This window comes from Phycodurus eques, chromosome 3, assembly GCF_024500275.1.
Source record: "Phycodurus eques isolate BA_2022a chromosome 3, UOR_Pequ_1.1, whole genome shotgun sequence".
NCBI lineage: Eukaryota > Metazoa > Chordata > Actinopteri > Syngnathiformes > Syngnathidae > Phycodurus > Phycodurus eques.
In genome coordinates, this window is record NC_084527.1 from 16,205,419 (window position 1) to 16,266,366 (window position 60,948).

Consider the following 60,948-nt stretch of genomic DNA (forward strand, 5'->3'; position numbering starts at 1 on the left):
AAAACATCAGAGAGGGAGGTTAGGTGCCAGCAGAGGAGGGGGAGGGACCCACTGGGAGACCTAAGATCTCTCCTAAGGATTTTCCGGAGATATCGCTTTTGGTGATTAGACAGACATTACCATAATATTGGCTTTGTCACCAAACAGGTCAATTGCTTAGGAGAGTGCCATCCTTACCTTGTTTTCCATTAAGGCATCAAGCAGGAAAACATCCCAAGGTATTGGAGCACTTTCTCCCCTCATTTAACCCTGCAAACCCCCACCTCATTCTTCCTGTGAAGCTCCACTTTGGAGATACAAGCTGGATTTGGCTCACATCCTTGCCTCTTCCCCAACATTCCCTATGGCTGCCTGGCATGCCAGCGCCAAGTCTCCCAGCCCAGGTGCACTGATTAGCTCATGCAGATTATTAGCCAGACGTGGCATGCTTCTTATTTTAGACATTTTTTCTTCAACTTTGAATTACTTAGCACAATTCTCAAACAATATATGTGACAACTGGTCTCAGAAGGTTGAAGGGAGAGCAGCAACAACTGGTCTCACATGGTTAAAGGGAGAGCAGCAAGTGTTAATAATACAAATTTGCTAGCAGTCCTTTGTGGATAAATCATCAAAACGTGGTTTCATAGCACTGGTGAAAAGAACTCTCGTCTTTCATTCCGTCTAGCAGCTGTCCTGCTGCCAATATTTCACCTCTTAAACCGCGCAAAGTGGGCATCCTGCACTGAAAGTTGTGCACTACCTTATCTTTACCCCACACAAACATCCAGCAACTGAGGCATCCTCCTCTCCCTGTGCCAGAAATATGCTTGCATCTCTCACACTCAAAACACATTCCCCATTTCTCTCTCGCACGCTCTCTCTCCCACTCTCTCTCTCTCTCTCGAGCTTTGCATTTGAAATTGAACAGACACACGGCCAATTTATCATGTGCTGACACATGTCATGTCCAAGGCCTAACCACAGGGACTTACAGTAGGCATTTCATTTATCCCCTTTGTTGTCAGCAAAGACCAAGACAATAGCTGGAGTTATTAAAAGAAAGCAGCAGAGGTGGAGAATGTACGAGGTGAACCAATAAACATCTGTGCGGTTTGCATATCTCTTATGTGTGCCCTTTGGTAAGGTGACAGACCTATGAAAGTTGAAGCCGACATAGTTTCCTGATTTATAATAAATGCCTCTGTGTTAGTGAAATCTAAAATAGCAAATTTCCTCAAATAGTACCCTAGCATGTAAGTTGGCTTAACTACAGAAAGAAACGAAGCATTTACTTGGTGAGACTAACCTCAACCAAGTAAATGCCTAATACCTAACGGTTACTTGGTTATAACATCTATTAGGCCTTGTTTATACTGCAGACAAAGCAGGTTTTGACCAAATCAGGTTATCGCCATCTGTACTATCATATCATATTGTTATGTTAATTTGGCGTCAGTAGATACTAGGGCTCAAACAATTAATGGAATAACTTGAATAATTTGATTACAAAAAAAGTCAGAGCAAAATCTCTGCCTTGAAGTTTCGCAGTGATTATTTATCCACGCAGACTAATGTTACAGCAGAGTGCACTCCACTCTGTGTCGAAATAAGATGGCACCATGGCAGTGAAGCCTGGAGGAAATCGTGCATAAAAGAAGTGCCCAAAGTTTGGGATCACACTTAAAAAATATATAGATTAAAGTGCAATGTCTCTAGTGCGAAGCAGAATTAAGTAACGTACCAGAACAGCACGTCTAAGATCGCCAACGCAAGGTATCGATGTTAGCTAATTTAAAAAAGCCTACCACTGCTAGTTAGAACGTATTTTAATGCCTAAACAAGTGGTCAAGAATCAGCACACCCGCCGGTGCACTATTGAACAAATGAAAACAAAAACATGTCGTAAGCACACTCACAGAGCTGCTATGACCACAACTGACGCTCAGGCATTTAACACACAGACTGGCAAACGGCGAGACGGTTAACAGCCAACCGCTAACCTGAGCTCACAAGAGCCAGTTCTAGACTCTCATTCACTGAAACCCACAGAACTCACAAGGCCAGGCCCCACCTTTTAAAACCATAAACACTCCAAGTCACAGATATTATGGTGTGGAATCAAAGGATGGGGACCCAAAGTGGAAAAGAATTATACCTGCACCTCACATGCAAATTTTTATTGTATAAAATTACAAAAAGCAATTTTGATCCAATTACTCGATCAATCCATGGGATAATTGTTAGATTAATCAATTTTAAAAATTGTTGGATTTATCTCACCAAACATTATAATGAATAAACACAAAAGGAATGAAGACGTTGGTCATTTTACACATGAGGAGGGCGCATGGGAGATTGTTCAGGTTACAGCCTCTCAACACGCTCTAAACAATCTCCCCCGTCGCTCCTACATTTATTTGAAAATAGGAGGGTTCTACAAGACATAATGTTCTAAGCATTAAGACACAACACAAAGCATAGGACCAGACGACACCTGTCCCGTCCCCGACCACATCCGATCACGTCCTTGGTCAAGGCGCCCTTCCATCAAATGTTGCTGAGTCATCTTGAAGGCGAGACATCTTTCTATCTAAATATTGTCCATAATACTAATGCAAGCTACTAATGCAAAATACTAATGCAAGCTAAGCAAATAAATGATAACTACTAAAATATATCTAACAAAAATATTCGACAGCCGCAGCCTTATTATATACAATTGTGACACAGAAAACACACAAAAGTATCAGCAGCAAAAAACAAATTAAATTTAATTTAATTTAAAAAAAGGATACCATATTACAACATTCAGCCATTCACAAACTGTTTTGGCTGAATGTCTTTGCAGTCTGTGTCATACAACAATATTTTGACTGTTACTATTAGCAGTGTTTTTAGCAGCACTCAAAGGGGACTTCTCCACAGCAAGAGGTTTGGCAACATCCATACTAGCGATTAGAATTAGGACTGATGGAGTTTTATGTCTTCCATGGCAAATCAAATCTAGTGGTTCATAGTTATGTTTTTGTACCAAAGGTTGTGTGATATGAAACACATTTCAAATCATCTCCATATGTGGTTTGGATCAGTCTTGCAAACATTTTCAATCTTCACAATCAATTGGATTTGGGGCTGGCAGCAGGACCATTTCAGTAAGTAAAGTATGCCTCCCCCATTCACTGTCAGAAAGATGCGTTCATAAGATACAATAAATAGTTAGAGACTTATTTAAAGGTAATCATTCCTGAGACATAAACGGGGACAAACTGTTAATGTGCGTCATATAAAACCCTTCATGTTTAATCACTTTATCACTGCGTTATTGCTCATCTCTTTTAACAAGCTCTTTAAAACAACACGTCTTTATTGTCATACGGTGCGGAAGAGGCAGGCGAGATGACCCTCGCCTGATAATACTGTCACTACAAAGAATGTATATATTCTCCATGTGCAGACTAGGTGGAAAAGATAAAGAGAATGGGTACAGAGGCTAATGATGTGTGTGTGCGCGTGCGTGCGTGCTTGCCTGCATCTGTGTGTGTGTGTGTGCCTGCGTGTAGTTAGGTTGTGAACCCCAGGGTTATTAGTTGGCGCCTCAAACTCACATAGGCTTACATTTACTCCACTTTGACATGACACTATTTGGCATGAATGTTGAATAGGCTGCCCGGAGGGAATTTAAATTCCAGCCAATGCCTCTGACTTAAACTAGCAGACAGCATTTGCAATGGTCAAAGCAACTTGAAAGCCAAAGCAAGCTTCTCGTTCTCATCTTATGCAAAAGGCAGCATCGACACAACTTCATCATGCAGCTTTAGCCATTGGCGCAACGCTAGAACAGCACACTATCAAACTTGAGAGCCTGGGAGACTGTTCATTACCCAGTGGCAAGTGACCTTTTACAAAGTAGCTTCGGAAGCCATTTTGGCTCTTGCAGTAATTAACAAGTGGTTATGCATAGGAGACAATTAATGGAAGGTCAAGCGTTTCGCCTGCTATCCTTTTAGGGATGCCATGAGGCCGCATTGAATGTGAAGTTCAGGGCCCATACGCTTTTGTCTGGTTTTGAGAATGGCGATTCACACCTGGGGATTAAGCCGCCTCTGTGGTCTATAGTAAGAGGCAGCATCTGCCTTTGGTTCGTTTCTAGATGAAGAAAAGAAGAGCATAATGTGGATACATATCAGATATTAATCTGAAAGCTGCTTGGAGAAGAAAGGGCCATGAATGAAACTGAAACCCTTGAGTCTTCTTCGTTAATGACGACTGCCCGTACAATGTGCACACAGCGGGTTTACGTTTTAGGGGCACAGCATGAATGATAACTGCAATAAAGGCTTCCAATGAGTAGTTGAGGTGCTATTAGATTTAGTGGCAAATATGTCCCCACTTACATACCCTGACTTATGCCACTACATTGCTGAATTATTCCACTGTCAAAGCGATGTGTTTACCCTATTTTTACTTTCAAAAGCCTGGAGGCTGATGTTGACTGCTATTAAATTTCCCCCGAGGGCACACTCCTTCGCTCACATGCTCCTATCAAATGAGCCAACAAAGCATATCAGGGTCTCGTGTTTGTAAAACACAGCATCACCTTTGTTCACCCTTCATCAAGCCCTCCGCCCCCATGCTATTACCCCAGGACTATTCCCTATTCTCTGCTTAACCCCTCGTCTCCAAGACCGGTGTGACACAGAGCACCACTCTGCCGCTCTCCACATTCCACAGTCGCTCACCTCTGCTGACATCGAACATTCGCTTGTCACCCCAGACGTGCACCCGTGCATACAAAGCCACTCGAGTGCTCTGTCACAAACACCAGGAGTAAAAGGTGTCGCATGCAAACACACACACGACAATTTAGCAGGCAATGTACCTGTGGACGATTAGCCTGCGGAGGGTTTGATTTCTCTAGATCTTTGCCCATCATAATAGAGCCAGTTCTCATGAGAATTGAGTTGTCATAAAAAATATAACGGGATTTAACTAGTGGGGAAGTCCCTTTTATTTATTTTTTTTTACCTAAACAGCTTTTAAGATAATATCATGCCATAATAAAAATCTAACTCTAACCGTTTTTAAGTAAAGTTTAGAATACAATAGTACACAATTTGATTGCACTGCTTATAAAATGACACTGCACATCATCACACTATGCTAATACATGACCATCAAGAATAATAAAATACAGTACAGTGCAATATATTAAGCTGAGTTTGGATTTCTACCAACATTTTTAAAGACAAATGTGCCTCAAAGTTAAGTCACATAAAATGTCAGCATATTGCCCAAGACCTCAGCGTACTGTGTTTTGTTTTTTCTTTGGCTTTTTAGACAAACCTATTCCAAAAGAAGGAGTGGCCTCAGAAAAATGAAAGGAGACGAGAATAAACACGGAAAGCTACGTAATTAGACTCACTTTGAAAGCGGTAAGACTCAGGGTGTGTCCTAAATTCCAATATGTTTGTCCAGCTTCACCATTAAACATTGTCGCTTGTTATCAAAGGTAAATTGAAGTGTGTAATGGTTTCTACACACTAACTTGAATGAGTCTAAAATGTTACAATGTTATTTAAGAATGTACTGCAAACAATGAACAGTTAATAACGTTTTCTTTAACAGTGTCAGATTATTTCAATTTCCATGATTTCATATGGAAAGACATCAAACACAATTTGATTAATGCACATGACTTGTATGAAATAGTAAACAGAATGAATTATACCATAGATTACTGTATATTATGTTAGTAGAGGATACATGGAGCTAATATACTGACATTCATTAAGATGGAAAATAGTCCCTTTTGAACATTAGCACTTAATATTTGGGTATGATTTCTTGCTAAATATCTTACATGTACATGTAGCACAATAGTAGCATGAGCTGTCATTACCACAGAAAGTGGCTCTGTATATTCTTTCGAACGGACACACGCACACTGAACTACTAGAATACTTTTGAATGGATGAACTGTTGAGAAATAGGTGTCATCGAGAATACTTGTGCAACTACAGAACCTTTGTGATTGCTTTAAGTTTGAGTTGATGGCTCTTCCTTTTTAATTAGGGTTTGGAGGTGACTCCAGGAATGGAAAATGGGCAAAATGTTCAATAAATAAATAAATATTTTTTTTAAAGTTTTGCCAATTCCCACATCCCTTCATTTTCCACCTTCCAAAACACATGACCCATATAGTAGAGTACCTTGTGAAAGAAAGTGGAGCAATCCAGACATTTGAAGTGGGCTGCTGTGCATTTGTGCACTCCTGCCAATACATGCTGGGCAACTCCAATCACACTAATAATTTAAAATGGGATAAAAACTTGTTTGTGAACAAAGTCAACAACAAACAAGAAAATGGTTAGTCTTTAATTAAATGTGCATACATATTTGTTCAATCAGTGGTTTGGAATTTGCATGGCAAGTAACACTGCCCCCTGCTGGTGAGTAGATGTGACAAGATTTCAGAGTCAAGAAGTGCGGTCTCTTCCTTTTCAATTAATGAGCGAATAGGAGCTAAATTGTGACTTATGACTATGTTGTTTGAAAATGGAGAAAGAGGCTGAGGGGATGCATGCAGGATGGGTCATTCTACCTCCACTCATGCAAGTCACTTTTACTGCACTACAGGATGCTTAAACAAGCGCATCTCGTTCTGATTTACTGTGTGCTTGCTTTACAGCCGCACGAGGTATATATGGCAAAAAGCCCAAGACCAAGACACACTGCTAGTACACATATTGATGATAACAAATAAACAAATAAATATATAAATAAATAAAAAGTGTTGTCCCACTGCTCGGCCTATCTGACCAATTCCTGTCTCTCCTGTCCTTTACTGCCCATGCAAATGTTGTTGTTACTTTTGCCGAGTACCAGTAGTTGATAGCCATTTTGTCTTGGAGTTTTGATTAAAATGTGTTTAATCAAATATTGTTAAAAATACAAACTTTCTGTGAACACAGCATACGCTTCACTTAACTATAACACTTAAACACACGGAATAATCCTGTTCCACTTGCCCAGGAGGTGTAAATCCTGCATCTGTTATGCGAACTTTGACCTCTCAAGGGGCAGTGTCTTGCACGCACGCAGATGGCACACATAGATTTGATAAAAGGCACGAAGAATGTTGCAGCAAAGCTAATCTACAGTGAACTAAAATGAATGGATGACAAAGCATTGCTGTTTTATCGATATTGTAATATTCTAATCTGTAATATTACTTGTTTTTCGCAGAGGAGAAATAATCTATGCCTGTAAATATTGTCATGTTATATATACATGTTGCTGCACCGTTTGTGTTCAAACGTTTGTTATTTAAAAGGTTATAGTGTGACATCGACGTCATTCGTTAGCCCGTCTGTAGTGTTTTGCGTTGTGTGAGCATGAAGCTAGCTGAAGTTTGTAAGACGAAGCTGTGTTTGTTCTACAGTATCTGCTTAAATATCCAATGTGTAATTCTCTTTTATTTTGCATTAGATGTACTGTAAACAATCAATACTCGTATCGGTATCAGTGCATCCCTAAATTTGGCCAAATATCTTTAATTGATCATTTAATCTTTGATCTTTCTTATGCAATTGTTCAGCAGTCAAAGCTGCTGCAGCAAAACAAGCGGAGCTCGTCAGAGGCGTGGAAAAAAGGCAGCCGTAAGGTTATGGCAAGTCGATGAATGGAACATGGTGACTTTCTAAAGGGAGCTGCCATGTCCCACCGAGTGGGTGTCACAGCCAGACGATGAAGCCAGGCCACCTCTCCATGCAGTAATAGAACAGGCATTGTGGGTAAAGACGTGTACTTTTGCATTTGTACGCGCAAATAACGTGGATACTAAACAAGGTAGCAAGTGAGCTAAATTCTGAAATAAGACTTTTAATCATTCTAATAAATGTTGAATTGTTTTAAAACTTCCATCCATTCTCTGTACTGCTTATCCTCACAAGGGTTGTGGATGTGCTGGAGCCTACCCAGCTGACTTTGGGCGAGAGGCGGCATATGCCTTGAACTGGTCGCCAGCCAATCGCAGTTTTTAAAATTTATTAAATCAGAACACCACTTTATAAAAGCTCATGTCTTTTTTCATCTAAATGTGTCACTGTCATTTTTTTAATTATTATTTAACAATGGATTTAAGAATTGTCCTTTTCAGTCCTGGAGGTCCCAGTAGTTACTAACTCGGGATGGGACTTGTCTGCATGATCTTAGCCTAATACATCAGCAACCACTGCGACCCAATCTTCAGTACTGGTCAGGCCCAGAATTGGTGCTGCATAAGTGTTTGCGGCCACAGCTACTGACGAGGTGTGTCACAAAATGTCCTGCCATGACTCTCTCATCTTCTCACACACTGAACAAAGCAAACTCTACAGGGTCTCTGTAGACGTGCTGGTGAAGGCAAAAACTCATAATTTGGGTTTAAAATATATCGTTATGTGGCATCAGTCCTGGAACTCTTCTGACAAACGTTGTATGTGTGGATGTGAGGACCCCGAGTTTCAGGGTAGAAGGAGATGCATGTAGTACGAATCAGGCTACTGCTCAAATTATTGAGTTTTTTGTTTCTGCCTTTCTTGGTCTGTCTTAGCATGCGTCACATATGGTATTTTCCGGATGAGGTTTTAGCTTCAAATAATAAATAAAGGTGCCGTTTTATTTTTGTTTTCTATTGTCAGCACATCTGCACTCACTGAAATAAAACTGCAAGACAAGGAATGTGTTGTTTTGACCAGTCTTTACATAAACTGCATATAAACATGCAGACAAAAAAGGGGGAGGGCGGATAATGTTAAGAATGCTGAGGCCTTGAGAATTGAAAATCCAATTTAAGACTTTAGAGACACCGTGATGGTTTAATTAGGTAACCATATAATTTGACCAAATATACTTTTCCAGAAGCACCTGTGTCTTTATTATTAATGCTAAAGGACGTCAAAGATGGAGCTTCTCGCAATATTTTACTGTACATTCACAATTTACATGGTCTGATTATTCAGCCTGCTATTCAGTCGAGGGATAAAAAGACTGGGAGGGACTCAATTTCGGCGGCTTTCCCTAGCCTCACACTGTAAACCAATCAGCATCTAAAGGGTGCGCGTGCAGGCTGCGCAGGGTGTGGCTTATGATGGCCCATGACCTGAGCCCCTGAGGGAACCTCACACACATACTCACGCAGATGTCTGCTTCACGATGCACCAACATGCATACCTCCATTTCTTTTCTATGTGGCTAAATAGACGATCACAAAAACATTGAAGAGCAGCAACAATCAATGATGAAAGGCAAAAAAAGGAGGGAGAATGGTAGTTTCAATACAAAATTCAGGTGTATGTGAGTTAGTGTTAAATAATGGAGTCTGGGAGAATATGAGGGTGTTTAAGCGTGGGGTTACAATGTTTCTAATGGAGCACAGGTGACAACACACTGATCAGGCCCATTGAGCTATGATTACTCAAGGCGTTAGACATGTATGAATATGTGCGTACTGACAAAACAAGGCGATTTATGGCTTCTCTTTCCAATTAGTTTGGAATAAAGAAAAATCATCAAATCCCACAAAGTAATTTTGCAGAAAAATGTGTAAAGTGAAGTGTACAAAAAAATATTTTTACCACTACACTACAGTACAATGTCATGTGCTTTGTGAAAAATCTACCTTCAACCATACAACTTTGGAAAAAGCTATAAAAGAAATGTTAATACATTTTCGATTCAGCACTTTATAAAAAAAAAGGGGGAAAAAATGTTTAATTGCTTAAGTGTTGTGATAATTAAATTTTTTAAATAAATAAAACTAATAGTAACAAAATAAATAACATAGTAAATTACACTACACTTTAACTTTAAACGCTTTTCATTAAATAAAAAAGTGAGTACAGATAAAAGGTGATTGTTTTCATTTATGCTTCTTTGTGTATACTGTGACCCCAACTTTTACACTCGTCGCTTCTTCTGAAAAGAAAGTTGTTCCCTTGCACCACTGTCAAATAAAATGTATTCAGAATGTCAGCGTGAGTTTGAATTTCCTAAAATGCCTGTCAAAATTAATTAAAATATTTGCAGGGTTACTTTGTAAGTCCTTTTTACTGGAGAACGTGTTTTGTGCTGCCAAAAGCACAGCCTGTGTATCCTTTCTTTAAGTCTATCCCAGTTGGGAAAGACATTGTGTGGAGCACTGGTGCCACCTAGTGGACTTTATGTGACACTAATATTGGCTCAGGACTCGTTCAAATTTCATAAATTGATGGAAATTGCATTGTGAGTGTAAATGTGGAATATGAATTGGGATCTAATATTAAATTTGGTATTGTATTAGTCTGAAATCTACATTCAAAATAAATATTAAATCATGCTGAACTGAATTTGCGTATTTTGGCTGTCAACTTAGCTAAGTGTCAAATTCAAAACGTTGCACTGGTTGTTTCTTGCTCTCAATGTTTTTGCTTTCCCTTTTTACCATAGGCTCTCTAATATTTTTGTTACCGCAGTTAGGTACATGAGAGAGCCCAATAGATTAGGAACAGCTCTCAGTTAAATGTACTACAGTTGTACACCACCAATACCAAAAAACTGCAACCATTACCACATAACAAGCATATTGTTAAATTAATACCTCTCTCACAATGTTCAATAAAAACTGGACAAAATATTTGCCATAACTCTTGTTTTAGTACTTTGTAGTTTCATGCCTTGTTAACTCATCCCATTATATTAGTTGGAGACCTGTCCGTTCACTTCAAAGTCATTGGGTAAAAAAAAAAAAAACATATGTAATATAAAAGGCTCTTCCTGCAGTGACATGTTTTTAAATAACCCAGATGCCTTCATACATATTCTTTACATCTTAAACTATTTTTCCCATGGTTTTTTGGTCCACAATTAATGGAAAGCGAATGTGTGGTCACAAAGATATGACTAACGTTTGATGATGATAATTGTGACCATTTGTGGCCTCTTCCACATATAAGCGTAGAGCATGTACAGAAGATTTGTTTTCCCTTTTGCCTAAAAGGGAGACTTTATCATGAACTTCGAGCCTCAGTACTCCTCTCTCTCATGTTGAAATGAAGTTATTCTCATTTGACAGTCCCCCCCTTTTCCCCATTCAATCCTCTTGATCACAAAGAAGCCGTCAAGCTTAAAATGTGAAAGCAGCCCACAACAAGCCCAAGCCGCCCACCAATAAGCATGCCATGTTTCGTATGCAAATGGTAAAAAGAGAAGCGCTTACAAGTGAAGTTTTAAAAAGTGAGGAGACTGTGTCAATGCGGCTAATTTCTATGGGTCATCTGTGAAGGGAATAGGGCTGCCAATCATTTTCACATGTAACAGAATTTTGTCAGTCCACATACTTTGCCGTTACTATGGAGACTAATCTGAGTCACCCCCTACATTTTCCATTTTCATATTCTGTGTGTTGACACTGGCATGCAGTTCTTGAAAGTCCAGTGGAATGCCCTCAAAATGGTACAATTTGGATTTTAACCAAAAGATTCAAGAAAAATATAGTACAGTGAAACAAAAGCTCAAACCATCATATCACTGAGCTGAAGTGAGACTCAGTGACCATCTGAAACAGGGCTGGAAAATATTTTTCCATTCGGGGAACATTTATAGGTTTTACTTTTATTTTTTTAAGGTTTATTATTATATATTATCACCATTTGGGTTACCCCCGATTATAATGAACTCTACAAGCATGTTATCTTTTTATGGCAAAAGAGGAAATGTGATGATAACCATTCAACCAAAAATGACAATGACTAGAAAATGGTCTTGCTGCTCAGCAAAACTTGAGCAATAAAATTCAATATCAATTATGTACCAACAAAACAACAAAAGGTTTTATGTGTCCTTATGCTGCATGCCGAGGGTCACAATTATTCGATTAATCAATCAGCAAATTATTGACAGCTATTTTGATAATCGATTAATCGTTTAGCCTCTCAACAGTAAATGATCTCTGATTCCTGTAGTCCTCCATGAAAACAGACAATTATCTGTTGTGTTTAATCAAAATAAGACATTTGCAAACATCTGCTTTTACTAGGGGAAATAATGACGATTTCCCTTTTTGCTGACATGTTACGGACCAAAACAGTAACTAAATTATAATCAATTTATGGGGGAAAAAAAATAATGGTCAGTTTAATCTAACATGAAAATAATGGTTATTTGCAGTCGAAATATGAATGACCTGTAATTGACATGAAGTCGAACCTTAAGCAGCTTCAGATAAGTTTCAGATAAGCTTCATTGTTATTTATTTGGTTTTCTTAATTTTTAAACAATAACACATAAACAACAATAATCAATTTATAAACTGTAATTGGAAAAAAGATTTCGCACTTTAATGCAAAATACAATTTTAATGATTCATCGACAGAATAATCCATTTTAAAAATATTCGACAGTGACAGCCCGAGCGCTGACACCGTTAAATACCACAGTTCAAATAAAATGCCACCAGGAGACAGTATCACTCTGCAAACACCTTCCAGTTCCCTCCCAATTACGTGTCTGTCAGGTGTCTTCAAAGGCTGACTAGTTTTTACTTTTGGCTTTATTTGGTTGTATTATACAGTGCTTAATTTGAATGTTGAAATGTTACTCAAAGCATTGCCTTTAAACTTTTAAAAAGGTTTCATGATGGCGACAGTTCAATGAACAATTTAAATTGAAACATTTTTAATTACATTTTTTTTTTGTCATATCTGATAAAAGTCATTATGACAGTAGTTCATTATAAATATGATCTGTGAAAAAAATAAGACGTCTCTGGCCCCACCTTGAACCTCTAATTTAATTTGCACCATCACGCCCGAGGAAAAAACAACCAATCAGAGACTAGTGGTGACTTACAAGGTTCGAATCATTTGTCGCACACTCGTCGTAGGCACACCCTCTCGGCCGCGGACTGACCTGTTACCATTTTACCCCAGAAAAGCACCTTTTCGTAATAAATGTTACGATAATTTTTTTTCACAGATCATACTGTATTTATCATAACTATTTTAACAACTATGAAATATTCCAAACTTCCCTTTAACTTGGTCATCAGAAATGACTTGCTTCCTTCCTTTTTCAAAATATTAAAATAGATTCACCTAAAAAACGGGAGTAACAGTTTTAAAATAATTTTTTAACCTGTGTATCTTTAAATATGTGTACATATTCGATATATTTTTTAATCAGATGGTAGGAGACAGACAAATTAAAACAAGAGGATTATGCTCGTTTATCTGTTTAGAATGCTGTGCATAGATGCTTTACCTTCTCCCTGCAAATCAAATATTCATTCAACTACCTTGTTGTCTCTAGTCCTGAGGGTAGCGCTGGAATTACATATGCCTCACATGCATCTTCATGAATCATATATCACTGTATACCTACACATACTCGTAGTCACCATTAAGGGGTCCTCATGCACTAACATACACGTACACGCGCACGCACACACACACACACACACACACACACACACACACACACACACACACACACACACGCGCACACAGCAAAGGTATGTAGGAATGCATAAATGCATGTGAAAACAAGTTTATTTGGAGCTCCTGGACAGGGATTAGTGTGACATATGAAAATTGTAGCACTTCAGCATGAAGAAGAGGCCAATGAAGGGAAGACGAATGGGTGGGGAAAAGAGGAAGAGGAGAAAGCTGAGGGTGGCGTGCTCGTGCATGTGTGTGTGTTACTTTCTCAGGGCAGTGGCCTTTCAGGGGGGCCGGCATGGGCTCAGCAGCCCCCTTCAATTAAAGTTGAAAATTGATGTGCATCATTAATTATGTCAGTAACGTCATAAATCATCACAAGGAAGAGTAATTAATAAATTTCAACCATTGTGAAGTACATGATAGAGTGTAGCTAAATAAGAGGAGGTTGGATTAGAGGAGTGGTCCGTCAGTGACTTGAGATGGGTGGAAGGGTGTGGGGGGGTACACTCACACGCTCCATTTACTGGACCACTGGGATGAGACGTGAATGTGACAGCACCCCACCAACACCCCTCCTACACCGCTCTCTCTTACCAGCACTCTTCTCATTTTGGAACGACAATTAAGGACAGGCACTTCCCGGAATATAGGCTGATGTTCCATGTCCGGTCTGTGTCTGAGGTTAAAGTGGACTGCACGTGATGCAGCGAGTGAACAAACAGCCTTGTTGTATTGGATGGTAAGATCAAGCTTAGAAGAAAGCTTATAGGCCAATGAAGATTCTGTGAAGACTTGGAAGCGTTTTATTGCTTTAAGTGTTGTCTACCATTAAAAAAAAAAAGTGCACTGGTTTGTTTTGTTTTGGTTTTCTGTTGCCAAACCTAATGCATATTTTAGTATATCGTTAGCCTAATAACATAATTGCAAGAGTCATTTTTAGCCTAATAACATAATTGCAAAAGTCATTTTTAAACGTTTTCGGAAAACAAGAAAAAAAATACAAATTCAATAAACAAGAAGAGTCCAGTTGCCTCTATTCAGCCTTTGCGGATTACCATGACCTGGATGATTGAGAATCTACACATATATTTATTAAAAAAAAGAAAAAAAAAAGGTTTTAGTAACCACATTGGTATTTAATTTATTGATAATGTGAAAGCAAGTTGACTTGGGCAATTATGCTATTAGTCAAACAATATGTAGATCATAATATACTTTCTTTATACATGACATACAAGGCAATGGCTATAAACGTACTAAAGATAGATATTTGAGTGTAATTTAATTTCAACAATTAGATATACCTAGATATTGCATTATTGTTACTCTTTTTGGGTATAGCAATTATGAAACATCGTGAGAAAAAAAGGCATGAATTCTAAATTCTGCATAGTACATGGCGCCACAATTTTTTAATATTAATATTACATTTTAAAAATTATAGATTAGCTTAATATTTAATTTAAAGAAGTCACCATTGGAAACTGTGTTTTCTTCTTTGTAGATTTAAAGGCGATTATTTTAACCCTTTGACATACAAACAACAACATTAGTCATTTTTGTGGTGTCAAAGTATGTACACAATGATGCAATAAAACCATGTGTTTTTTTAATAAATAGTGAAACAGAAATGATATACCAGTATTAATACATACAGTAATTCAAATTAAAAATACAACTTTTTTGTAGACAAAAAATAAATACTCACCAAGTAAAACATGTATTAACCTGAAATACTTATGAATATGAATTAAATGATTTAAAGAGAGAGTGCCTTATTAAAGGGTTAATAGTTCACACTGTACAGAGTGGCCACTGATACCACTGGCACTCTAAATCCGCTTCATGAGATCTAAAAAGTGCAAGAAAAAGAGCACCGAAGACAGAGCTCACGCTGGGAAATTTCTATTGCCTTTTGCTGTGTAAGTATAAGTGTTGATTGAGTCAGATTCCGGCGTGGATGCACAGTATCGATCGGGAAGATGGCGAGCAGATAAAAGCGAGGGCAACCCGTGCCGAGAAAAAGTAAACACCACTCCAGATGACAAAACACTGATCACACCGGAGACCTCCAGCTTCCCTACTCTCGCTGTGACCCAAAAGCCATGACGACCGTAACGCACTGACTGTACGTATGTGTGAAGTGTGGCCGTGAAGACATGAAGATTTGTTACACTCGTGCAAGTGAGACAAAATCCACAAGAAGGGAGGGGACTTAGGGGAACACGCGCATCTAAGCAAGTGTTTAATATCAAGTGTGCCTGATGGAGTTTAATCAATACTAGGCCTCTTTTGTTCCCAGCCTGCTGAGGAGATCGGCCATTCACGCCAGAAAGGTTAACACTCCGGGTCAAGTGATTTCACACCCACACCAGGCTCCTGTGTGTCACCACAGCTACCACGCCTACAGTCGCCATGACAGCAGCATCCTGATTTATGGGTTGTGAGAGGGTGATGGGATGGGAGAGCAGTGAAGAGGGTGAGGCAGTGTTACCTTATGATAATATCGAGTGCGAGACATGAGGCGAGCACAGCCTCAAACTCTTGTGGGCGTTTGTTTTTTGGGTTTTGTATAACTTGCCTGCGTCTTTGAGGACGCTCTCTTTTGATTTAAGCCAAGTGGTGCTTTGTGAAAACAGAATGGTAATTTCTATGGTAATAATTGCTCTAAATGTGCATGTCGACGTTAACAGTCCTGATGGAAGAGAATATCAAGAATGTCATTTGAGGAAGATTACAAATGTGTGCAAAACTGTTTATGTTGTCTATCAAGAACTCAGATTAAATTTTTCCATGAGACTTTAAATGAATAATTGAAAAGAGAGGCTGTAAATATCCCATTTGAGGTCTCACAGTGCTGAGGCTTGGTTAAAAAGGTGCCTGAAGAGAAATTAAGATGAGGACTTATCTTTCACAGGCCATTACTTAAAGCCTCGCTATTCTAAACACACCACCCTCTCCCAATGAGGAGGACAATAAATAATCTTTCCAAATAAAATGTATTCCCTGCAAATTCTCCAGGATGCAGCCCATCATTATCAGTAGGAGGGGACAGACAGCAATTAATAACACAGCCACCCATCTCTCCGAGAGCATCCATCTTGTTTTCATTAGGTCTATTGCCGCTTGTGCATGTGTGTGAGGGTGTGTAAAAAGATGCTGCAACAGTCAGTACATGGATGAAATGTTAAACCATTCCTCTCTTAGTCAAGCCTTGCTAGTTGAGATGTTATTGTCTGATCCTGACTAATGCTTTCTAATGCCTTATTAACACTCATTTCAGAACCACCTTTGATATGGTTCCTCATGTTTGGAGGCAGTATTCTCTCCAAAAGAGCAATTGAACGAGGGTCTCTGGGGTTGACAATAGCAATTAGCTTCAATGACGGAGCGATATGAGAGGCTGCTGATTGACAGTTGCCCCCAGAGAAGGGGCTGACTGAGGTGACAGCTGGGCCTTCAACTCTCCCTTGCTATCCCAGGCTCTGGCCCCCGTGTCATCCCATGCGCCAGCCAAAGCCTTCCTCACATGCATGCAGTCGCGTGTGGGGTTACATTCTGTGTTGGGGCTGCCGTTTGAGAGATGTAACCCGAAAATGCCCAAATCAGTGCAAGGACATCATCGCATATAGAAAAATGCCCACACTCGCCGCCTCAACTCTTTTAAAACTAAGCTATGTGTTTATAGTGGTTTATAACGCTTAATACTGTGGTAGTGTTTGCACTAATGCCCCCCAATCGCAAGTGTTCTGACGCCAACACTGGTGTGGTTGTTCGTCTATGTATCCTGCTCCAGCTCTCCGCACAACACTAATGAGGACAAGCGGTATTAAAAAAATGGACGAATGGATGGCTGGATGGAGAGTACACAATACAAAAATGGAGGCTTGGATTAAAATAGTGATTTCTTTAAACATACACAAACAAAACAATGTCCACCCTATGATGAGAAATATGAGCATGTCAAAGCAGCCTAGTGACAGTCAAGCAGTTTAATAGCTTTGTAGGGCATTTTTTAAAGTTGCAGGGATGTAATTGTTAATTCCTTGAGAAAATGATTGGTATTTTTTGTTAACTCTTTTGTTTATGGCCCATTTTCTAAGCTATAGGGGACATCAGGAGGCCAACAAGTTGGGCCTAATTAACTGAGCCCTCTACTGGTTGAAACGATGCCTTATGGTCAGTCAATAAATCAGTAAATCATGTCCATTCTTATTGTGCATACACTTTTTCCATCATAACCATACAGTCGAGCATTCTGGTTTGCTAGCTGCTCCCTCTCAAAGCAACAACCGCAGCAGACCCGACACATCAGTGAGTGTTTCTTCAGTAAAAGCCTGAGGAAATGAAGCGCTGCACGTCTATTGATCCCCCTACACTGCGCTGTGCATCAGGGAGACTTTGTTTTCACTGCCTAACAGAAACACAGCTCCATCAATACTGGAGAGGTCTCCTCAGCACAAGCTCCTTTCCTCTCACAGGAGTGTCCCAGGGGGCTTGTGATAGACTCTACTAACTATACACTAACTGTACAGCAAGAGAATACAATATGTTTGTGTGTGTTGTGATTTGTCAAAGTGTGGAGGGGTGCTCTGGGATGGCAACAGCAATTTAAGGAGTATAAAAGACGAATTGGCAACAACCGTTTGTGAACGACGCATTATGTAATCTGCCCCAAGAGTACACGTCTTCTACTCCATTTACCTCGGTTTTTCTCCTGTTCCATTTCTCCATTGCCATTTTATCCATTTCTAGCACCCTCATTCTGTGACGTTTGCGAGTGTCACTGGCAGCTCTTGAAAGACTCACTTACACATGCGTCAAAGTAAGTGCCAATAAACAAATCACCGTACTAAACAGCATCGAGGTTACATCAATCAGACACATACGAGGTTGACTGGCTTCACCTCAGTTTTTTAGGGAACAAACAAGCATTGTATCCGTGTATGTGGCGGGGGGTCTAATATGGATATACTGCCATATGCATTAGGTTATCACCTCACAGTTAAGGCGATACATGGCATCCCTGTCTGATATGACTGGCCTAGCACCTTAAGTGCTAGGCTGAGCATGTCATAAATGGACTAAACTGTGCTATATATTGTGCGTGGCTGATGCAGCTATCGCTATCCCATGTAATCCACAATGAGTTTACCTCTTGAGAAGTGTAATGAAAAGACAAGGCAAGATGGACCAACACCTTGCGTATGTCAATATATACTGGTGCATGAGTACATTCTGTACAACTAATGCTTTTAAATGTTTAAGGACATCCAAGTCTGAACGTGTAGGTGTGTGAATTGAAGATACAAGCCACAAATGTCTTTCTTTGTCTCTCTAGAATTTCAGTAAACTGTGAAAGGATGTGAAATGGCCATTTGTAATTTATAAGAATAAAATAATAATAATAATCTCTATAAATAATCAAATAAAAACTTGTTTTACCCACACAATGTTGCTCTGCATTTATTAATTCAATTCAGTTCAATTAAATTTGACCTTTATTGTCATTAGCTCTGAACACGACTTTCATTGTGCAAGAATGTCAGCACTTGATAATGGCAACAATCACTTGTCTTTTCTGGGTTAAGAGTCTGTAGTGAGAATGCATGTTTGATGGACATTTCCGGCAGGTATTGGAGATTACCGTTTAAAATAAACTTCTTTTTTTTTTTTTTTTTTTTTTTTTTAAATGAAGCTATTGATCAGTCATTTGCTATGCAGTAGACAGTACAAGGAGGAAAACACAAACGTCTAGAGATAAATCCATTTGTGGATTAATTCATTGTTAAAAAATGTGATTGTGTGGAATTTATTGTGGATTGTGTCTTATTACTTTTCCCCAAGCCAATCAAGGAAATTCAGTGAGTTAATTTAGTGAACTTACATAGTTGCAATTTACAGCAAGAATATAAAAATATTGCAGTCTACATCTTTCAACAACTTCCTGCAATCAGTATGTGACTGGATGAAATCATTGGTTGTGTAAGCACTCAAGTAGGAGCTCTCAAACTGCGATGCAACGGAAAATGTTTGATTCAAAACTTTAGCACACTTGACTCTTACTTTGTAGGGGAAAATGCATCCCAAAAGCAAAGTGGGCTCATGCTTGAACTTTTCCTCAGAAGCACCTACCTAACTCACTGCTGGCTCCAACTGTGTCCCTCTTCTGGACAACAACACTATTAAATTGCAGCACTGAGGCTATCAATTTAATAAGCACTGGAGCAGATCATTTGACTAAGGACAATATTAGTATTCAGGCAGTGCTCCACTAAGAGCAGCTGACCTTTTTAACCACCGAGAAGATCCTTGAACACATCCAGCTGAATCAGAGAACACCATAATAAGGCCGTCAATGTTTAACAGTGTCAAGAAGAGGGATTTCTTCTTAAGCCTGACACCTCCACCCTGTCTGATAATAATTATTATGGTCTATCAAGCTAACTAGGCCCCCAGCAATTAAGACTAACACTTTCAATATGCCGAGATAGATTTTGAGATGTTGTAAAAAGGACAAGAGAGCCTCTCTCTAAATGTACTAAACGCCTGTTTTCAATCGGTAACTGAACACAACAACTCGAAGCAAGGCGCTGACGTTAAACGATGTCGCCCCGGTGCAGATAGCGGTTTAGCTCTTTGGCTCGCTAGCTCTTTAGCTGACAAGCGGGCGAACATAATAAACAGTTAACTTCCCTTTGTGTGTTAATTGGGGACTAGAACAAACAATTATCCGGACCAAGGCAGTGATGGCTTATACGTCGTCACTATGGTGGACCGAGCTGTTTAGCTCCTTCACTTGCTAGCTCATTAGCTCGTGGGCTACCTCGTTAGCTCGCAGGCTAGCGGACATAATAAACAGATAACTTTCCCTTAAGTGTCTCTGTTGTGTGCTACACGCTGCACATGGAGCAAGGCTGTGGAGTACTGGACAGAGCCAACAACGGTCCGCCGGACCACGAGCCATCTAGCGGCTAACGACACAACGGTCCAACTCTCCGTGAGCTGCGCACCAGCTCACCACAGCAATCACAATTGATCAAGTCCGGAAAACCTATTGTGTCCATTTTATTTATTGTACGATAAGTCGATACGGTAATTATCGTGACAGGCCTAGTCATGCTGTACTTATTTACACCATAAACTAATTGAGACTGAATCCATGGCATTGCTGTTGATTACAGCCAAGCAGTGCACTCAATTTTGCCTCAACTACTTTCCCTAAGACAAGTACTGCAATTCAATTCAAGTTGATAGATATATTGATGATATATTAATCGATTGTTATGCCCATGCCCACTTTAGATGTGAAGCCATGTGCACCTACTTTTCAGTACAGCACAGGGCATGTTGGCTTGTAGCCTTAAAATTCCCAGTGAACCCTCACATAACAAATCAGATCATGACCTTTGGCACCAACATTTCAGCCTGCTGATTCACACCTGTGAGGAGCCTATTAGCCAATGTTTGGACTCAAGTACGGTTGTACAGAATCCAGAAGACTCAACAACAGGCGAAAGACTGGTATTAGCAAAGTGTTAATCATACACTGTGATAGTTGCAGTGCCCAACAGAGCAGAGTGAAACTGATGATACTAGTTATTGTTGCATGAAATAAAGAATACACAAGATTTTAAATGCCTGTTAATGTAACTGCTTGGCAAAAATCACTTGCTGAAGTAATATTACTGGAAAAACACTAGGAAGAAAGCTCAAGGTTTTAAAAATGTTCTTTGTCACTTAACACTCAGCAGGCTCGCATTTACTAAAATGTTTCAAGGTGATTGTGATGCAACAGGCAAGACATGAATCAATAAAGGGCTGTGAGCTCACCAGGCTGAAGGAGTGACATGGAAAACAAGGTCTGAGACTGGTCATGCAACTGGCACCACTTGGGCTTTACAATAAATAAACAATACGGCATCTCATTCAATTACCACACAGCACTTAAATGGCAAGGACAAGAACGATCCATAAATAATAGGGAAGTTAGCGGGTAGATATATGCTTGCCCTAGGAAATGGCCGGTTCTTTTACAAGGGCTACTTGCAATGTTGATGAATATTTGCCGGTTTTGAATCATAGCTTAATGTCAGCCCGTAATTTGTTACAATTAGTCAGGTGATTTATATGACCGCCATGGCTGAGTGTATGGTAACAATTAACACTGCTTTCGCAAGGCTTTTTTTCTATTATTAATGGAGTGTCACATAAGGGTAAGGCGTCCACCGAGTCGCCACATTTGCAAGGTCCTTAGTGTGTGGCAGTGTTAGCAGAAGAGATGGTGGGTTGCAAAACAAAAGTCAGACGTGCAGCACCAAAATAATTCATTTGTACGTGCCTTGTTCAGTGGTTTTGGTGTTTTCTTCAAATAAGAAATGATTAACACTTTATTTTCCTATTTTTGTATTATATTTTTCTCTGGTGTAACGAATTAATACTTCAAATAAGTTGAGTAAATAAAACAAATGTTAAGTTGTAGAAATATTGTCATTTAAAAGATAGTTTTATTTTAAGTAGCAGCGTTTGGCTTTTAAAACCAACAGTTAAAAAGGAGCCAAACATCTGTTCTGTCTGGCAATAACAGGGTTCAAGTGAAGCAATGTGCCCCTAAACGACTAATAAATGGCACAAAATGGGTCTGCAATTAAATTTATACACTTGATTGCACTGCTGTCATGTCCACTACAGGCTTATCGAACACCTGGGATCTATTTCCTGATAGAACCTTGGGGAGAGTGGGAAAGACAGAAAGTGAGGGGAGGAAATGAACAAAGCCTTTTTTTTCCTGCTATTTTGGGATGCTGCTTGAATTGTTTATAGATTATCCTCAGGAGCTTGTGATTTTAGAGAGGGAAGAGAAAAGAAATCTGGCTTTAATAGACAATGTTTAAAAGGAAATTAGTATTTTATACACTAACAAAAAGTGTATTTTCTATTCAATATTAATCAGTGTTATAATGTGAAAATTCTGTCTAAGGATTCACTGTCTCAATGGGTTACATTTAATGTCAATGCACAATCATTAACATGGTCGCTCATCAAACGAAAAAAACTGAATCCATAAGCACTGACGCCGATTGCAAAACCTCTCAGCCTACTCAACACTCCATCTAATCATGAAAAAAAAAGGTGTCAGCACAGCTAATTATAATCATTAATAAAGCTTTACTGAAAGGTGTTTGACAAAACGGTGAAAATGATACATACTCTTACACATTAATCACTCTGAATACATAAATCTGCAGGCTTTTTTTTCCCTCTTTGAAAGTGCATACTGATATACACCCAAAAAGTACTGACTTTCATTTCCCACATAAAATGATTTTCCACTTTGCTCTGAAAGAGTAGAAACAAATGTAGAAGCAGAAATCTGATAAATTTTTACGAGGACAACTAGAATATATATATTTCAAGAACAATGATGACGTGTCTTCACTTATGTCTTCCTCTAATGTACTAATTACGCCATGCAATTTCAGAGATAAAGTCACGTTTTAGGGACTCTGGACTTTCACATCTACCGCTGAGTAAATGGCAAGAGGCCAACAATAATTTTGCTAACCTTTTCTTAATTGTGAGAGGGTCACTCACTATGGCCAGCAAAAAGCATTAAGCCACTGAACTGCAACTGACAAGGGCAGGTTCCCCACCAGCACAGCGGCCCCTTGCATGCAGACAAAGCATAAATATACTGTACATGTATATATTTGTTAAATAAAGCACACATTCTGCATTTATATTGTAATTATTTGTTCTGATTTATTTTTATTGACATTTCTGAGTAAAGGTTATTTGTTCGCAATTTTTTGGCAAGGCCAACCTTTTTGTCTACCTGGTTCATGAGAGGCTAATACTTTACGATAATTCTTGTTAAAGTAGAGACAGCACAATCTCTTTGATGTGATTTTGAAAAAAAACAAAATATTTTATTTTAATGTCAATTCTCATTTTAAATATGCAAAAATTAAGACAAAGATAATTTAATTTCCTTCCTCTTTCCTATTGGCTCAAATTATAATTTTTTTGACAAGTGACACACCATCATCATTAGAGCTGGAGTAGTTACCTGCGAGAATGGCCATAAATCTTGTTAAAGTAAGCAAAATCGTCTTTTGTGCCGTTTCCCCAACAAGACGCAACCTGTCTGTAAGCACACACCATCTGCACATAGTTAGCGCCTCTTGCGCGCAGATGGCGGCCGAGCGCTTGCGAAGTTGCACCGTCCGCGCATCTAACCTTACAAAGCAAACTAATTAACAGTAAAAACGTGGCTCATAGTACGGCGAGGTTTGAAAGAATTTGTGATGACTCTAATGAGGAGAGTGAGACAGAATGGTCATCTATATGGTAGAGCATGAGGAATAGAGGGGCGGACTCCTAGGTTTAGTGGACTCTTTAAGAGCCTCAATGAATGCAGACCACTTAGTGCCAAGCCTCTGTCCAAAAACACAGGGCTTTAACAGCAGGACGCTGGGCAAAGGGCATGCATCTTAAAGACGGGAGAGAAGCCTTGGTGGAGTGTGTGAGGGGTGGCGGGGACAATATGGGTAGAGGCTCCCTCACTCTCATAATTAGCCTAAATGAAAGATACAATTCCCATCACATAAAAAACATGGTCTGGAAAGTAAATCAAAGTTACATGTGGTAGCTTTTGCTCAAGGCCCACTAAAGACTGCTGACAACCATACTTTTGCATTCACCTGTTGTGGTACAATTAATTCAACACGGCGGCACCGTGAAAGTCGAGCAACTAAAAGCTTGTCAAATTTGAAGTCCAGCCCAAAATGTTGGTGAAAATGTGCCCTACATGCATGTTGTGAAATCTAACTATTGTAATGCATGACATCAGCATATCACAAGCACCCCATTAGACTTGATTTCAGTATCAAAAGATTTGCTAGTTGTAGATTTTTGCAGCACTTTTTCTGAAAGCAGAATGGTGGTAAGAGGAAAAGAACATAAGGGAAAAAAATGCTTTCCCATGAAGTAAGCGGACTCACTGAAAGTAGTAAAGACACCACCGGTGTCCAAATGCTTTTGAATACCGCAACCAAGCATTTCAATGCCATGCAAGTCAGAGATGATTGCCAGTAGGCATGTGGATTATTAGAAGAATTTTTGGTTCCGTCTCATGGTACTGGTTTTATTATCTAATTCCCATTGGCCAGGACTCTCAGCCAGAACTTGTTTTGACCAGCCTTTTGTGAGCAAATAACTTTGATTTGATGAGCTACAATATTCTTGTTCATTGTTCTCAAAAGCCATGTTTACGTGCGTGTTGTTTTCAAGTTTTAAATTACATTAGCGGATGACTGCTCACCCACATTTCTGTTATATATACTGTGTATCCTGTTTAAGGTCACTGGTACCTGGAGTCTAACCCAGCTGGCTTTGACAAGAGGCAGGGTACACCCTGTAATGGTTGCCAGCCAATTGCAAGGAACCTAGACAAATACTCAAATTCACACCTAGGGACAATTTATAGTCCCCCAATTAACCGAATATGCATGTTTTTGGATGTGGGAGGAAGGCCGGGTAGTAGGAGAACAAACATGCACAAGGTGCTAAAATGTCTAATACAAGTTTTCCTTGCACAATTATACACTCATTTCCATTATATTTCTTATATGTCATACATACATTGAAACAACCTTATTTCAGCTCAATTTAACTGACAAACAAAGTGTGGTTAAGTAGCAAGTGTTTCAAATCCAATTTACATAACAGGAAGTTAATGCTAACAAATGATATCCCTGAGGACCATATTTATTACTCCTGCTCCTCTGTCATTAACAATTAAGAGTGATTTAAAACAGTTATGGTTTTTAATGTAGTAATATTGGACTTTGGTATACTTTTATGACAATTACTGTTAAAACGTTACTTAAAAGATGTATAGTTAACAAATGTTTTATGATGTAGATAGTGGAGAAGAATCTTTCCCAAATTTATTAATCTAACTAACTTTTCGACCATCGTCACAGAACGAATTATTGTCGACGTTGGAAGTACCAAGAATGTAGTAACAATTTTGAGTGACAAGCAGCCATTAATTAACTTGTGTCCTGCCCTGGTTGCTGTGTGTTCACAAGACTATGTACCGTAAGCACACTTTCAGTGTCCCATCTTCATGCTAAGAAAAAGCAGTCAGTGGAAAGGAGGACAATTCCTTAGAAAGTTAATTAGTGAGGAAACGAGCAAAAGGGGGGGAAAAAAAGTGGGAAACGAGAAACGACCCAGCTGCCAAAAAGTAATAAGGGTTTCATTATTTATTTCATTATTCATTTATGGATGTGTTCAGACAGAATTAATAATAGAAATCCCTGAGAGAAAATGTTTGCTCTGGAACCCTATTATGAACAGGCCAAGTCCAGTGGCACACTTAGTTAACATCCAAAAATGTATGGCCCCCAACAAATAACATATCAAGTGGATATTCTATGGTTCCAGAACCTCTTTTTTTCAATTGTCTCCCTTTCATTTTTGTGTTTTAGTCAGGTTTACGGCTGGATTACAATCCCTGACCTACTACCTTTAGGAAATTTAATACAGAAGGCGATTAATAGTTATGAATTAGATTTATGTTGAACAAAGTAATGCCGTCCATTAAGTAGACAACAATACAGAATCAATTATAGATCTCCTCGGGGGTGGAATTTGTGCCACATTTCATCATTTCACAGTATTCCCTGAACTGGCCTGTGTTTGCATTTGATCAGTGTTTACTGCAACACTTCCGGGCCAAATCACATTTGATTTTCCCTGCTGACATGAACCCAGAACTCACTCCCAATATACGCTCAGGAGAAAATGAGGCCAGAAAGAGAAAGAGTCGTGGCGAATCATTCAAGGCTGTCCAAAGGTCTCTATTACAAAAACAGATTTTATATTTGCTTCCAACACAGCGCGGCAAAGGCAACTGGGATGACTGGTTTTTCTCTTGGAATATTAGTTTTCACTTATCAAATGTGCTTCTCTCACCAACTTCCCAACCGCAACCTACCCACTCAATTCCTGGCTTTGTCATGTTAAGGAAAATTGGGCGAGTAAGTAAAGAAAATTAGTTTAATAAGAATAGCCTTGTTTTTGCATGAGCTGAATATTTTTTACATTTCCAATGCACAATGCATTTAATTTTCCTCACTCTCTCTCTCTCACACACACACACACACTCACACACACACACACACACACACGCACACACACACACTTATTTGCAGCTTTAAAAATGCCAGGAGCATGTGTGAATAATCACAGGGAGGGCCTCAGTGGTCCTTTCGTCTCCTGACAAGAGGTTGGGAGCAAGGGCAATCGGGGAGGTGCACATTGGAGGAGTATACGGCTTGGGGGGCGTTGTGAAAGCTAACACATTTAGGGTTCTGAAATCCTCACAAGCTTGTCTCATTAGCTGCTAATAGGCAAGACTTTCCCCCGTCTTTTGTTCTGCATAACTTTTGTCTCATCAGAAGTGGGTGGGTGAGTTGTGGTAAGATTTGTAGCGAGGGGGAAGGTGGTCAGGTGGATGGCAAATTGCATTTTCCAAGTACTCTGCTGAGGGTGTTAAACCCTTATTGTGGCAACAAACACATCTGCCCAACCATTAACCTGAAAAGCAACGGAGTGCAAAACTGAACTCTCAACCCGTTAGCACCAAGATCAAGGGCAGAGTCAAATAGGAAGCGAGAGGGAGGGTGGGAGTTATTTTCCCCCCGTTGCTGCTCCTTCACCTTTCCCAACCAGGAAATCATAGAAAAAAATAACACAGTTAAACTGCAAATTATTACCAAGCCTCCTCTCTGTTCTGGCTCCAAGTAGACATACTTGAGTTGTCATGCCAAGGCAATGGCCAGTGCTTTACTTCAATTGCAGCACATTTTGACAAGCATTAGAGGAGACAATAAAATATATACATAAATGTGCTTTCGTCTACAAGCAAAGATGGCTTGAAAGACAGACAGGAAGAAAGATAAATGTAGAAAAAGGGCCTCTTTATTAACAACCCAACTTCCTGACAGTAAAAGTGGATTTTACATTTACAGAAGTAGCCACTTGAGTTTGCCTGAACGCTATCCTAAAGGCAAATTCTGGCCATGATTTGAAAGGCAGAGTCAAGTACTGTATATTTTATTTTATGCCACTGTGACCGTCTGTCCTTGAATCAATGTGCCCTTATTTCTTCAAATCTTTTTTGTTGCGCTGATTTTCCTGAGCTATAATTGTGCTATGAATGCCAATATTCATTATTAAGACTAGTTCCTGTTACTTTGAAAGGACTTCTCTTTTTTTCGGTTAAAAAAAGAAAGTATTGAATTACAAGACCTTGTAATTCAGCACAAACGTCTGCAGTGATCTGTTTTAATGTCCATCATAAAAGTGGACGGACATCGATACAGTACATGTGCGAGAGAGATATTTATGACAGAGTGAAGAACAGAGAATATGATTGGAAAAACATCTACTTCTCATTGAAACACTCTCTTCTTTGTTATAAGCAAAAGATAAAAATCATTGTATTGCGAACTATTTTTAATGTCCACTGTGTTTTTCAAAGAACCCTATTGCCAGTTAAAATCTGATAGTGTGGCCTAAGTAAGCGTCAAAACTTAAGGTGAAGAATAACAAACATTCTGATCCCCCAAGGGAAAAAATAAAAAATAAAATAAATCTAGCTAGTCGTCAATATTACCAGAATTATTATAACCAACCTATTTTGTAACACCAAAGGTTCCAGAGTGAGGCCGGCTCTCAGCAGAAAGATTTTTAGGTCGCAAACGGCTAGTATAGCATTGTGCCTCAGCCTTCATCCAGCAGATCAAGGGACTTGAACTAAAGCACAATTGACACTGACCTTGCAGAGACCAGAAACAGAGAGAGCTCTAACAAGGCATTAGCAGGCACCTCAAATATACCTTACAACTCTGTTCCCGGCTCTAAAGAAACACAGCTGCACAGTGCTGTTTTTCAGGGAGCAGGGCAAACGTGCGAGCAACATACGGTTCTCGGGTGAGCTCAAGGGTGCAGCTGGAAGGTCAAGAATTCATAGCAATAGGGGAGCGAAGTTTACAGAGATTCGGTTTAATGGCACGAGATCACACAGTGCAGTGAAAGCCCAGGATATCAATTTTTAGGCATAATCCAGCCTTATATGATTATGTGAATTACTTATGTGGTAGACAAGTCAGAATGTGACAAATTGTATGTGCGTGCGTGATAGGGTGTGTATCTTTGTGCAAGCATGGGTGACTGTGGGCATCTTGAGGAGAGAGACGCCTCATCTGTTTAGCAGTCCAGCCCTACCAGCCCACCATATGAAGCAGACACACAAGGTGTCAACACCCATGACCGTGATGGATGCCCTAAATTCTGACGGTAACTTGGCCAATTGAACACATTAACAACAGGCACCTGTTTTCCACCGGTACAAACCTATTAAAAGATAACAGCAATGGCGGCCACTGCACTATTAGTAAATTATAGTTCTGTCTGCGTATGAGGCGAGTGCAGGCCTCCCTTTTGAATCCCCCTTCTATTTCCCTTAGCTTTATATTCTCATTGATAGTCTCACAGTGCCTCCCAGTGGCTGATAATTGAAATAGTTTTTAGTAAAATTTTAGCAAGGTAAATAAATGGCTAACATGGATACAAGATGAATGGCTAGTATTAATGAAAGCAATAATGTGCAATGTGTTACCTACAAAAATATACTTAAAAATACATATTTAACAGTTACATGGAAACAATGTATTTTTCATTAGATTGCATTACCCAAAAAATATATTTTATCCTAATTCTATGGGGTTAAAAAGTATAGGCGGTTAAAGAGTATAAGAGTATAAGCTGCACAAGTATAAGTGGGAAGACAACAACCAATAAATATATTTATAGCAGGCAATTTGTCACATTGTGTAAATGCCTCTAATTCCCAACAGAACTGGGGTAAAATTTATAATCACTCAGGAAGTCACAATGTACAAAAAAGGACCACTTTTTATACTCTCTCATCTCCCACAGACCACTAAAACCTTCTCATAAATCTGCCGCGCTCCCCCCAGAAGTCTGTTGTTGTCAGATATCGTGCCTCGACAAAGCTGTCTACTGCCATTGTCTTGACAGAAATATGATATGTGAAACTGCAATGTCACATCGCTTAACATGATTTAGCTTAAGCTAGAGCGCACCATTTTAATCAATCAAATGTGTCACCTTTCTCCTGTAATGATAGGAGCAGTATAGGGTGATCTACTAAGACTCATCCTGGCTACTGATTTATATCTTCTGCTGACAAATGTATTAAAAGAGTCTCCTCTCTTATTTGCCAATTTCTATCAAATTGGCAAATAAGTAGGGCAGGGCAGCAGGATAGTTCATGTCTTGTTTGTGAGTCCCACAAATAAAAAAAAAAATGTGTGCTTGAAATGAATACAAAATAGATTTGGCCTTGTACACAGACCTCATGTTTCCACTGAGTCTACCAAATGTCGGACAATGTGTATGGTGGAATCTGGTCAGGGTATCTTACACATCCTATGATCAATGCAAACCTTGACCTGGATGGTCTGGACTACATGACCAAAAATATAAACTGCTCCCATTTTGGACCAGCTGAACTCAAAGATAAAATACTTCCTCTATGTACACAACAGGCCTATTTCTCTCAAACATTGTTCACAAATCGGTCTAAAACTGTTAGGCGACACAAGGCGTAGACGGATTCATCAGCGTCATCCAAACAACCGGAGGAGCAAATGACAAATGAGATGAGCCAGCACGTTGAATCTCCCACACCCCTCCCTGCCCCATTGGAGCAAAGCCTAACGCAAAACTCACTCTCTAATAGCCTAAATTCTCTGTTAGGTGTGATGGATAGGATGAAGACTATTGTCAATATTGGAATCCAACGCACACCACGCCAAGATCTTCCTCCCATCCCCCCTCGCCTGAAACCACCATCCACTAAGATGCAAAGGGCCCCTCCTCCACCCATGAAGAATCTTATCTGCGAACCTGACTGATATCTACGGGGTCTCTTCCAGAATAAGTCAGACCCCTATGGAGATCAGGCATTTTTCATCCCTGTAATTACAAGGGACAGAAAGTTGGTCAAAGAAATATGGCACAAATAAAGTAGAACTACAAACTTAGTGATGATAAAATGTGAATCTATCAAACCATTGTCTCCAGTTATCTCTGCGAGACTAGCTCTTTTCAATATCAGGTCACTGGGTAATAAATCAATGTTGATGAAATGACATCATTACAAGCTATGATCTGGACTTTTTGTTACTAAATGAAACGTACCATTTTAAATGAGGCAACACCAGCAAATTTTTATTTTATGAACAAGTGTCGAATAGTTCTCCCAGTGCTTGCGTGGGTTTTCTCCGGGAACTCCGGTTTCCTCCCACATCCCAAAAACATGCATGCTAGGTTAATTGACAACTCTAAATTGCCCGTAGGTGTGAATGTTAGTGCCAATGTTTGTTTGTTTGTATGTGCCCTGCGATTGGCTGGCAACCAGTTCAGGATGTACCCCGCCTCCTGCCCGATGATAGCTGGGATAGGCTCCAGCACGCCCGCGACCCTAGTGAGAAGCGGCTCAGAAAATGGATGGATGGAGTTAGTTAAGGCTAGACAGCAACACTTTTCTGAAATCATCAGTAAGACCTTCAACAATACTCGCACTCTGTTTGCTGTGGTTGACAAGCTAACAGCGGTAAAACTTTTTTAAATGTATATTGTCTCTCTATATGGCAGATTTTCACTTACTGAGGGTGGATCTGGAACGCATCCCCTTCGATAAACAGGGGGATCATTGTAACATGATACAGTGATTGATACATAGGGGGAAAAACAGCTACAATATTGCGATCTTTGTAACTGAAGAAGGCAAATGTAGAAATACTGTATTCTTCTTCAATATTCGGCATACAAAAAAATATTACCGTATTTTCTCGTGTATAATGCACATTTTTCCCCAAAAAAGATTTGTCAAGTCAATAGTGCGCATTATACATAGTAATAAGGAAAATTCTTTTACATTTTATAAATGTACAGCACCACCTAGAGGTTATGAAAAAGGTGTATTCTATACTTTCATTCCAATATGACAGGGGTACATATCACTGTTGTGCTCATAACTTTACATAACGTGGCAGAATTTTTTAAATATTGTTTTTTTAAATATGACTGATGACTGAACAACAGCCATCATTATTTTCTTTACGGTTATGTTTTGTTTAATCATTGTGCTTTTGTGAAATGCTTGAGAGTTTAATTTGAATCCCATTAAAATATATTTCAATATGTTTCGCCTAGTCCTTCATGTTTTATTTAAGGAATTGTACACATCTTACAAATTATGCCCAAGTAATCAAACATAGGAGCACAACTGTGTGTTTTCTCATTTACCAAATAAAAGTCGGGCTGTGAATTTCAAAATAAGAGCAAGTAAATAAAAAGAGAAAGTATTACGTGTTCAAATAAAGTGCTTAACTTCAGAATATGTTTTTTTTTTTTAAACTAATAAAATACAGACAATACTTCATTTTTGATCATATGGGTCGAGGCAAAATTTATGGTGCACATTATACATATGTAGGTTGTCCCGAATTTTGAGAGTCCGTATTATACATAGGTGCGTACACAAGAATTTACGGTAGTTTGATTATGATAGATTAATCTGCGAAATGTGGAACGTCACGTGACCAAACTCGGAAAACAGGTTAGCTGGGATAGGCTCCAGCTCACCCCGTGACCCTGAAGAGGAAAAGCAGTAGGATGGACAGTTCTGGCAGCAAAGGGATACATCTCCCATCTGTCTCCCATTTAGTTTTTATTGTTGACTGGCTAGGGTTACATTATTTTATTATTTTTTATTTGTGGTTTGGCTACATACGTTTAACAATACATGCAGGGGAAGACAATCTGATTACTGTACACGAAAAAAATCTAAATCATCAAATGGAAATACAGGATTTCCATTTGGAAATACAGTGTTGAAAAAAGAGGCGATTCAACGTATCACATGAAGAAGTCAAACTTGAGAATGGCAATGCTATATATTGTTATAATGATAGTTGGTCACACCGCTAATAGATTAATAGATAGAGTGGACAATTCGTAATTAGCACTAATGTTCGCAGCACAAATTGACAATTGCCTTCTTACCAACTTTGACAAGTTAAAAAACAAAGTGTTGTAACTTATAATCAAGATTTGTACCAGGCAGATTTGTACAAGGAGGAAATATACCTGTAACCACAATAGAATGAGTGGATCCACATGCCAAAAGGTTCAATTTGCCCAGATGGCATCCTCTGGGTCTCTGGCATCCACGTCCGGTCTGACCCAGCTCACCATTGCCCCAACACAGAAGATCCATTTTCAGCATGCTCTGTAGATCCTGAAACGGGATAAATTCAAGACACTGCAGTTATTAATTTTATTGTAAATTTATATGTCTCACTCAATGAATAAAACAAGTATACATCAGTTTCGTGACATATAAAGAAATGCCATATTTTTAAGTAATGACAGATGATTGTTGATGGTGATATTGGATTCAGCTCACACACAAATACAATGGAACCTCTAAAGCCAAACACCACTAAAGTTGCATATTTTCAGGAAGAATATGCCTTGAAAGTCAAACAACCATCATCCTGTCACGCGAGACAGAAGAAAAATAATTATGAAATATCAATGACATTTTCAATTAAATTATACCAATCATGCTAACGGAAATATAACATAACACTACCCAACTTTTACAGCAGTACCAATAAAATGTTATGCTGTGTTAGCATGACTTAGCAAATTGTCCTGTTCCCTTTCCATTATCTGTTTTACATGTTTCCATGCGAGTAGTTTTACTTTATTTAAATTGTATAATACAATGTAGGGCTGTGCAATTAATTTTATTTAATTTTATTTTAATTTTATTATTAATTTGAGTTTTCCCACATTTTCCAATGAGTTTGGGAGATTTTTTTTATCATCCAATCAAACTAAGGTTGAGCTTTTTCAAAGTTGGAGATTTTATATTAAGGATATCACCCAGCCCTAATAAAATAATTAACTTAATTATAAGTTAATAATTAACTTATTGTTAGAACAGTTAAAATGTGAAAACTCTGTCCATGGACACCAGTATCATGGAATGGATTATGCTCGAGTTTTGAGGGTATACTGCAATTTGATTGATGATTAGTGTTGTTGGTCTTGAAAGAGCCATTAAAGGCACTTTAACGTTTTAAGTTTTAATTTGGCTCCAGTTAGAGAAATGTTCTTGTTGTTAGCATTGAAGTTTCAAGCAGTCAGTCTCTGATCCAAGTCACTGAAATTTCTTCAAAATGTGTTCATTTAAAATCTGCCCTCTGCTGTAATTAGAATGTGACCCTGCACACATATACAAACACATTCAGAAGCTGCACATTCACGCGCAGACACTCTAAAACCCCCACAGCAATATAACCAACACAACTCCATCCGACTGATATTGGAATTTTCCGAAAGAGCAAACCAATAGATAACCTATTACAAAACTATAAGAGATCAATAGCTAATTTCTTGGCATTGATTACCTTTCGGACATTTAACATTCACTCTGTGGCCAGGATGTGTGTTCCACAAGCTTATTGCTATTGCCTCTTGCAAGTATTAAAATTATCGATTCCGACAGAGGACTAAAAATGTCAAGCTGTTCATTAATCTCAATAAAGACTACACTTGACCACAGTCCCCGTTTTCTCCCATGACAGGGATACAACCTCCACAACAAGGAGCACGTACACATTCCTATACACGGACAAATGAGCTTCTGCTGTGGATTGTGCTTTAAGTCTTCAACATACAGTAAATGGATAATTGAAGAAGTCTTTTTTTAACACACCTCATCCAACACTAGGTATTTAGCCTTTACACCTTATATTGACTATCGTACAGTATAATATACAATGACCAACAAATAGTTGATTAGTCTGTACAAAACGTGTAGTCGATCATTGTCAAAGCATTTTATATCTAGAAGAATGCAAAGCAGTCCTTAGCTTAATGACAAAGCATGAATTTGATCCTTAATTTTCTGTCTTTTCATTCCTTTTCATCACAATGCATCTTGATCACGGAAAACTAAACACAGTATTCAGATATAACAATCAAAAATAATAATTCTGTGCCTTTTTGTCACCATTGTGGTTTAAGAGTCAAGTGCCTTTCGACTGATTTGTCCCAAAGTGCCAAACTGTCTTCGTAAACGCGGAATCTCTTTCCTCACTTTAATAGTTGCATTAAATGTCTCTATATGACTTCCTTCTAAAGCTGGTATGTTTGTCTTCGCACTCACAATATTGCCAGGGTTATGGTCTCCATGGCACCTTCTGTAGGTGGCACACCATAGCAAATAAACATCAGGCTAATGTTTTCTGAATTGTTTTAACTTCAGAAGAGTATAAGGGAAAATGATCAAGGCTTATGCACACAAATAGTGTGGTGGTGAGCTCAGCCTTGTACCACATTCAACCAACAAACTGGCAAGAGCCCACAAGCAGAAGCGGAAATTCGGTTTCCACAGCTTTTTACTCTCTGGTTTACATTCATTACATTGTGTTATGTTCGCATTGAGTCTTAATAATCCATCCATCCATTTTCCGTACCGCTTATCCTCACTAGGGTCACGGATATGCTGGAGCCTATCCCAGGTAACTGCAGGCAAGAGGCAGGGTACACCCTGAACTGGTCGCCAGCCAATCGCAGGGCACATATGAACAAACAACCATTCGTTGTCACAGTCCTACCTACAGACAATTTAAGAGTCTTCAATCAACCTATCGTGCATGTTTTTGAAATGTGGGATGAAACCGGAGTACCCTGAAAAAAAACAGAGTACTCTGAGAAAACCCACGCAGGCACGAAGAGAACATGCAAACTCCACACAGGCGAGGCCGGATTTGAACCCGGGTCCTTAGAACTGTGAGGCGGATGTGGTAACCAGTTGTTCACCGTCCAGACAGTTTTTATCATATTTTATTTCTTTGGGGCGCAATTATAAAATAAATTCAACCACGGACTATCTGTAAAAGCAACAGTTGTTTGGAAGAAGCAATATGTACACTAGTATGCACACTAGTTGAGGCAGGTGAATCTCAACAAAAAATATTTATATTGCGGAAATGTATATTTATTTCAGTAGTTCAATTAAAAAGTAAAACTAATATTATATTGATTCACTACCCATACAGTGAAATATTTCATGATTTTCTATTTTATAAGTTTGATGATTATCGCTTACAGCTAACGAAAACCTACATTTCCAAATCAAGAAATTGGAATAGTACATAAGAAACAAAAGTCTTTTTAATAATACAAACTGGGTAAAGAATCGGCTTTCTTAAAAGTACTTATGTGTTTAATGAAGTTACAGGATATAATGTGAGTTTCACTTTTGGAATTGAACAACTGAAACAAATGAACATTTCTACGGTATTCTAATTTATTGAGATACAGTTGTACTTAATTAAACTCAAGGCCTTACGTTAGGCTCCAAACTTTGTGAACCCCAAAAACAATTTGTGGGGAAGTAGTAGGATTCAAGTGCCCAATTCTGCTCACAAAGTGCATCACAAACCTGAATGATGAAAGCAGTTCTATTGTGCAATACTGAAAAGCCATTTCTACATATTCAAACTCCAGAGAACACAAAATAACAACCTAGCTGATGCACCAATGCATGCGTTCAAATGAATGTTAGGCCCAGGGGGCTTTTTAGCAATCACATTTAAAAAGTCTTGACGTAAAATAAGAATAACTAAAGAAACAAATAAACTGCTCTTTGAGACAAACAAAACACATTGCTGTAATCGTTTACTTACTGCTCGCTTTTTTGTGATAATGCAGACTGAAATGAACTCCCATGGCACTCAGGCGCCTGCAGCAGGATGATGACGTCATGATATTTACAGGAGAAACGAGAAACATTTTTGTTTTTCCTGAATGTATATGTGACATATTGTTCAATAAAGAGTGTTTAAAAAGGGAGGGGGGGGGGGCAAAACATTTTCTGTTTTGATTTACTAGTGGCAACTGTGTTAAGGGTGCATTACCGCCATCTATCAACCTCAAATGAAACTGCAGATTGGAAGGACTATCTGGTGGGATCGCTGTACTTTACTTGAGAATTAAAACAAACAAACAAACAAAAAACTTGACTTGAGAATTTATTTTCTGGCGACGTTTTACTTGTACTCTTTACGTTTGAAAACAGACCTTTCTTCTGCTTGCTTTGTCTAAATGGGGTTACTTTTTTCAGCCTCTACAGATGACACAACATAGACGTACAGAGAGATAGGAGGCAGAGTCAACTGGAGTTGATCGATTGATTATTGATTTGTAATCCTGTTACTGTAAATCATACTAAAATTTAATTCGTGTTCAAATAAAATTATTTTTGGGCGATTTTTTCCAAAATTATTATTATTATTTTAATGCAAAGGATTTATTTATATATTTTTGTATATATATATATATTTTATTTATTTATTTTTTGAAATATTTGTTTTTCAGGTGCCTGAGTATCTGTAACAGGGTGTTTGCGCCAAACACAGCAAAATAGATATGAAAAATAAATATCTCCTAAAAAGCGTAGCCGACACGGTTCATGGTTGAGCATGGTTTATGAGTATATTTTTTTCTTGAAAACAAAACAACAACAAAAACAAAATAAAAGGTCTGTTTTTCAAAAATATTGATTGGCCTTCAATTCTGGAACGACCCAGCTGGATGACTGACATATTTACTGTTGTACTCAAAAGTATTTTATTGTTCATTCTTTTATTTATTTATTTATTTATGTTATTTTATTTTACTTTTATTTGAGTAAAGGAGTTGACACAGTAATTGTATTGTACCTTCAGTCTCCTCTGTGAACGTGCGATGGCAGCAGAGACCTTTGCATGTGTGAAAAGTTGCCATTCACACAGGGAGTGGCCTGCACAACATACCAAGCGCCACGGATGAGGGTCCAGGAACAAAACATAAGAACCCTGGATCGATCGATTGCGTGACTTTCTCTGAAATCCTCTTTCCCCGCGCGTATTGAAACATGCCCGCTATTAAAAGCTTAACGCTGGTTTGCGACGCGCTGAACGAGGACGGGACGTTCTCCGAGGGGGACCTCATAACGGGGAAAGTAACGCTGGCCGTGGAAAAGCCCACAGCCGTCCAGAGCTTCTTCGTCAAAGTGAAGGGGGACGCTCAAGTGCGCTGGACGACGAGGAGCGGCAACCACAACCACACACACTCGGCGGGCCGCAGATACTTCAAACTCAAGCACTTCTTCATCGCTGAAAGCTCCAATGGTAGGCGTTGCTGCATGCCTTGTTATTGTTGCAAATCTCCAATCTATTAATTCTCTCAAAGTCTCCACCTCTGACTAGGTCATACATTATAACTATTGAATATTAATATGAATAATAATAAGTTGTGGTAACTATTACCCGAGTACATATAGTAAATGGCACAGCACACCACCTAACAAAAATATAAAAAAAAAAAAAAGTGGGTCGTTTAATTTTGTACCCCTCCCAGCGTTTAATTGTTCTGCCTGTCACGATATGCCACTGGCACAGGCAGGGGCGGGGCCAGGGGGTGGCTCGACTGAAGGGTGGCAACTCCGAGCGTCAAACTTTTCCTTCCCGAAAACCAATCGTCGAAGGGGGGCGTGCAGCTCGAAATTGTCCGTTCCTGGAAGGGGGCAGTTTATATTCATGATGAGGGGCACGTCACACACATATGGTAAAAAGTGTTGGGGCATTTATCTAGGTGAGGCAGTTGAGAACTGATTCTCACTTGTAACGCCAACCTGGCTGCAGATAGTCTTTGAGGCAGAGAGTTTTATTATATACAGGTACATCTCAATAAATTCAAATATCTCGTTCATTTTCCGTACCACTTCTCCTCACCAGGGTCGCAGGCGTGCTGGAGCCTATCCCAGCTGATTCTGGGCGAAAGGCGGGGTACACCCTGAACTGGTCGCCAGCCAATCGCAGGGCACATATAAACAAACAACCATTCGCACTCACTTTCACACCTACGGGCAATTCAGAGTCTTCAACCAACCTACCACGCATGTTTTTGGGATGTGGGAGGAAACCGGAGTACTCGGAGAAAACCCACGCAGGCATGGGGAGAACATGCAAACTCCACACAGGAGTCCTCAGAACTGTGAGGCAGATGTGCTAACCAGTCAGCTACCATGCCGCCAAAATTAGAATATATGTATTCTAATTGTTTTGAGATGATAGATAATAGATGATTTTTGAAAAACATGCATGGGAGGTTCATTGAAGACTCTAAATTGCCCGTAGGTGTGAGTGTGAATGCTTGTTTGTTTGTATGGCTGGTGACCAGTTCAGGGTGTACCCCGCCTCTCGCCCGAAAATAGCTGGGATAGTCTCCAGCACGCCCACCACCCTAGTGAGGGTAAGCAGTATGGAAAATGGATGGATGGATGACTTCATGGACAGCTCTTAGTGAGTTTTTAAATACAGCAGTATGAAGTATTTTGTATCTGTAAATGTATTTGCATGGGGAAGAAAAAAAAAAAAACATTGTTCATTTGCAAATATGTATTTGTGCACGTCTAAACAGATAGAAAGCCCCACTTCATTTCCTTGTCTTGCACAATGGCAAACACGGAATATTTTACCCCCGCGACCAATTAGAATGGCCAGTGGCTGCCGGGGCAGCGGAAGATCTCGCTTGCGAGGCCGTGGCGGTGGCGGACCTCGTGGCGGCGGACTTCGCTCCATTGGTGATTCAAAGTTTTGCTTTTCAATGTATTGTCATCCTCTTATTTCCAGCCTTGCGTAACGCCGCATCCAGTAATGGCGGCTCTGTGAATGAAAAAGTAAATGCCGACAGAGGTCTGTCAACCAATCAACGTTCTTCAGCACAGCCCGCCTCCTCCCAAAAAAATCCTGGTACCTCTAGGAAGACCCTATCCGCCAAGAGGAACGAAATAATCCAGGGGGAAACTTCCGTACCCTGGTTGGTTTTTTTTTCGGTGGGGACACAGGGGCAACTCAAGCTCCCAGAGTAGCTAGGGAAAAGCCCCCAATGTCCGTGAACCACTGCATATTATCGTATTATCCAAGATATATGTCCGAGGTGTGTTAAAACAAATTTCCAGGTCCGGTGTCACAAAAGATATATTTCAAACCCAAACAACAAACTGAACATTTTCCCATTCAAAGTAATCCCCTTTAAAAAACGACTTTATTATACCCTCTATGAACCAAAGCACGGGGCACAAATCACCTACAGGAAGTGAGCATGGAAGGAAACTATGGAGTTGCTTCCCATTTATAGTAAGTGGTAAAAGCCACAGCCTTTTGAGTAATTTCGAGGTATTTGTGTTCATATTGCACTTTTCCATCATTGTGATCTTTAGAATCCTGATCAACTGTCTTTTAGTTCTACTTATCAGTCATAAAATTAAGTTATTTACATTTTGCAGAGACTGTGCTTCCCCAAGGTGTCCATGTGTATAACTTCAGCTTTACCATACCATCAGAGTAAGTAACAAACTGTACTTTAGCAATGGGTTGCATTATTATTGCCAAGTAATCTTACGCTGTGTATCTGCTTCTCTATTTACAGGAACATGCCTTCAAGTTTCAAGGGCACCCACGGAAAGATTGTCTACATTCTTGAAGCCAAGTTGTCTAGAAGTTGGAAAGTGGACAAGACTGCTGTCAAAGTGATCACTTTTCGCTCCAAGTCCACCCCACACCTACAATCTCTGATGGTTTGTAAAATATATCCCTCCATTATCTGTAGCGCTTGTCACTGGCAAATATTTTAAGAAGAGAGTCTATCGATTAGTCCATTGATTAATCAAATAATAAAATATAAAAAAATCAAAATGTGTTTTGCATCCAAGTTAAGACAAACGAATATTCACACTCCTGTCGTTGCTTTGCAAGAATAGGTTTAAAATGCCAAAGAAGAAACATTGTGCAGTTATTCCTTCAATGCGGTCTGAAGTGAGGTCTTGTGCAATATGATAGCATGGTTGCATGCTAGCAGGCAAGTCAGTTTTAGTGTAAGTTTTGGGGAGAAAAAAAAAGAAAGAAAGAAAGAAACCGCAAAAACTTTAATTGAATCCTTTGATTCTCACTAAACTGAGATACGCTGAGGTCTTCATAAGATGTTATTCAACATACCCCTGCATAATAACCTAGCTGGTTAGCTAAATTATGGGATTTATGCTTCAGTAGAAAACTATTTTCTGGAATGGGAACACAGCATTACACAGGTGACAGTCTAAAATGTTACGACATGTTACTAAAAGTTACAACATCTCGCCTCAGGCAAATTTTGACACTGCAATCAAGCATTACATATAAAAAGTGTTGCTTTCTGTACTTGTTCTTTTTCTAGTTACAACAAGTTGCAGTCAAAGACAAAGAGTTGGGGATTTTCTCAAGTGGAAAAGTGCACATGGAGGTCACTGTTGATAGGACTGGTTACGCCCCAGGTTAGTAATGTGTACATTCGTATATACGTGACCTCATGGCTGGATTTTATTATATAGCTATACATTCACAGAGAAAGTGACAAGTGTACTACATATTTACACTTTCTTTGCTCTCTATTTTTACCTAAATAAATCGTGAATCCACGTGTGTTATGGTTGCCACAGGAGAAACAGCGGTGGTTGTTGCAAAAATCAACAACAACTCGTCTAGTGACATGATTCCCAAAGTGCGTTTGTCCCAGGTTATTGTATACACAGCCAGCAGTAGTACCAAACATGAAAGCAGCACTGTCAACAAAATGGCCGGCCAAAATATTGGACCCCGCTCAGAGAAGGAGGTCAGGTGGGCTGTGAAGATTCCCACGAATCAGGAGCCGACCATCAAAAACTGTGAAATCATCTCAGTGGAATACTCCTTAAAGGTATTGTATACAAACAGTGGTGACAATATTTCTCTGTTAACCAGCCTTTACATGAATGTGACCTTTTTTAAGTCACTTTGTCACTTTTTGAGTGGATTGATGTCTTCTTCACGCTTTTTCTCTCCTTTGATTACTTCCCAGAACTTGAGCTTGTCGACAAAAAAAAGTTTTTTCCAGAAGTTTTGCCTCAAACTCAATATTCAATTCTTATATTAGTACCAATCCACAACAGAGGTTATTTCAAGGCACTTTACCTGTGGAGCAGGTCTAGAAACACGTTTCTCACACATTAAAGGCCAACTGAACCCCAAATGAGCATGCACGTACTCGACGGAGCCAAGGAACAACTACCTCTAAGGAGGAAACCTCAAACAGACCCAAGACTCAGGGTTCTATTTTCGGTGTTGTTGCAACAAGGCTCGCTTCGGGTGTTTGGCAAACTGGTCTGCACCAAGCTGGGCATACAGGCGCAATGAGGGTGTGTCCTCCGATATCTGGCCTTCGCATGTGACAGTGTGGGGGCTGAAATTCATTGTAAACTTACGCCTGCAGGGAAGTCCAGCCCAGTCGGTAGACAGCTCGTCTAACGCGATTAAGGTGCCACAGGCAGACAGATACTCGAGTCTTGCAGACGTGTGGTGGATTTCATGACGTATTCCATTCACAAATACAGTTTGTAGATAGCCTGCATCAAATCAATTCATCCATCCATCCATTTTCTGTACCGCTTCTCCTCACTAGGGTCACGGGGGTGCTGGAGCCTATCCCAGCTATCTTCGGGTGAGAGGCATCCAGAACCGGTCGACAGGCAATCGCAGTGCAAAATCAATTCATTGAATTTTTATTATCATTCATCATCCCACTGGCCGGGACGGGGGGCACACAAATGGATCTGGGATGGGGGGAGGTCTCCAAGTCCCTACTTGATGGTGCAGATCTGTGATCTCCCCACTAAGCCAACTATACATCCTCCCCCCATGGATGTCAGCTTATAGTTCCGTATAAACGTACTTCGGCACGCTTCGACCTCCCGGACTCGAGTAAATCAGTTTGTCCTTAGGCTTTGTCAAAGACTGTCAGTGCGCTCACGCGGCATATTTGAAGGGAATGAACGGAGCCGGTTTCTTTGGACAGCAGGGAAATCGGCAGTGTTAACACGCACGCCGGCGCAGACCGCCCCTTTTTTAAAAATATGCCAGGTATGGACGTCTGGTAAATTGAGAAAGCCAGTCTCCCACCTCCGCGCAAAGTTGCACCACCCACCACGCCGCAGTTGCGCAGACCATAAAAATAGAGCCCTCGATGTTGGGCAGCTTTCAACCTCGACCGGTTAGATTAAGATTGAGAGATTGCAAGTGAGAGTGATAGAGGTGATGGACTGTAGAGAGATGGAGAGTGAGCAAGGATAGAGAGATCGAGGCAAGGGAAAGAAGCAGTGTGTACTATATTAATTGTATTAGCAATAATATGGTATTAGCAGTATTAATGATATTAGTACTACTAAATTCATTGCATATATTGTAGCAGATGTAAAAGTGTTGCCGTTGTTGGCTGCATTTATGGAAGCACAGGCACCTGCAACTTTTGAAAGTAGGAAAGGAACAATGAATGTAGTAGCAGTGTTGTCTGTGGCACTGGAAGCAGGGGCCCCTGCTACAAGAGGGGGGGAAAAAGAGAGAGGTTAGTGAGATATATTGCATCTTAATTTATACACTGGTCACCACACATAAACAGAAAAACATAAGTGTCCATCATCACAGACAGAGACAATAATCCTCCAAAGCACTTCCTTCTGACTTGTATAAATAGCCTTATAGCAGGAGACAAGGACAAAGCACGTGTCGGAACTTTAAACTTCTACAATGTCTTTTGTTTTACACAAGATGTCTTCAAGTCGGGCTGGGCATTGTTCAGAACACCCCGATTCGATTCTCATTCTTTAGGCTGTGATTCGATTCAATATTGATTCCGGAGGGTGGCAATTCGATTCGATTCAATATTGATTTAAATGTGCCAATATCAACTCAATAAGAAGTAGAAGAATACATTTTGAAATATTTATTCTCAATGTAAACTTAAATAATGTTTATTTCCTCTTAAAAGTTAAAGTTAAAAAAAAACTTCATAATTTATAATAGATTAAAACATTTAAATAAAAACTACAATCTCTAATGTAAATAACTACATTGATGATAAAAACTAAAAAAATAATATAAAATGAAAAAGTAAACACAGAGCTCTACACTATCTTTTCCATTGGTAGAACTGGGCCATGCATGATGTAGTCTTGGCATAGTGTAGCTTCATATGAAATAAACAAACTCAAGTTACAGTATATCTGCCAAATATTTTACAGTGAATATGAAATTTGTCTGCAACAAGCAGTGGCTGACTAAACAGGTAATGTATTTCATTTTTTAATCTTAAAAGACATTATGGAAACATGTACAAATAAATGCAAAGCATATAAACAGGCAATACAACGCTGTGCTGGTGCTCTTGCATGGCTCTGTAGCTAAAGCGTTAGTTCGCTTCCGATAATAGTCTTTTCGTGGCGTAATCCAACTCAGAAGGCCCTGGCGACTGTACATAGGCTTTTCCCAAAATGGTGTGGCGTTTCCAAGCGAAAATACAACCCACAAATTCAACAAAAAGAGCGCTGAGTGTGCTGTGATGAGACTCCAATATACCGGCTGGAGCAACGTCACAGGCGTAAAGAAGGATAGAAACTGTTTGAAATCTCGATGGCTCTGATACCAGAACATCGATCCTCAAACATAAATGCCGATACTTTTGACACTTCAGTCATTGGAGGGACTGTATTTGCAGTCTCGTATCACAAAGGAAATCCATGGTATTGCTCATTAGCAGACGCACAGAGGGAGCACATAGCGGCACCATCCAAGCGCAACAAAAGCCAATCACACACAAAGCACCCGCAGATGAATCGATTTGGAGGATTTTCTGAATCGATATTGAATTGCAGGGCGGAGAATTGCAATGCATTGATGAATCGATATTTTTGCCCAACCCCATCTTCAATCGCTACCAAAGATGACAACAGCCAATGTTTAGGCTTCGTTCGTGTTTACATACAGTATATCATATTTGTATGAATAAATGATATACATGTGTTTAACTTTTGTTTGAAGACAACAGTCATAAAGAAAACACAATTTTAGCAAGTTCAGGTTTAAACTATCATGTCATCAACCAATTGTGATGCTAATTATCGCAGCATACACAGGAAGTCCGCTAACCCGTTTTCCGGGTTTGTTCACGTGAAGTACCGTATATTACGCATTAGCAATACTGGAAGTGTATAGATAGAAGAAAGGAACTGAATATACAAATATTTTTTTAAAAATGAATTCACAAAGAAAGTCACAAAAATAACTTTAATTACACATAAGAGAGCACATGTTTGTGTTTGTTTGTCTATTCATATTTTAGCAGGATAATTCTTGACTCACAGTTTGTGATTTAAGATAATGGGGCTGTAGCATTTTTTTATTATTTTTTTTATCCTGGCTCGGGATATACCACTGTCTGAATCAAATGGGAGAATAGAAAATATAATGTAACTCTAAAAAGAAAGTGAAAAATAGTGTAGAGCCTGATTTGTTAGTTAGCAGGCTACTTTCTGGTTCATAGAAAATTATCTAAGATGTTTGACAAGGGCTCTACAATTTTACTTCTCTCGGGCGGCGTAAACACTTAAATTGTGAATAAAATGATGAATGCATAAAAATACTTCTCTTTCTGGATTGTTTTTTCCTCGATACATTTACCACCCCTCCAAAAAGTCTCATGGTATTCGATTATATTGCTTTTCCAAAGCAACCAACAAACTGTGATACAAACAGTACCTTTCACCCTAAATGCATGTATACACATTCATATTGAGGTCCGGTAAATTAGGAAGCTTTTAAGTTTAAAATATTAAGCCACATAAATGTTTTTTTTTCCTCAGGTGTATCTGGACATCAGTTTTGCCTTCGACCCTGAGGTGACGTTCCCAGTGATCATCATACCTCCAAACCTAGCCTCTGGTTCTCAGCCTGCTTTTCCTGCGCCTAGCTGGGCCCCACACAACAGTGACTTCCACCCTGCTGCAGCCAGCGCACCTTGTTATCCTCCATCCCCACACAGATACCAACGGGCCCAAGCGTATTTGGTACCCCCGCCGTCTTACTCAGCGAATCCAGCAAGCTATGCGGGTCCTCCGGCCATTAATCCCAATCCCGTTGCACCCATGGCATGGGGCTTTTATCCAGGAACTTCTTCATATGGCTCGTCATCATCGTCATCTAGTGTTGTGCACTCTCCGCCAAATCCAGCAACATTTCATTCACCTGCTCCAACATTTACACCCAATCCATCTGCCCCAGTGACCCATCCAGGCCCATCAGCACCACTACACGCAGCTCTTTCTGCTCCATTATACGAACCGCCTTCTTACACGAGCACCACCAACTTCCTGTCTCAATCTGATGAACCTCCTCCAGCCTATTCACTTATTTTCCCATCATCTGCAAATGATGAGTCAAGCCAAGCCAAATAAACCAAATCAGTATTGAAAGGCATTATGTAAGTCATAAACACTGGAATTTTGTAAATTTAAGAGGCCTCATATGTGCACATATTTTTTTTATTTGAAATATGAAGCTGGTATGTGGAAAGCATCTTGATCTTATAAACTATATGTTGGCACTTAAATAAAGTTACTGTGTAATTCCTGGATTAGACTGCAGGATTTTAGCCCCGATATTGGCCCGATTAGCCATCACGGGCGATTTTCCAGAACAAAACTTCTTGTAGTGTGACATCATCTATGACCAACGATTTGGCCCTACGATAACCCTACGACGCCAAAATGAAAAGGCAAGCATGCTTGATTTTTGGATATCTTCCTTTGTAGTGTGACATATGAACGACAACTCTCCGACAGCAGCACCTTGACGTCGGCCAATAGGATTGAGTTTTGTAACTGGCATGCTTGCCGTTGTCAACATTTATTCACGCACACAAAACAATGTTTACCGAAGCTTTTGAGCATGATTCGACAGAACGCTGCCATGTTTACTGTAGGTGCAAACATTAGTGCCGGCACTCAGCTTGCTCGGCTACATAACGGTTTGTTGCCTGCTTGCGAGCCATATTGTACTAAACATATGTAAACATACCTCAAGCAATGCTTGAATGGATAGGCCAAAATGTCTCCCGAGCACCCGGTGACATTGCAGGTTTTTTTCCTCTTTTTGTTCGTTTCTTCCCCAACATTGACGCAGCGATCCATTGTTTGACAACAACTTGTTGTCGCCATGGTAACAGTTGTATCCGGTTGCGGTGAAAGGTGACACGTTTTCTGGCCACGCCTTCCCGACAGTGTTCGATTTGACAAGATAAAGCCCAGTGATCATAAAAGATGGGATGCAGTGGTAACAGAATAAAAATCGTGTAGTATTGCCACTATTTGTCCGAGATACGGCAATATTTTATGGCAGTAGTCTGACATAATGCAATCGTGAAAGACCAAATTTGTTTTGTAGTCTGATCCAGGCATTAGGATAGACTGTTCTTAGTGGCCTTAAACTGTATGCAGTTAATGCATTATTTCCTGCCTTATGTGAACAGTTAAGTCTACAATTATTAATAACCTGTTATTTTGGGTTCATGTGTATTTGTACTTGCAGTTGGCAGCTTTTGGCTTGATATGACATCAAGCTAAAAGTGACAAAACTTTCACAAAAATGTATTCATGTGCCTGATCTCATTGAAGAATTTGGAGGAAGAACAATATTTTTCAATAGTCTAAGGATCCAGATGTGAGTGAATTCTTTAAAGACAAAGATACAAAAATAACTAATTCAATTCAAAATGAACATATCATTTTCGTCCTATCTGTACATACAGTACAACTATACTTGAAAAAGCGTTACGTAAACATACATATGTATACAACAGTTATGATGAAATCAAAAGATAGATTTTTTTGTGTCATTGTATGTAATATTTTGTTTTATCTGTCACATTTGTTCTGTTAAGACTATTGCCATGTCACTGCACTATAATAACTGATTTGTTTGAATCACCTCTTGTTGTCTTTGTTTTACACAGTATATACAATAATACATCATTTTACTGACGACTTTTTATTTTATCAGGCTTAATATGCCACAAGGTAGCACATTTAGCAAGAGCATTTCAATAGTGTGTGTAAGAGAGGTAATCCTGAATTAAAACATCTCAATTTCAGTGGTGCAAAAGCATCTACTCTCACCTCTACGTCTCCAGTCAAAGAGCTGGCAGTAATTTACAAGTCACCCAATTAAGCAGGCACCTTTTCCAGCGGGTAAGTCATTCACTTTGACTGAAGAGACCAAAGTAAAGAGTTTTAAAGTGAAGGTCACTGGAGACACACGTGTGCACTGGAACCATGGTGAAGGAGTTCATATTATTAAAAAAAAAAAAAAAAAAAAAAAAAAGATCCCACACAGTGGATGTGTGGGATCTCCATGTACACAGGAGATCATGTATTTCAAAAACAGAACACATCGTAAAGGTAGATTAATGACATGATGATGGTTGAGGTTTTTTTGGGGGGGTTCAAAGGTTTTGAGTTACATTGCCTCTTAAAAATTATTATACAGAAGGTACAGTGGTGACGAGTGACCCAACTTACGAGAACTCAACTCACTTCTTAACAAGCAGCAGTTCGGCAGAAGAGCTTTAATGCCACTCCCAACTGTCAAACTAAACATAAAACGAAGAATGTGTCATGTCTCGTCAATTATGTTAAATTCTCAGTTTTAGTCCTGTTTTTCGTGTCTCGTCGTTATGGTGATTGTCTCGACCTGTGTCCAATTCCCCCCCTGTATAAATAGTCCGCGTCTACCACTGTCCTTTCTCAGATTGTCTTGTCAGGCATGTATTTGTGATCCACTGGAAAGAACAACTATTAATGCACGCTGAAAAAAGTACTTAATTTGCTTATGTACGTCAGTTGCACATGATTTACAGTGTTCCCTTCTTCTCCTTGCAAATTATAGAAGAATATGCTCGTTTAACACATTTTAATCATGTGCAACCGACGTAGATGTTTGAATTAAATAAATTCAAAGGACTTTTTCTTCAGAGTAGAAGCTTGTGACCGTCTCCATGACCATGTACAATACTTATATATCAGCTACCTTCATGTAGAATTACGGTAGTACAGTACACAGCAGGTAAATTAGGGCCTTGTGACTTCTCAAATGTTCGCCATTCTAACAGCAATTGTTTATTAGTTGAAAATTATGAATTTTATTGGACAAGCGATAAGTAAAACCTTAGAATGAAAAAGGAATAATACATTGCATATTTTTGAAAAAAAAATCATGTCACGTGAAAATCATTGCATTTAATCCTGTTTCTTTGCTTGCTTGAATATATGTTATCAGGACCTTCCACTTCCATTTGTTTCACTACTTTGTAAAGAAATTTAATGTTTCCTAAATATTACCTGAAAAAAATGCTGATGAGATGGAAGCAATGACATGAAATCAGAGTAGAATTGCATAACAGAGGCCTGATTTGTTTTCTTACTACGTAACTAAAAGGCAGATTAAAATAAATACACTTCATCAACATTACTGCTAAAATGATCGAACGGGGATTTTTTTTTCTCTTTATATTCCGTGTTCTTTGCCAGGCATTACGATAGAGGAAAAACATCATGTGACCACGTAGGCCTCCTGAGCTGTCCCATATTTCAGCATAATGAGTGGGCAATGCTATTCAGCTTGGAACAATGTTTTCTCCCATTAACAGATTTATGCCCTGGAAATCTATTTGTAACCATTGGTCATTTGCATGTACACGGTAGATCCCCGACTATGGTGAGAAACAAGTGTAGTCAGAAGTAAGAAAAAAAACACCTATTATGTACACAAGAAGGAAATGTAGAAAAATGCAAACCAAACAAAATTAAGAGACACTCAACTGCAAACAGCAGGGGTGGAGAATCTGTGGCAAGTAGGCCAAAAATGGCCCTTGATTAAAATACTCTTGTATTTCATCAACCAGCATTGCAATTCTAAAAATGAATAAACTTCACAGGAACTGAACCATTTAAGTGACAAATGCCAATATTACTTAATAATAAAGTAACATCATCCATAAATTTAGTATGGCCCTCAGAGACTTCATCCAAAAAAAAATTGCCCATGATAGGAACAAAGGTTGGATTACAGGTGTGTAAATATTAATGGATTTATAAAATAGCACAGGACAATACTGTTTTTGCCAATTGCACAGAGCTTTGAAAGGGAAAGAGATGCGGGGAGTTATGGCGGTCCCTAGGAGTTTAGGAAAGGAATGCAATCCCACCACCTCCCCCACCCGGCCTCCATTCACCCACTCACTGCAGTAATTCATGCAAGAGTGGAGAGCGGCAGCATGAAGTCCACTTTCCAGCTTCTTGCACTTGTTCTGTCTCACTGACCCACTGGAGTCATTGCAGCCATGGGGAGAACACTGACATCTTTTTACCTCCTTCCTTTCTTCATTTTCACTGGTGAGACATGTTAAGAGTTTGTTGATCTTGTAATTTAAACTTTTTATTTACTCCCGCTGAACTGTTGACAGTTTTTTCTAGTATTTTACTTGTGTCTCAATACGCGTATCAACGTTTGCTTTTAGGGTTACAGTGTTTCAACAAAAGCTGTTGTCTCACTTGTGTGTGTGGTTCAGAGCTCAATACCACATCAAACTTGTTTTTTCCTGTTGGCTAAACAAACAACTGCTGTTTGTCAAAAGGTCTTGCAAGACAAGCTCGACAAATGAACATATCATCAGTTCCAAGATCAAGACAAATTACAGTGACGTAAACGGCTGTCTTTCTTAAAAGTACAAAGAAGTTACTTCGTCCGGTTTGCCAGGGGCGCTAATCTAAGATTCAAGATCTTAGCATTGTTTCTTCTTTCTGTAGCTAACAATCAAAGATTGGATGATGGACCAATGAACACAAATACGTAATTGAAAGTGAAGATTGTTTGTCTTTGAACCTTCGTATACGTATATTTGTGCTGAGATTCTTTTGTTTCCTTGCTTTATGTCCTAAAGCTAGTCTCACACAAGTCTCAGAAAGGACCATATAAGAACTCTTAACCTGATTCTATTTGACATCTTCTGAAATTATTTGCTACCAAAGTTTTGACATGTTATTTAAGAGAGTGACATCACTTTAACTGTTAACATGGAGTATGTCTTTGACACTCCCCCCAAAATTTTAATTCATACATCAATACATTTCAATCCCCTAAAAATTCAGCAGTCTTTTATAGTAAGTATTTTTTTGTAAATGATGAGTAAAACAATCATACTAAAGCTGTCTGAATTTACACAGTACATATATTGTAATTCTGTAAATGCTAAAATTTACACTTACACTACAGATTTACGCTGAAGTTATGATGTGTCAAATGTTTTCTGTAAATGATATATGAACATGAGTTACACTAATTCTATTGTGCGCCAAATATTTTTGACATCCATGTCAGTCAGTATTAACACAGTGCGCAATCCTTCCATTTTCCATAGTGCTTATCCTCATTAGGGTGACGAGTGAGCTGGAGGCAAAGCCAGATGACTTTTGGCGAGAGGCAGAGTACACTTGGGACTGGTCATCAGACAATTGCAGGGCACATGAACAGTAGACGTAATATGAAACATAACATAAAACCCACATACTGACTAAATGCAGAGACTCATGCATTCATAAAGTAATTGCATCAAAATACAAAAATGCAAAAAACGGTACTGTACTGTGAAGGCTGAGAACCAAGCGTGCTCCTCGATCTGAGCATTTACACACTGCATAATTTTGAATGAAGTACAACACGCAAACGCAAAGAATCATACATTCAGATTGTTATTGTGCTTCAAAAAAATATATGTATTGTTGTTGTGGGTCCATCCATCCATTTTCTGAGCCGCTTATCCTGACAAGGGTCGCGGGCGTGCTGGAGCCTATCCCAGCTGTCATCAGGCAGGAGGCGGGGTACACCCTGAACTGGTTGCCAGCCAATCGCAGGGCACATACAAACAGACAACCATTCGCACTCACATGCACACCTACGGGCAATTTAGAGTCTCCAATTTATGCATGTTTTTTTGGGATGTGGGAGGAAACCGGAGTGCCCGGAGAAAACCCACGCAGGCACGGGGAGAACATGCAAACTCCACACAGTCGGGGCCGGGGATTGAACCCGGGTCCTCAGAACTGTGAGGCTGACGCTCTAACCAGTCGGCCACCGTGCCGCCTTGTTGTGGGTCAAAAGTATTTATTTTATAAATGTGAAAGTCAACAATTACACTAATGCTGTTGTGAGCCAAGATGATTGTGGCTATTGTATTGCTTACTGTTTGAATGCTGAGTATTTACACTTGTAACTAACTATTTAAACTAGTCCTAGCAAGTTATCTTGCATCATGTAATTTTTCCTTCCCCCTGTACAGACGTATCTGGTTTAAAGATCCGAAACAAGCTGCTGGGCACATGCCTTCAAGTACAGGATGGTTCCCCTGGAGGGAGAGTGTCCCTGGGACAATGCGACTCACATTCAGTCTTACAAGAATGGCTGTGGCTGTGGCTACCTGGCAGCCAGGCTCTCACCAACCAATACTCGGGAGAGTGTCTGACTGCGCCTGGGGAGCAGTTTGAGGGTGTCCACCTGCAACCCTGCCATATTCTAAATGAAGAGGGTGCTGGCCACTTAGCACAAGCATCAGAGGTGGACAGTGATGCAGGCAGCCAGCATTGGTCTTGTTCCAGGAAAGGTCACCTGACTTTGGTCGGGAAGGGGCTGCACCTTAGTGCTACACAAGAATCCAGTTTGGTCTTCCTATCGCGGGAACATAAACAGGTGAGGATTTACTGCATTCTATAATCTGGCCCATGAACATCTACAACCCCAATTCCAATGAAGTTGGGATGTTGTGTTAAACATAAAAACAGAATACAACGATTTGCAAATCATGTTCAACCTATATTTAATTGAATACATTACAAAGACAAGATATTTAATGTTCAAACTGATAAACTTTATTGTTTTTAAGCAAATAATCGTTAACTTGGAATTTTATGGCTGCAACACGTTCCAAAAAAGATGGGACAGGGTCATGTTTACCACTGTGCCCCATACCATCACAGATGCTGGCTTTTGAACTTTGCGTCCATAACAGTCCTGATGGTTCTTTTCCTCTTTGGCCCGGAGGACACGACGTCCACAATTTCCAAAAACAATTTGAAATGTGGACTCGTCGGACCACAGAACACTTTTCCACTTTGCATCAGTCCATTTTAGATGAGCTCGGGCCCGGAGAAGCCGGCGGCGTTTCTGGGTGTTGTTGATAAATGGCTTTTGCTTTGCATAGGAGAGTTTTCGGTTTTTGATGCAGTGCCGCCTGAGGGATCGAAGGTCACGGGCATTCAATGTTGCTTTTCGGCCTTGCCGCTTACATGCAGTGATTTCTCCAGATTCTCTGAACCTTTGGATAATATTATGGACCGTAGATGATGAAATCCCTAAATTCCTTGCAATTGTACATTGAGGAACATTGTCCTTAAACTGTTCGACTATTTTCTCACGCACTTGTTCACAAAGAGGTGAACCTCGCCCCAATCTTTGCTTGTGAATGACTGAACAATTCAGGGAAGCTCCTTTTATACCCAATCAGGGCACCCACCTGTTCCAAATTAGCCCGTTCACCCGTGGGATGTTCCAAACAGGTGTTTGATGAGCATTCCTCAACTTTCTCAGTCTTTTTTGCCACCTGTCCCAGCTTTTTTGGAACGTGTTTCAGCCATAAAATTCTAATTTAATGATTATTTGCTAAAAACAATCATGTTTATCAGTTTGAACATTACATATCTTGTCTTTGTAGTGTATTCAATTAAATATATTTGCAAATCATTGTATTCTGTTTATATTTATGTCTAACACAACGTGCCAACTTCATTGGAATTGGGGATGTACATTATGGCGTCACGCCACCCTGCTTCACCAGATGGAGAATGTTTAAAGTAAAATATTCTGTTAAGTTCAAGAGGTTGTTTACTGTCATTCAGTCTTAACTTCTGTGATGTATAAGGAAGCCTTAATGTTTCATTTCCATCATCACCCACTGTACCTGTTTCCTATGGATCTACATTTTCCCTTGCTTGTTCGGGAGTCGTTGTCCACCTTAGTGGTGTTACTAGTTAAACTGCTAAACAGTTGTAGCACTGCATGTTCTTGTCACTCAGTTCTCATCTCCCCATGACACTACTCTGTCGGTCTCTGTCTCTCTCTTGTCTGTCTCTCTCTCTCTCTCTCTCTCTCTCTCTCTCTCTCTCTCTTTCTCTCTCTCTGTCTCTCTCCCTCTCCCTCTCTCTCCTTTTCTACTCTCTAACCCAACCGGTCGAGGCAGACGGCTGCCCCGCACTTAGTCTCGAGTCTGCTTGAGGTTTTTTCCCCAAGAGAGAGTTTGTCCTTGCCTCAATTGCCTTGTGCTTGCTCATGTGGGGTTCAGTTGGTCTGGAGTGTGGATTTAGACCTGCGATATGTGTAAAGTGTCCTGAGACAACTTCTGTTGTGATTTGGCACCTATCCATAGATCCATTCTCTGTACTGCTTATACTCACTAGGGTTGTGGGTGTGCTGGAGCCTATCGCACATGACTTTGGCCAAGAGGTAGGGTATTGTACACCCTGAACTGGTCGCCAGCCAATTGCAGGGCACTTACAGACAAACAGCCATTCACATTCAAGGACAATTTAGAATCTTCAATTAACCGACCATGCATGTTTTGGGGATGGGGGAGGAAACCCGATTACCCAAAGAAAACCCACGCAGGCATGAGGAAAAGATGAAAACTCCACACAGGAAGGTCAGAGCCTGGATTTTAACCCATGATCTCAGAACTGTGAGGCGGATTGACTAAACAGTCGTCCACTGTGCCACCTTGATTTGGCACTCTGAAAATAAGATTGAATTGAATTGAATTGAATTGAATTGAATTGAATTGAATTGAATTGAATTGAATTGAATTGAATTGAATTGAATGTGAGTGGTATCACAGATGTGGCTCAAGTATCTCCTTTAGAATATTCAAATATTGCAAAAACAATGTTTGTGCCATTCTGTTTGGGCTTGTAAGCAGGGCAGCAGGTGGAGGACGCTGGACAACCAGACACTCTGTGTTGGCAGGGACACCAAACACCTTCAGCATCACCACCACCACCAAAACCACCAACCGCACGACCCTTTGGGTAAATCAGCAGAACCTATCTTGTTACCTAGTGCAATCTCTGATGTGGACAGTCAAACGTGTAAGAATTGTTTGTACATACATGTAATTATGAAAATAGGTTCACTTTGTGTTATTTTGATTTAGATATAAATTCCTGTGTGTTGAACAGTTTCTTCACTGTGTGTATTTATAACAGTATATACAGTGGATATATAAAAAAGTCTACACACACCTTCTTTCTTTTTTTTTTTTTTTGTGTGCTTCCAACAGGGGTGTGGAGACTTTTTATATCCACTGTAAGACATCAGGAATTTATGACTTTTTGTGTAAAGCAGTTTTTGGAATTGTAATTCCCAAGCTTCCCCACTATACTATATTTCACTCCATTAAAACATTTTTTTTTTTTATTCTGTTATTTTTGTGATTGAATTATACAATTTGGGTAAAATGGCCTTCATTCTAGAGTCCACACTTGAACATTTGAGTTTTTTATGTATTTTGTCAGCTAACATCAGTTACACTGGAGAACTATTGTTGTTGAGTTAGGGCTGACAGCTGTTTTTAACAAATTTTTGGGGTTAGCTCTGACAGCTGTTTTTAACTAATTTTTGGGTGCGGAATCCAAAACTGATCTCAATTTTGCTCCATCACGTCAAGTTTTTGAACTATAGATCCACATTTTCTTAAAACATTTTAAAAATACTGTACTTAACACATATGTACTTGTTTTCTAAAACTTTTCAAATATTGACATAAAATGAAACATGAAAGAAACAGGCATGACTGCAATGTTTATTTCGCACTATTATGTTTTGCAAAGGATATGGCACAAATCTTCTTAATTCCTACTATGCTAGCTTTCTGTTTGCAGATATTGATAGTACTTACCTATTGGGAGCTGCACAAACAAGTTGTCACATAGCTGTAGATGAGTCCAATGGTAATCAGCTGGTGAGTCTTACTACAGCTAATCTGTCGAATTTTGCTTATTTTGAGGGGGAAAAAAACTGACTGCAATTTTGGAAAATCAGCATGCCAATTTTAGTTTTAATCAGCATAAAAATCTAACTCAACAGACGTTTTTTCCCCAAATTGTTCCCCAGTGTTATCAATGTTCAGACAAGGGAGCAATTGCATGGAATACAGTATTCTTAGTTTATTTGTTTCCCCATTTCAATGGAGAGAAAGAAAAAAGTTCATACTGTCTGAGAATCTAATGTATAAAAGTTTCATTTTTAGGGTTGTTTTACATCCTACGCCCTGTACAAACAAACTAGAATTTGAAGCATTAAAAAAAAAAAAAAAAAAAAAAAAGATATTTTACACCAGTGACAAGAATAGGATTATGCAGGAAAAGAAGCAAAACACTTTACTTTTATTATCTTAAAAAATACAGATTATGGCCACGAACAAGATGAAAGTGTGATTAAATCAAACAAGTTCTGTGGGTTCAAATTTGTATTATGCATGGTATAAATTTGTAAACAATTTGAGGATTTCGTGTGGGGTACATTGTGTTCTTTGTGCATGACCATGTATTTATACGAGTACTCTGCACTTGCACTAAATCAGCGAGGAGAATGTCTCAAGTGCTACACAGCAGTATGGATTACATATAGTGTACGGCGTATAGGTTTGTGTCAAGTAAGGACACAGGGAGCGGCTTGATATTTTTCCCATAAATAGAACCCCAAAACAAATAAGGTAAAGAATAAGAAGCGGCTTGGTTTCACAAAGCAAACTCAACAACAGCTGGCTGCAAACAACACGGGTAATCAACTCAGTGAAATCTAATCTAATAGCATTTGTGTGTGGGTTGGGCAGGGGACGGTTGACCTGACAGGATGTGTGTTGTTGCAAATGACCTCAGTGACAGAGCTATTTTTTTTTTTAATTACTAAATATGAAGAAATTGAACCCATAGGAAAGTTGGTTACAAAGGTAATAACTTATTGATATGGTTAATTAAAGTAATTATCTATACACACGATATTCTTTCATTTTAAAACGAGGCTACTTCAAGAGAATGCACTTGAGTTTTTACTTATATTTATACAGTGCATATAATATATGTTAAAAATAAAAATGAAACTTGTATTTAAACATATATATCTGATACCAGGTGAATGCCATAGTATTTTTAACATTAAACTGCTGTACAGCAGAGGTGGCATAAGTAGTGTACTTAAGTGAGTAGAAGTACAGAGTAGGATAGACTCTGGGAAAAGTGGAAGTACTGATTCAACAACTTAAGTAAAAAGTACACATTCTGAAATGTACTTAAGTACAAAAGTAAAAAGTAAAAATGAATTTTTGACTGTCAATTACATACAATACCTGTTTTGATAACCTGGTAAAATGAAGAAAAAAAAAAGTTGGGTGAAAAAAATAACAAGCCTATTCGACAATGTAACCAGTAGAAAGTACAGATATCTATTATTAAACGTCGAAAGAATAAGTAATACGTTGTCAGAAAAATAATTACTCAAGTAAAGAACAATAACCTGATAAATGAACTTAAGTACAGTAACAAAGTATTTTCACTTCGTTACTTCCCACCACTTCTGTACAAGATCCCTGGCAGACTGTCATTTTCTTAAGTGCACTTTTGCAGCAGTCAATATTTTCTTCTTGCTGGAAGCAAGCCACCCCAGTGTCCCATCATCATTTTGTCATTTCATGAAACTCAAGATTCATGTTGTGGTTTCACATAAATTTCGACCTTAAGTATAGTACACTCCCCAAACTGGGGAATATAGTCATGTTGTCCAAATTTATGATCAATTTAATTTGATGTATTTCTGGTTTTCCTCCCTGACAGTTGAAGATACATTTAGTGTTGGAGTCACAGAAGAATTTCCAGTGAAAGATGTGTTTGATGTTTTTTCCCAAAGCACAAAGCCCCCTGAGGATCCTACTATGGTTTTCTTCACCATGGACTATGGTAAAATTGTTTGAATGGATTCCTCCCCCTCCCCCTCCCCCGCCCCACCCGCCTTGAGTAAATTTGAAGAGAACAAATGTTTGATTCAGCAGTAAACCGTAATTAAGATACGATATGAAATGTTACTTTCCTACCACGAGGTGGGGATATAGCAAAGAGAAATGAAAGAATGAATGTTTGAATGAATGCGTGCTTGTCTTTCGTACTACAGTACAGGTTTTTTCTTTTTTTTGTTGTTTTTTATTGTTGTTTTTTTTATGATTAGGACGTGTCTGAATTGACCGGGCTGGGATATAAAAACATTTTAAAATTCATATTAATGTTATCAAATTTTTTATTTACCTTTGCTGATACAGTATATTAAAATATTTTGTAAGATTATATTATTGTTTTATTGTTATTGTTATATTATTCTATTACCCGTGTTTATTATTTGTTTGTTTCTTAGCATTAAGCAAAACATGTTTATTGTTAATATGAAATCAGTTTATTTAATTTAATTAATTACTTTATTTATTTTACTTCCACCAAGTAAAATATTATCATTATGAAGATCAGGTGCATATATGTATTCATTCATCTATTTTGTATTTATGTTTAGTATTTTTTTATTTCAACAATTTGTTACGAATAAACCCATCTGTTTTTTTCTTTCAGTTAAATCTTAATCCGATGTATGAAATGAAACCTCTCAATATTAACTGGTGAACATATGCTCACCAGCCACAATACTAGGTACAGCTGCCCAATCGAACGGCATCTAACACGAGAACTGATTGACAGAGAGCTAATCCAACAATATATTTAGATTAATGTAAGCATAATCCATACAGAAAAGGGATGTTTGAATACTTTGTAGTTTGTCCTTGTTGTTTAGGTTTCAAATATGTGTTACCAAATCAATTTAGAATTACTGTGCATAGCAACATAAGAATATGACTCAATATGACGAATGGATTTGTCACGTACAATTCTTGTACTGAATCTAATTTGATTGTGTAGATCAGTAATACTCTCACTAGTGGTACACGGACTAGATGAAGGAATCACCCAATTAAATGTTCAAACGTGCATGTTCCAGTGACCCCCAAACCCCAGTACAACACATTTGTTAGGTACCGTTCAGTTGTGTTTAACTTTTAAGTAGAAGTTTGAGAACCACTGTTGTAGATATACCTAGTGTAAGTCTTAAAAAACGTGGAAACATATCTCAGTTTAGAACAAGTAATGAGTGGCTGATAAAAGGTAATTATGTACTGATGATGTCCCTTTACAGGCATGGCCTGGAAAATAACCATGTTGGTTTTAAGCTCTTTGGCTCTTGTCCTTGGAATGATCATTCTTATTTTCAATGTTTACTCCAACAGGTGAGTGCAAACACACTAATGTAAAGAATTGTGCACAAAGACTTCAGGTCAATGGTTTCATACGTTCTCAAATGTCTCGTCTGTGTGAACCAGAAGGAAGAAGGTGGTGTGCGTTTTGAAGTCGTACACTCCGAGGCCAGAGGCGGGCATTCCGGGGTCCCCGGTGCCCTGTGAGAGAGCCCCGCTAATGGAGCATGCCATGCGCCACCCGCTCGCCTCCCCTACTATGCAGCGAGGAGAAATCCTGATTGAATGGAAAGATGGCACCGTGACTCCACTGTATGAGGTCTAAAGGTTGTAGTTTTAGTACACACTATACTGTATTTTATGTAAGGAAACAAAGCTAAGACTGGAGTTTTATTATGTTTTTGTCTATATTTGAGGCGAGTGGAATTGTGTTCGGAAAGTCGCCCACTGCTTCTACAAGCTAATGGTTTAAGTGCAGCCACCACAGTAGAAAACAGTAACATCACATTGGGCCCCACCAATTGGATGCCACAAAGTAAGGAATGTTTTACTTTTCTAGGGCCCCTGTCAGTCGTGGGACCTTTGAATCGTCATCTCCTTTTCCCCTTCACAGCGTTTACTTTTTTTGGGGTGTGGTCGAATGCAGGACGAGATGTTCAGCTGATTGCTGGAGCAAAATAGTTGTCGTTTTAATGAATTCTAACCTGCGTTTAGCGAATGAAAGTGACTTTTTTCTCAAACTTAGCAATCCAACTGTAGTCACTAGTTACCCACTGTATAAAGGTAGAATCATGTAATACTTACCTCAATTACTATTGCAAGTTCACTGTGTTGTGGTGAGTAGTGTACAGTATTAAAGTCATTTTGGTGGCAAAGGCAAATCCAGTCACAGAGTCCTCGACATCTGCCTACTGCAAAGATTTTGAATATTAATGTTTAACATCAACTAAAATGTGTGAATCTGAGAAAATTCTCCTTTAGTCCATTGCATGAGAAGGGAAAGGGAACACGATATGATTATGATAGATTAAGCATTTTGATATGTTTTAAGAGTGTGAGTTAAGATTAAAACAAGCTTTAAATAATGTTGCTTGCATTAGCCTAATGGTATGTCCGCTCCTGGTTGTGGTGCTTGAAAACGTTTTCTCCACTTTATCTAATAAAAAGTACTGTAGTTCAGTTTTACATTTAGTTTGCATGTTATCAGTTTTATAGCTTATGCCCTTTTTTTTTTTGTAAAGTTTTTTACAATCTCTGGACATAATAACATATTTGTCCATCATGGAAATGAGGACGATAAAAAAAATTTACACTTCGAGTATTTCATGTCCATGCTGAACATGAATCCCATAGTATAAATGAATAAGACATTTCTTGGTCAGCATTAACTTGTTTAGTTGATGTATTATAACATTTTAACTGTTATCTGAATGCATTAAATCCACTGAATTTGTGCAGTCATTAAAGATTGACATATTTTGGGTTTCCACAGATTTGTGGTCCTTTTGCAAACATAGTCTTGTGTGCATGTGTGTGCTGGTGTGTGTAAGACAAAACACAATTGCTCCTAACAAGTGTAGTTCATGTGTACTACATGTGTCGTACACTACAGTGTAGTTCAGGGATGGACAAGTTTTATCTGTAAATGTTTTCTCCATTCCAGTTGCCCATGCCTGCGCCAGTGAGTGGGATAGCATGAATTTTCTCAAGAGGACAACATTAGCCTGTAGCATGGAAAATTCTCAGCAGGCCTGTCTTTGAGTGTTTTGTGTGTGGTTATTTTTTTGGGGGGGGTTTAGGGGTAGGAAACATGGCTGCTGGGAGTGTTAATTGGATTGCGTTTCGACAACAATCAGCAGATGTGTGTTTGACATAGACAAAGCAACATTGTTTGTTTTTGTCACTTGTTAAATTGAACCCAGTGCTTCATCTTGTAGCATTAAAATTATTTCTTGTTTTTAGGAGAGAACGTGTCTCCCCTGCTGGCAGTGTTTAA

At 39.1% G+C, this 60,948-nt stretch overlaps 2 protein-coding genes and 1 long non-coding RNA gene across 6 annotated transcripts; 2 read left to right on the forward strand and 1 right to left on the reverse strand.

The window, feature by feature from the left end:
* Positions 1-32,756: 32,756 nt before the first annotated feature.
* On the reverse strand, positions 32,757-37,465 carry LOC133400054 (uncharacterized). Its single transcript, XR_009768286.1, has 3 exons — positions 37,346-37,465; positions 36,311-36,366; positions 32,757-32,844 (listed from the first exon to the last, which is right to left on the reverse strand). It is a non-coding gene; the product is annotated as an uncharacterized LOC133400054 (long non-coding RNA).
* LOC133400053 (arrestin domain-containing protein 3-like) lies at positions 37,431-47,543 on the forward strand. Its single transcript, XM_061672248.1, has 6 exons — positions 37,431-37,795; positions 39,955-40,012; positions 40,098-40,245; positions 40,881-40,977; positions 41,143-41,399; positions 45,373-47,543. The coding sequence occupies exons 1-6, from the start codon at positions 37,540-37,542 to the stop codon at positions 45,961-45,963; spliced, it is 1,407 nt and encodes a 468-aa protein (XP_061528232.1). The 5' UTR covers positions 37,431-37,539; the 3' UTR covers positions 45,964-47,543.
* Positions 47,544-49,816: 2,273 nt separating this feature from the next.
* On the forward strand, positions 49,817-60,741 carry si:dkey-245n4.2 (uncharacterized). 4 transcript variants are annotated; one of them, XM_061673500.1, is made up of 7 exons: positions 49,817-49,956; positions 51,900-52,306; positions 54,582-54,693; positions 57,496-57,618; positions 58,895-58,985; positions 59,079-59,279; positions 60,616-60,741. In XM_061673500.1, the coding sequence occupies exons 1-6, from the start codon at positions 49,905-49,907 to the stop codon at positions 59,275-59,277; spliced, it is 984 nt and encodes a 327-aa protein (XP_061529484.1). In that variant the 5' UTR covers positions 49,817-49,904; the 3' UTR covers positions 59,278-59,279; positions 60,616-60,741. The 4 variants fall into 4 exon arrangements, with proteins under 4 accessions (XP_061529484.1, XP_061529483.1, XP_061529482.1 ...); XM_061673499.1 differs by lacking the exon at positions 60,616-60,741 and adding an exon at positions 59,512-60,171; XM_061673498.1 differs by lacking the exon at positions 60,616-60,741 and having other exon boundaries at positions 59,079-60,171.
* The last annotated feature ends 207 nt before the right edge of the window (positions 60,742-60,948 follow it).

Coding starts and splice junctions, on each gene's coding strand:
- LOC133400053 (XM_061672248.1), top strand. CDS start 37,540: ATGCCCGCTATTAAAAGCTTAACGCTGGTTTGCGACGCGCTGAACGAG. Junction 37,796..39,954: donor CATCGCTGAAAGCTCCAATG/GTAGGCGTTGCT, acceptor TACATTTTGCAG/AGACTGTGCTTCCCCAAGGT. Junction 41,400..45,372: donor CAGTGGAATACTCCTTAAAG/GTATTGTATACA, acceptor TTTTTTCCTCAG/GTGTATCTGGACATCAGTTT.
- si:dkey-245n4.2 (XM_061673500.1), top strand. CDS start 49,905: ATGGGGAGAACACTGACATCTTTTTACCTCCTTCCTTTCTTCATTTTC. Junction 49,957..51,899: donor TCCTTTCTTCATTTTCACTG/GTGAGACATGTT, acceptor CCCCCTGTACAG/ACGTATCTGGTTTAAAGATC. Junction 57,619..58,894: donor TTTCTTCACCATGGACTATG/GTAAAATTGTTT, acceptor GTCCCTTTACAG/GCATGGCCTGGAAAATAACC.